Source organism: Malus domestica, chromosome 13, assembly GCF_042453785.1.
Source record: "Malus domestica chromosome 13, GDT2T_hap1".
Taxonomy (NCBI): domain Eukaryota; kingdom Viridiplantae; phylum Streptophyta; class Magnoliopsida; order Rosales; family Rosaceae; genus Malus; species Malus domestica.
Window position 1 is genome coordinate 20,596,939 of NC_091673.1, and position 71,721 is coordinate 20,668,659.

The 71,721-nt window shown below is 41.3% G+C and overlaps 5 protein-coding genes and 2 pseudogenes across 5 annotated transcripts; 3 read left to right on the top strand and 4 right to left on the bottom strand.

Annotated features, from left to right (window-relative positions):
• Positions 1–14,788: 14,788 nt before the first annotated feature.
• On the top strand, positions 14,789–16,270 carry LOC139190856 (uncharacterized). The gene is made up of 3 exons (XM_070811346.1): positions 14,789–14,841; positions 14,953–15,110; positions 15,996–16,270. Exons 1-3 carry the CDS (start codon positions 14,789–14,791, stop codon positions 16,268–16,270), a joined length of 486 nt encoding a protein of 161 aa, XP_070667447.1.
• An 8,787-nt stretch (positions 16,271–25,057) lies between these two features.
• LOC103453492 (uncharacterized) lies at positions 25,058–26,592 on the top strand. The gene is made up of 5 exons (XM_029091916.2): positions 25,058–25,315; positions 25,400–25,502; positions 25,577–25,702; positions 25,784–25,977; positions 26,370–26,592. Exons 1-5 carry the CDS (start codon positions 25,194–25,196, stop codon positions 26,458–26,460), a joined length of 636 nt encoding a protein of 211 aa, XP_028947749.2. The 5' UTR covers positions 25,058–25,193; the 3' UTR covers positions 26,461–26,592.
• Positions 26,593–40,942: 14,350 nt separating this feature from the next.
• On the bottom strand, positions 40,943–42,287 carry LOC103453494 (exopolygalacturonase-like). The gene has a single exon (XM_070810851.1). The coding sequence runs from the start codon at positions 42,259–42,261 to the stop codon at positions 41,062–41,064; it is 1,200 nt and encodes a 399-aa protein (XP_070666952.1). The 5' UTR covers positions 42,262–42,287; the 3' UTR covers positions 40,943–41,061.
• Positions 42,288–44,234: 1,947 nt separating this feature from the next.
• On the top strand, positions 44,235–45,062 carry LOC139190857 (uncharacterized). Its single transcript, XM_070811347.1, has one exon. The coding sequence runs from the start codon at positions 44,235–44,237 to the stop codon at positions 45,060–45,062; it is 828 nt and encodes a 275-aa protein (XP_070667448.1).
• A 4,852-nt stretch (positions 45,063–49,914) lies between these two features.
• LOC103412274 (exopolygalacturonase-like) lies at positions 49,915–51,321 on the bottom strand. The gene has a single exon (XM_008350864.3). The coding sequence runs from the start codon at positions 51,294–51,296 to the stop codon at positions 50,097–50,099; it is 1,200 nt and encodes a 399-aa protein (XP_008349086.3). The 5' UTR covers positions 51,297–51,321; the 3' UTR covers positions 49,915–50,096.
• A 4,439-nt stretch (positions 51,322–55,760) lies between these two features.
• Positions 55,761–56,951, bottom strand: LOC103453489 (exopolygalacturonase-like; annotated as a pseudogene).
• A 618-nt stretch (positions 56,952–57,569) lies between these two features.
• LOC103453490 (exopolygalacturonase-like) lies at positions 57,570–60,089 on the bottom strand (annotated as a pseudogene).
• Between the last annotated feature and the right edge of the window lie 11,632 nt (positions 60,090–71,721).

Below are 71,721 nucleotides of genomic sequence, written 5' to 3' on the forward strand. Positions count from 1 at the left end.
AATCCTGCCGAGACTCCTTATTGCGCTAGGACTCGACTTATCTTGCAGCATGACCTAACCGACCTAGGTTTGGAGGCCCACACACTAAATGATCCATGGTACCCTTGTCGAAAGGCCTTCCGGGCCGAGAATGATTCTATACTCGGCCCAAACAGGTTCGAATATCTTAAAGGTTTCAAAATTCCAGATTTTAGTCTTTTGGCTAGAGAATCGTCTTTATCCTCATTAGAACATGTGGCTCGTTTCACCGCGCAATGCGGAGATGTCAACAGTGATTTTCACAAGCTGCGGCTGTTCAACTTTTCATTGACAGGTTCAACATTTTCCTGGTATATCAACCTTCCACCTAATTCCAACCAAAGCTGGGAGGAATTGGTCGAGAGATTTCACGAGCAATTTTATCGACCAGGGATGGAAATGTCAGTTTCTTCGTTGGTAAGGATGGCTCAAGTGTCTGATGAGTCACCAATGGATTATTTTACCAGATTTAAATCGGCAAGGAATTGGTGCCGAGTACCTCTCCCTGAAGTCGAGTTTGTTAGACTTGCTTTGAATGGACTCGATGTAGAATACAAAAAGAAATTTTTGGGGGAAAACTTTCGGGATATGTATGAATTAGCCCAGCATATCGAGCAATACTATTTGCTCCGAGAAGAGAAGATGTCGAAACCCCTATCTTGAGGGACGATTTCCAAAAACCCTATGGTCAATTACGTGTCGACCGAAGGTGAGGAATCTCAGTACGTCAGCGTGGACGCGGCTGAGATAGTAATAGATAAACCATACGTGTGCAAGGCATTGACTCAAATTAATTCCAAAGAGGTCAAAACCTGCTCGGCCACTGAAGAAACAGCAAAAACATCAAAAGTTTATACCTTTGATATCACAAAGGCCGAAGCAATTTTTGATCAATTGCTATCAACGAAGATCATTAAACTTCGGCCAGGGCATAATATTCCCAAGGCCGAAGAACTTAAAGGAAGGACATATTGCAAATACCATAACTCGACAAAGCATGCAACAAACAATTGTGTCATATTTCGTGATGATATCCAGCGCTGGATTGACAAAGGCAAGCTAAAGTTTCTTGAAAAATGCATGACGGTTGATACAGATCCATTCCCTTCAACGACAGTCGGCATGGTAGATGCCCGTTTGCCCAAGAGCAATGGAAAAGAGAAGGTCGAATTTACCCCAGTACAACACATTCGAAAGCAAAGCTCCCAGCCTCGACTCAAGATCAATCTATTTTCCAACGCGCCACCTACCGAGCTAGCAGGACCGGCCATAGTTGAACCAATGTCAAACTATAACAACGAAGAAAATGGCGGGCCAATAGTACCACAGATCTTAAAGAAAGGTTCCTAACATCGACTTAAGATCGACTTGTTTTCTAATGCACCACCCACCGAACTCTTAGGACCTGCCATAGTCAAGTCCATGTCAGACTCCAGCGAAGATGGAAATGGCGGGCCGATAGTTCTGTGTAGCAATTGTAAGGCACGCGTTGTATTAACCGAGCCCAAGAGGAAACTGCCTCCGATGCAGATGCCGACATCACAACACCAATCAGTGATTACAGCAAAACCTTCAAAGGAACCTAGTGAAGGCCAGCGCCAGAAAGTATTCGACAGGCTCAGCCCAAGGAAACAAACAGATGGTCATATATTGATGCAAAATATATAAGCACACAAATTAAACCCTCTTTTTGACAATTGTAGTATAGATGTAAGTAGGGTATCGTTCTAGGCCGGGGATTAGGAGGGATTGCTAATCTATTAAATTAACTTAAAAATATTAAATAAGACTCAAGGACACAAAACTAGGCTAAAAACTCTAATAACTCGAAACACACTTAAAATGACTCAAAATAATGAAAACAATTAAATTAAACACTAGGAACTGAAATGGACGGAAATTAAATTAAAAGACTAACAATAAAGAAAACTAAATAAATAATATAATTTAATAATGGATGGGTGTTTGGTTTTGATGAAAAGTAAATTAAACTTAATTAAATTACAGAATTGACAAAAACATAAAATTAAGGTAAAATGATAAATGACGGACTAACTAGAGGGTTCTTCTCCACACATGTTATACTTGCATACAAAATGATTTCCAGTTGTTCATTTAATAAATTGTGAATCTCAACACTTCAGATTAACCGTGAACAGCACTTTTTTAATCTTCAAGTTTTCCTTAAGTTATTGAATTGGACGGGAAAACGCATACAACAATTCAAAACATTCTTCAAAAGTCCCCTACGTGAAAAGCACAATAGAGATACAATCAAAGATCATTAAACTTTGTGAAAACTATAAGCATTGACGAGGCATTCGTAACTATGAAAAGCATGATACTCTTGCCAAGAATTTACTTAACGTGATTGTGACTAGCAACCTTTACTACTTGTGAAAATAAGTTCATAACGATTAGGTGAAATTCACTTATATTCTAGCATCAAATTCAAGCATGTAAATTAAGCGTGCACTCTCAACCAACATACACAAATCAGTTTTTATACGAACAGATAAGTAAATTGAAATCACAACTTATGAAATCACAACCGAAGGTAATCAATTCATATTACAGATATAATCATGGCTTTGAATTAACCTCTAGCCAAAATAAATTAGTTACATATTATTAAAACAAAAATAAAATAGAAGTTTGAAAAGATTAAACCGAAAGAAGGTGATCTGTTGCTTTTGTGCCCACGCTGCCAAGGGTAGCGTTCTGTGCCGTTGGTTTCTCGTTCCTGCGCCTGCAATTCTCTCCCCTCGCGCTGATTTCTTCTCTGACCTCGCTACCAAAGGCAGCGCCCATTCTCCAGCTCCCCACTTCCCTTCTCTCCGCAGCTTCACGCTGCCCAAAGGGCAGCTTCTGCCTTCTGCTCTATTTGTGCTGCCTTGTTTCCGCTCCAAGACCTGCGTCTCTGCGAGCTGCCCAAAGGGCAGCTCCCCCCTCCTGCACCTGTCTCACTCCCCTTTTTTATTCTATTTCTTTCTTTTTTTTATTCCTCCTTACTTTCTGTAACTGTCTCGCTGTCTCTCCTACAGATGCCAGAGCATCATCATCCTCACGCACGTTTTCTCCAGCTATCCTCACAGCTGCCAAAGGCAGCCCACTCCTCATTATTTTATTCTTTTTACTCTCTCTTTCACCTGCTTTCATTACCTGTGCTGACCAATCCTCTCTACAGCTCCTTTTCTAACATGCCTTGGATTCTCCTTGTTCCATAGCTGTCCCTTTATTTCTGCTTAATCCCACGTTTTCCACCTTGGATCCTTCTTTCCTTTAGCTTTCTTTATATTTTTTTTTCATTTCTTTTCTTCTTTCTTTTATTTTTTTTATTTTTTTCTTTTCAGCTGCCAAAGGGCAGCCTCCCCTCATGCGCCAGCCTCTCTCTACTTTACTCCCCTATTCTTCTCCTACAAACACAATAAATCAAAAGTATCATAAATACTTAAAGCTTCCTATTAAATTAGACAAGAAAAGAAATATAAAAGGATAAAATATATAGTTTAAATATTGGTTTATCAATTAGCGTCACAATGGGTTAGCAATATTGTAATTTAAATTGCTCTTGACGAATTTATTACATAAAATTTCACTTGTTCTATTTTTATTTTCTTTGCATAACAAATCCTATAAACACAAAAATAACGTAAATAGCTCAAAAATATAAGGAACTAACTAAGAAAAGACGAGTGAATTCGAAGTAAAAATATATATAAATATCATCCGATCATATATCGGTCAGACGACGCCTTGATTTTGACGTATCGTTTTACAACGAGGACTATAATTCCCGCAATTCTAGTAGTTCGAGCTCATCAGCAAATCAAAAAACCTTTAGGCCACCTGAACCACGTGACCAACGTTGGTACAACTACAATTCTCCCACCGGCATGTATACTGCGCTATCCAAATCTCAGAAACGTCGATGTCATCGTATAAATTGCTTGGCTCGACGACAAGCTGCCCAGCCTGTTTTGGCCACTAAATGGCAGCCGAAAGAGACAGCAGGAAGTGGAGATGATCGGCCAACCCCAACAATCATGGCTGAATTACAGGTCGAGAAGGAAACTAATCGGGATTTCGAAGTTACCATTGAAGCAGCCGAGAAGCGCATCAAACTTCTTCTTAGGCCCGGGGAAATGAAAGCTCGTTTCGAGCATTTTGGGAAAGATGCCGAAAACAAACAGCCCCCGTTACCTTTGAAAGAACCACTAATCAGAGTTTGGCGGAATCTGCACCCTCCATTCCTCGGTGAATCATTGGAATATATGAAAGAATTTCACAAGAAATATTCCGCCAACGACTTGTATGGGTTGTCGAAGGCCTGCTAAGAAGCTCTTGACCTGGCATTAACTTGCCCCGATGCTGAGTAGATCATCCAAAAAACCACTGATCCAGCAATGAAAGCCAGATTCCAGCACATTTGAGAGGCTAGGGTTCTCGGCTTCGAGGTCGACCCATACACGGATATTGACACAGCCGAACTCCCTTTTTCTCTTGAAGACCTTCAACACCTTTGGTATCACTTCGAAGTTTTTTCGGTCGTATCCTTGTTCGGCTTAACAGCCGATGAGACAGAGCGGGTGGCACATCTGGACGCTTACCTGGACACCAGGAATGCCCGGATCGCCTATGAGGAATGAGCTTGCAAAATACGGAAGGAGCAGAGTTTGACACCAGATGCATGCAAGCCTGAAAACGACAGTCAACAGGATACAGTGTCGGATTGCATGGCACAAGCGCCTGAATATGTTGAGACACACAGCGAGCTGGTCGCGAATGCTCCGACACATGATGATATAGTTCTCACTACTCCGGAAGATGACGACCAGGATTCAATGGGACCTTCAGTCCTTGAAAACATGGAAATCAGCATGGTCCATGTTCTTCCTGCCGAATTTCAGCTAACTACACACCAACCAAGTTCCTTGGACGGTGATGTGGTCACTGAGGAGGCAACACAAGTTGATTTCGTCACTACTGCTGAAGACGAGTCAACTAACAGCGACGATAAACTTAAAATAGCCTTAGACATCTTGTTTCCCTGTTCTTCCTCGACTAATCTTCAACATTTAAAACCGTTGTATGTCACGACCCATATTGAAGGCTACCCAATCTCCAAGATTTTCGTCGATTGCGGAGCAATAATTAATATCATGCCTGTATCCGTCATGAAAGCATTACGACGATCCACCGACGAACTCATTTCTTCAGGAATAACCATGAGTAGCTTTGTTGGTGACAAGTCTCAGACCAAATGAGTACTCCCTCTAGAGGTAAGCATCGCAGGTCGCAATCACATGACCGCATTTTTTATCCTTGACTTCAACACCGAATATAATGCTTTGCTCGGTAGGGATTGGATTCATTAAACGAATTGCATTCCTTCTTCGTTATACCAAGTCCTTATTTTTTGGGATGGCAAATCGGTCGTGGTCCACCCAGCCGATACTCAGCCATTTGAAACCAACATGATTCAGGCCCGCTATTATGATGATCACGTCGGCTATATTACCCTACAAGGTTTTAATGAAGATGGACGGCCGACTCGGATCTCAGTTCAGAAAGCCATCGAGGTAGGCGCCGAGACTGTCCACCAGGATTCGGCGATACTCGGTTTGGCCAATTTGTTCCCGACCACTGATGATTGACATCAAAAGCGAGAGGCGTCGGGCCGTGGTTTCATCCACGATGGAACGCTTGCTGGCCCATTGGTATGCTATTTCCAAGCACCCGCATTCGGGCATCAACTTAATCAAATTTTTGGCCGAAGAGGATAACGGCCCGGTACTATCGTTGGATAAAGTTCAGGTCGCACTGGCCGAGCTCGACGACAGCTGACCCCAAGTTAAGGATCATCTAGAGGAAATAAATGTTGGAACGACCGATGATCCTCGACCCCTATTTATTAGTGCGTTATTACCCCATGCCATGAAAGTGGAACTCCATCAATTGCTTCATGAGTTTAAAGATTGTTTTGCTTGGAGTTATCATGAGATGCTGAGTCTCGACCGGACCCTTGTCGAACATGAATTACGTATCAAACCTGGTTGTAAGCCTGTTCGACAACCTCCTCGCCGATTCTCGACCGAAGTACAGCTCGGCATAAAAGATGAAATTGTTCGACTGTTAAATGCCGGGTTTATTCGAACCGCTCGATACGTCGAGTGGTTGGCGAATATCGTACCATTGCTCAAGAAAAATAGGGCCCTACGTATTTGCATTGATTTTCAAAATTTGAATATGGCAATACCTAAAGATGCATATCCCATGCCAATTTCAGAATACCATTTTTCATGACCTGATCAGCACTACCATAGAAGTATATATTGATGGCGTTGTGGTCAAATCAAAAAGTCACCGAACGCATATTGATGATCTTCGGTAAATTTCCTTCGCATGCAACCACATAACCTTAAGATGAACCCGGCTAAATGCGCATTTGGCGTGTCGGCCGGTAATTTCTTAGGTTTTCTTGTCCACCATCGCAGCATCGAGGTCGATGCGAACAAAGCCCGTGCAATTATTGACGCCCCACCACCAACGACCAAAAAACAACTCCAGTCTTTGCTCGGGAAAATAAATTTTCTTCGCCGATTCATAGCTAATTCCGCTGGCAAAATGACGGCATTCTCTACACTATTGAAACTTAAGGACTCATATAAGTTTGAGTGGCGTGAAGAACATCGAGTGGCTTTCACACAACTCAAGGTTGCCCTTGCAACTCCACTCGTCCTCGTATCGCCTGGACGTGATAAACCCCTTAAGCTTTACATTTCTGCAGCCGACGAATCCATCGGTTGCCTCCTCACTCAAGATACTGACGCTGGGCGAGAACAAGCTATTTTCTATCTCTGCCGACACCTCAATCCTCCAGAGATCAATTATTCACCAGTTGAGAAGCTTTGCTTGGCTTTGTTCTTCGCCGCATCAAAACTTCGACATTATATGCTCTAATCCGTTACACAGGTCATCGCCCAGACAGATGTTATTCGATATATGCTTACTTGGTTAATAGTCAAAGGCCGAATCAGGAAATGGACACTGGCACTATCGGAGTTTAGCTTGCAGTACGTCCCATAAAAAGTCGTCAAAGGACAAGCGCTTGCTGATTTCTTAGCCCACAACCCTTCTCTATATGGATTCGGGGGCACCGATGTTGAAATCGGAATGGTGGAAGCACGTGACAATTATTGGACGATGTATTTCGATGGTTCTAGCACGTCCACATCGGCCGGTGTGGGGATCGTACTCCAGTCTCCACACCAACACCGTTGGTTTTTTTCCCTCAAGTTGGATTTCGATTGTACCAACAATCAGGCCGAGTACGAATCCCTTGTTATCGGCCTTAGCGTACTTCATGCTTTGCACATTGCTCGCGTCCTCGTCTTCGGTGATTCGGAGCTTGTGATTAACCAACTTAATGGAACTTTTTGGTGCATGAGTTGTACTCTGGTGCCCTATCACATGATGGCCAGTTACTTGGCCAAGTCATTCGACGGTATCACGTTCAATCATATTTCCTGTGGACGGAACACCGTCGCAGACTAACTCGCTCAGATAGCCTCTAGAGCACAACTCCTAGGGGGCAAGAGTGGACCGATGATACCCGTTTTAAGGCAATCGTATCAGGCTTTGGTTAATCAATAAGTCCTTTAGCGCGACCAAGTCATCCGTACACGGGTAATGTCCTTACCTTCGTTATTGGAACGGGAGGATCCTGTAGATGTTTGCGCGGTCGAGATGCTACCAAACGACTGGAGAAGGCCAATTATGCAATACCTTGATGATCCCAGAGGCAAACACGACCGAAAGACAAGGGTCCACGCCACAAACTACGTCTCGTACCAGAACGAGTTGTATCGAGAAAACAAGGACGGTTTATTACTGTTATGCCTCGGCTCGCAAGAAGCCGCCCAAGCAATCACATAGGTACACGAAGGAATTTACGGAGCCCATTAATCAGGACGCAAGATGCGTTGGCTACTTCGCCGACACGGTTACTTTTGGCCAAGCATATTGAAAGATTGTATCGAGTATGCACGAAGATGCGTCGAGTGTCAAATTCATGGACCCATCCAAAGGGCCCCGACTGAATTACTTCATTCGGTCACCAAACCTTGGCCGTTCAAAGGATGGGCAATGGACGTGATCGGCAAAATCACACCATTTTCTAGAGCAACAAAACATGCATGGATACTCGTGGCAGCAAATTAATTCACTAGGTGGGTCGAAGCAAAATCATACTCCAAATTAACATCCAAGGCGGTTTGCGATTTTGTGGGGGAACATATTGTGACCAGGTTCGCCGTGCCAGAAACGATCATAACTGATAATGGCACAATCTTCATAGCTGAAAGGTTAAAAGATTATACAGCTAGCTTAAAAATTCAGCTTGAGCAGTCCACACCATACTATCCACAAGTGAATGGACAAGTCGAAGCAAGTAATAGGTTTTGATCGGTATTCTCGAGAAAATGATAAAAGAAAGACTTGGCATGTGGCATTTAAAATTGAATGAAGCCTTATGGGCATACCGAACTTCACCCCGGTCGGCAACGAGGACCACCCCATATGCATTAACCTATGGACATGACGCAATGTTACCAAATCGAGTTAAGTGTAAATTCTTTACGTGTGATCGAGCAGAGTAGTTTGTCCAACGCCGAATATAATCAGGCCATGTTACAAGAGTTAGAGGATTTGGAAAAGGATCGGCTTGATGCTTACAATCTTCTAGTGGCACAAAAGAAAATTGCCGAGCGAGCTTATAATCAAAGAGTCAAACAAAAAACGTTCGGCGAAGGAGAGTTAGTTTGGCAAACTGTGTTACCCATGGGAATTAAAGACCCCAGGTTCGGCAAATGGTCGCCGAATTAGGAAGGACCGTTTGTCGTCCATAAAGTTTTCTGTAAGGGGGCATACCATCTTAGAGATCGAACCGGTATTATTCACAAATTACCAATTAATGGAAAGTTCTTAAAAAAATACTACCCAGTCACATGGGAGATGCAAGAGTAAAAGCTTGTTTCATTTCATTAATATGATGGTTTACAATCAAATTATTCTAAGGCGATGAAGGAAGAAGAGTTCCAAGAAGAGTTCCAAGAAGTGCCTGTTCTTCTTGTCTAACTTCAATTGCTTGACTCGCTTCACGTTCGCCGCAAATTTGGTTAGACAAGATTTCCCGCCCGACTTAAAGTCCCTCGCAAGCTCAGAAGCAAGGGCCGACCTTCGTTTTGCCAGTTCGGCCATTTGACGGTCGAGGTCGGCCAGGGCTTCCCCTTTCGTCTTTAAGGCATCGATCTTCAGACGAAGAGTTTCCTGAACAGCCAGTGCAGTTTTCAAGTCATCATCAGCCCGAAAAGTGTTCTTGAGAATACTGAAGGATTCCTGAACTCGCTCCAAGGCGGACGACGCCTGAACGACAGCCTCGTCGCTCATTTGACCATCTGTTCCGAGATCATTTAGGCATGCACCCAACGAATCGAGCCCTTTGCGCTCAATGACTTGTGACACCGAGAGAGATAAAACTTCTTATAGCCGAACCAGAGCAGCTGAATCGGCAGGTGCAATCATAGCGGCCGAAGGACCAGCCGCTCCAGAAGTACTTAACAAGAGAGCATTAAATTCGACTTCCCATGAAGGTTGCACACAAAAATCATGTTAAGTACAAGGAAATTATGAAAGAATATAGCAAGAAGGTTTTTGTTTTAAACCTGCCGAGAGGAGACTTCCGCCATATCTTCGGGTTCGTTACTCGAACCTAAAGAACTTAATGGCCGAGCCCAGTGCCTTAGACTGCTTCTTAGTTCACGCGGCCGATGGAGGTTATCTATGTTCGATGGCCACTGAGGCGGCCAAGAAATATAGATAACACCCTTCGGCACGTAGAATGTTCGATGAAAAGAATGGGTAGGCACTTGACATTCAGTATCTTCCTGGTTTAGAGATCTAAGGCAGAAAAGTAACCAAAGAAAGGCGGTAGGGGTATTTACGAAGGTTGAAGTAACTTCTTGAGAAGGAATGTTGAGGTCCTGGTCCTGCGGATGAAAGGGTGTTTCCACCGTCGCTTCTGGCTCGACGGCAGGTCGTTTGCCATGATCGGCCACAGAATGGCCGACTTAGACAACTGCCTCTAACGCAGAGGGAGGCGGATCGCGTGGTTGAAGGTGACTCGTCAATGGAATCTCATCGCTCCTATCGCTCTCTTCTAGAACGACTGCCGTGGGTTTTGGATTTTCAGGAAGTTTCTTCTAGGCCGAGGGGACCGCCTCTTCCAAGATAGGTGAAGCAGCTGTCCCCAAGGTTGCAGGCGCCTCGACCAGTGGAGCAACGAATGCCGTACATGGGCTGTTTCTTTGGCCGGAATTGGCCGTTTCTCTGTTGAAGCTTGGACGACATAGGTAGAAGGGGAAACACTAGGAGTCGTCGCTCCCGTAGTTTGATTGGAGATAACATGAATCTCCCGTTCTCCTTTCCTCGCCAGCTTCTTGACCCGTTTTACGGGGTAAAGGGGGTCGAGGGCCGTCTCGGCCTCTTGACGAGGTCGTTTGCTCAACAAGGCTTGTGCGGTAGTTTTAGCCCTTTTGGAGATGGTCGATTTTTTCCCAGCCGCAGCCGCATCGACCACTTCTACCTTTTTCAGTGACCGACCACCTGAGAAAGTAAGAGCAAATTAGTAGAGATCAAAGTCGAAGGAAGAAGGTAGAAATAAATCGTTACCTTGAGATTGGGGGGCAGAAGCCTTATTGGGTCGACCGCCGAAGATCTTGTTCAGAACGTCTTCGACCGGAGCACCAAAAAAGTTTTGGGTATACTCTTCCCACCAATCACCGAAAGTGTCAGTGCTAAGAGATTCTGGAACGGTTGGTCGAAAGTGGAATTTTTGGCACCGTTCTTGAAACTCCTTCTTGGCATCCTTGCACTTCTTGTCTGAAGAGCCAGATAGGCGTCATTGACTCAGCAGGGAGTGAGAGGTAAGAAGAGGCACCGGGCAACCCTGAAGATAGCCGAGTTACCGACCAGTGAATTGGGGGTGATATACTTCCCAACTTGCTCGGTGCACGTCACACCTAAGAGGAAGGTCACGGGTAAGCACAAACGACCCCTAGGATTGATGAAGATCAGCATCATCATCTGCACTCCATGCTGATGTGGGGAGTTTGATCGACAAAGGATATTCTCGACGACGGAAGATCAAGAATTCATCGTCGGAAAGGGCATCAAGGCTGAAGAAGTATCTGAACACGTCTTCAACTTGGTGAGGAGGTACTGGTCGAGGAGCCACCTGAAGGCCGAGCGTTTTAGTAGGTGAGAAGCTGGCAAGCTCTGGCCGAAAGGTGACAAAATAAACCTGCAGCCAGAGCTGGAATACCTAGAAGGGACCACTCTGGTGTGGGTCGATCTTGTGAAGGGTCATCTTGGCCAAACAACGCAGGAGATGGGTAAGAATGGCTGGACTGAGCGCCAGGGTGTGACCGCTAGCCAGGGCTTCGGCCACCGGCATGTTCTCGACCAAGCATTTGTTGGATTGGTACAACAAATAAATTTGTTATACCAGTAGAAGATGAATGTTTCGTGTTTCCCTTGCCATAGGTTCTCATCCCCTTGGCCGGTGAAGTGGAGATAGAGAGTGTTGTAGTTGAGGAAGTTCTTATAAAGTTTATGAACTTCCTCCTTTGAGGGTTCTTGGCCCTCTCCGCTCAGCGTTTCGAAGGCCCGATCATTGAAAAGAGCCTTCAGGTCAATGGTCGACGGGTACCCGGAGAGGGTAGCGTCAACTAGGATGCCGAAAGGGAAAGTCCCTAAGATCGCGGTGATATCAAGGATAGTGGGCCCATAGGGCCGAGGGGAAGGACCATGGTGTTGGTAGCTGAGCACCATAGGCTTGAGGCTGCCATAAGAAGCTTCTTATCCATGACGAGTTCCATAGATGAAAGACGAATGGCATCGTAAATGCCAAGAGCTTTCCATTGCTCACCGAAGATCTTTTCCATCCGAGCAACCCAGGCTGCTCAGGTCGCAGTGGTCGAGGGCCAGGAGCCTTGAGGTTTCGCCAAAGCCCACCTCGACCATTCAAACCCTGACAGTAGGGGTGTTAGACATTGATCCTTGAAGAGCTCGGTAATGGCTGGTGGTACTGCATCCTTAAAAAGTGGACCAAGGATTTGGTGGGGGGTGCTCATATCGCTCTCAAAGCGCAGAGTCTTAATTGAGCGCTGATCGATGATTGTCCCACATTTGTCGCATTCCTTAGAGAGCTTGGAAATGAAGGAGGCCATTGGAAATGGTTTCGAAGGGTTTCTGGGATAAAGTCAGGGGGTTTCTTTTAATCTTTGAGCAAGAGAGAGTTTGGAAAATTTGAAAGCATAAAGAATGAATGATAGAAGGACAGGTATTTATAGACTCGTGGAATGGAAGACCAAACGGGGATAGTGATTAAGAAGATCGCTAATAATGATGGAGTGATGGAGAATATTAATAGACTCAGGAGAAAGAACAAAAAAACTCGTAGATTAAGGGGTCATGATGATATTGTGACGGCGTCCTTTTATGAAGAAAGGACGTTTTGGTGTTCGCACGATCTCGAGGGTACCGAAAGATTCACAAATCGAGATTGCATGATGGCATGCGGCGACATGTATATTGATTTGAAGACGTTTGGACATCCGCACGTCTTGAGGAATTCAAAAATCTTGCGGATCAAGTGGGTAATGATGAAAGGACACTTCAGGTCATGTTGAGAATAGGACACTTGGCGAGATATCTGACGAGATCAAGATCGTGCAATCGTGCTTCATAAATGCTCATCGAGAGACGAAGCTTGGTGTCGCTTCTTCAAGGTCAGGGCTCGGCCAGAGACTTCAGGCCGAAAAAGTCCTCAGAAGTGAGGGCGCAATGTTTGGACCCAAAATATCGGTTTGGGCTGAGATGACATCTCGGCCCGGAAGGCCATACAAAAAGGTTACTGTGGATCATTTAGTTCATGGGCTTCCTAACCTAGGTCGGTCAAGTCATGCTGCGAGACGAGTAATTGAATCCTGGCGCAATAAGGAGTATCGGCAAGACATGGATAGAAGTGAATCCAGTTTGATAAAGGACTGGGTTCAAAGTCATAGTGAAAATAGGACTGGTCGAGATGGTGTTTGATGAGAAGAAGAAATCCTAATCCAAGTAGGGTTGTAACTCGGTCTAGAAAGTGCCTGGTGCTATAAATAAAAGAGGCTGTGCATCGTTCAAGATCCCCTCCAATTCAACACACAACTGCCCTGTGCAAATTCTCTCAACAACCTTGAGATTTTTTCCTTTTCTTTTTTCGCCAACACACCTTCAGTTTGGATAAACAGCACTGTGAAGGCAACCGGTGATATCTTCAGTCGGCATAGATAACACTGTCACCGTAGAACCATCCAGTCTCGCAGCATATTTAGTCGGCATAGATAACACTGCGTCGAGGGTGACTGGTTATCTATCTAAGTCTTGATCGAGAAGGATTTCCGAAAATCCTTGTTGGTCGAGGTCATCTCATTAGCCTTCTCGGCGAAGTGAGGTGTTACAATTTATTAGGCTCGGCACATTGCATGCCGAGTTAGTTTATGATTGGATACTCTTAAGTGGGATTTAGAGTTCGGCATTCCGACGGTCGAACCACGTTTATTGTTAAGACATATATCCGCTTTGAGTATTTGTGCCCTTACACTTTGGTGTCGATTCGGCATGAGTTTACTCTGACGAATACCATCATTGTGACAGAATCCAACGGTGACGATTTGTGAACTTCGTAAGAATAGTAGCCTTGTCTTCAGGTTCGAGAACCTAAGAGGTCGAGACATGTTCCTTCCTCGGTCGCAATCGCAAGACGCAGAAGTCAGCCGTGCACCCAACGCAACATCAACAAATTTTACTCCTCGGCCGAGCTCAGCCGACGAGTTGGCACGCTCCGCATTCAACCGAGGGATGTAGTTAGCTTATAGATTACTCGGCTTGTGTGCCACGTAGGCTTGGTAGTTTTTAGGGTCAACAGTCTCTTGAGCTTTTTGCTAACAGAAAAAGATTTTTGCTAAAAATTGGCAACTAGGAGGAACCTAACAGAGCAAAAGTAAACCCCAGAAGATGAATAAGAACGGAAAAGGCGTTACTGGGTTGGCCTCCTATGAAATTGGGTAGCATGGAAAGCAAAAGCAGGCTTAAATAATTACTGATGTCGTTGAATAATTAAAACAATGACAAATATGAAATTTTACCTCATGTGAAGCTTCCGAAATAATGATATCGTGTTCGATTCGTTAATTTTTTTTCTCAATCAACATGTTTATAGTTTCAATAGTTAGAATTTTATTCAACAATGGAGTGGAGGGTGAGAGGGTTTTTAATAATTGAAGAAGATAAATAATACGTTAAAAGTAATTTGGGGTGTATTTAGAAATTTCTTATTTTCTTTATACCTCATAAGGTCGAAATTGTCATTACATAGTAAGTTACATAACCCACTTAATATTAAATTTTAATGTGGGATGCATTCAACATTATGTGGAGTGCTAATAAAACAAGCAAATTATTTTGGGTACTTGTGTAGTAAAAACAAAGTCACCTTCTCACAATTCGTAAGACTACAATCCCCCTACAGAGGTAACAGTTACGATCTCGTCCTCCTTCTTTCCAAAAGAAAAACAAACGCCAAAAATAATCTGTTCCTTCTTAAATCAATTGACTCTCTATTTCTTTTCTTGTTATCTTTTTTCTTTTAGGGTTTGGTTTAATTATGGCGGACGTCCAAGGTCTCGTGAATGAGCTTGCTACCAGTCTCCGGAAGCGGTGAGTTTTACTATACGTGTGTATCTATGCATGCATGTGCCTTTTTCTTTGTGTGGCTGTTGCTGTTCGTTTTCTTTTGTTACGGCTGTTTATGGATTTTTGCGATGGCAGGAAAGTCGAGGGTTCACGGGAGACTGCTCGGCTAACGGCAGAATTGCTTCGGACAGTTATATCGGCACAGAAGTTGCCATCACCTACAAACCAGGCAGCTGCTCTTATTGCGGCGGTAAGAGGCGTTGGCCAGCGGCTTATTGCTGCTAATCCTGTTGGTATGTCCTTTATTTTGTTTTAGGCATACGCTTTTAGTTGTTCTCCACAGCTTTGTGATAATTTTTTTTGGGATTTTACTGGATTTATCGATCCTGTATCAAAACTTTTCATGTAGTAGAGTAAATCGTACCAAGCTTTCAATTAAGAAGATGTATATGAATCCCTAGGGGCATGGATTAAAGAACACTAGATACATGAGTAATAAAACACTTACCAAGAACCTAGCGTGTAGATATTCTCAACTGGAGAAACAAATTGCGCCTTGATGCAATATTCTCGTAGTCATGTTGATTTAGGTGACATCATCATTTAATTTTGTCGTCTCATCTTCTAGCAAGTAGTTCAATGTATTAGTTGATATGAAAATTCTCTCATACAAACCCTAATGGTGAGTACTAGGTGCGGATGTGACTGATTAGCCAACCGACTCTTGTGTCATATTAGTTGACGTATTTAACATGATTAATATTCTCTTGCTTGACTTCATGTCAAACTGTGCATCTGAATTATTATAATTAACAGTCAAAGTAGTATAATTAATTCGTTGAACTTTTGTGTCAGAATGTGCTGATTAAGGATAACATATTTGATTGCTAGCAATTGTATTACTCTTATAGTTGGAAATTGAATATAGTACATTAGTAATTTTCAAATTATATAGGTTCTCAGTCTCATCAAAATTTACATATAGATTTTGGGTTATGTCTAATGATGACAGAATGATACATATAAATTAGGTAGCGGAATTCAGAGGTTAGCATTCTGAGTTTGCCCCAAGTCTTGTTCATATACATGAGAACTTGTGCAATTAGTTATATAGCTAATACTTTGTTATTTCGTTATAAATTATATAATGATCATGTTGACATGGGGGTGGACTGCAGAGCTTGCTATTGGGAACATCGTGAGGCGCATTTTCCATATTATTAGGGAAGAGGAGCTTTCACTTCAAGTTGAAGGGTTGTCTTTATCCACTCAAGGCAGGGATAGAGATCGTGATGAGGAAGACGATAAAGCGTTCCTCTCGTCTGCCGCGACTTCTCAAAGACTTCTGCGTTCACCTTCATTGGCTGATCTTCTTGGGAGCAGAGCCGCTATGGCACCAGCTTCAACGAATCAAGAAATCCAGGGGAAAGGCAAGTTCGAGCAATCCCTGTAGTCTACAACAACAACAACAACAACAAAGCCTTTTCCCACTAAGTGGGGTCGGCTATATGAATCCTAGAACGCCATTGCGCTCGGTTTTGTGTCATGTCCTCCGTTAGATCCAAGTACTCTAAGCCTTTTCTTAGAGTCTCTTCCAAAGTTTTCCTAGGTCTTCCTCTACCCCTTCGGCCCTGAACCTCTGTCCCGTAGTCACATCTTCGAACCGGAGCGTCAGTCGGCCTTCTTTGCACATGTCCAAATCACCGGAACCAATTTTCTCTCATCTTTCCTTCAATTTCGGCTACTCCTACTTTACCTCGGATATCCTCATTCTCAATCTTATCATTTCTCGTGTGCCCACACATCCCACGAAGCATCCTCATCTCTGCTACACCCATTTTGTGTACGTGTTGATGTTTCACCGCCCAACATTCTGTGCCATACAACATCGCTGGCCTTATTGCCGTCTTATAAAATTTTCCCTTGAGCTTCAGTGGCCTACGACGGTCACACAACATGCTGGATGCACTTTTACACTTCATCCATCCAGCTCGTATTCTATGGTTGAGATCTCCATCTAATTCTCCGTTCTCTTGTAAGATAGCTCCTAGGTAGCGAAAACGGTCGCTTTTTGTGATCTTCGCTAAATTGCTCCGGTCATTAGTGTGGATAAGTATATAAATGGATAGAGATAGGAAAGCAAACACAAGATGTACGTGGTTCACCCAGATTGGCTACGTCCACGGAATAGGAGAGTTCTCATTAATTGTGAAGGGTTTACACAAGTACATAGGTTCAAGCTCTCCTTTAGTGAGTACAAGTGAATGATTTAGTACAAATGACATTAGAGTACAAATGACATTAGGAAATATTGTGGGAGAATGATCTCGTAATCACGAAACTTCTAAGTATCGGAGTGTGGTATCATCTTGACTTGCCTTATCTGTCTCATAGGTAGATGTGGCAGCTTCTCTGGAAGTACTCTTCCTCCATCCAGGGGTGGTATCTTTGATTGGTGGAGATGCACAAGGTAATGTATCAATTTCACTTGAAGCTTACTTGTAGTTTAAGGCTTGGTCAAGCGCGATACAAACCATGTAGTAGGAGTCCCCCAAGTCGCCGAGCTAGGGGATTTGCTGAAAGAGGTGACAGACAAGGTAAGCAATCAGAGCTCCGGCTGATTGTTCACCTTCTCCCCATCTTGCAGCAGCACGAAGGATAAAGAGAAGAAAAATGAAAAGAGATGATATGGGATACTTTTGCTTTTGAAGAAGTAACTTTCCACAGGCTTATTCTTGAACTGAGCTGGAGGGTTTTCTGGTTTCCTCCAGAGTATAAGGCCGACTGAAGAATTTGAGGGTCAAAACAAGTCCATCAAATCTAGAGTACGTTCGACCCTGCTGATATGGGATACTTTTGCTTTTGACAGAGTAATGGATGGATCGGCACGTGTGTTGTTACGCTTGTCTCCACATGCTTCCTTGTATCCTTCGCACTTGCCCTATCTGTTCCTCAAGCAGATGCGGTATCTTCCCTGGCAACATAAGATGTTGAAGATGAGTACTCGAGAGCAATGCCAGGTAAGTAATCAGGTAAGGGGTTCCAGGCTGTCAGTTCCTGGCTGGGAGCTTGATTTCAAGTGCTGACTGATTGCTCTCTTTCTCCTTGTCTTGCAGGTAAAAACAAGGCCAAAGGAAAAGACAGGGAAAAAGCATGATATGGGATACTCTTGCTTTTAACCCTGATGATATGAGATATTCTTGCTCTAGTATAGCTTGTTTGCAGAGGTATTATCGGGGGGAAAGAAAGCTGAATATTTCGAAAGGCTTCGTTGGGAGTGCCCTCTCAGATATGAGGAAGGGTTGAGCATTTTTGCAGGTCTGCCTGTCCGTTGGGGATGGAGGTCGACATATATAGGAGTCTCCCTAACAACAAGTAGTAATGCTATTCCTTTACCCTGCTTGGTCATAGCACGGTAGTGGGAGCTGCCAACTTCACATGTTTTAACTCTGTCAAAGCACTTTGAAAAAGTGGTATGTGGTATCTGGCTCTCGAGATTCGGAGAACGATGCTTCTTCGATTTTTGAGAAAGCAATCATGGTGGGGGTCTGGCTCTCGAGATTCGGGGAGCAGTGTCTCTTCGATTTTTGAGAAAGTAATCATGTTGGGAGTCTGGCTCTCGAGATTCGGAAGGCGGTGCCTCTTCGATTTTGGAGTAAGCAATCTTGTTGGGAGTGTTTTCTCGGATGTGAGTAAAGGTTGGGCATGTTTGCTAGTCTACCTTGCCACTAAGCACGGAGGTTGACACACAGGGACTTTCCAATTATCCAGCAGTGGTACTGTTCCTTTACCCTTGTGGGTAATAATATGGTAGCTAGACCTTCAAAATTTATGTGTCTAAACTTTGTTAGTGCTGTTTCTTCGCTATTCTTTTACCTTTCTTGGTCAGAGCGATGTAGTGAGAGCTGCAAGCTTCACGTGCTCAACTTTGGCAGAGACTTTGACAAAGTTATCTGTGGTACCCATGAGCTATTGTTGCGTGTGGGAAGTGGGTGATTGAACAGTAAGATTCATGTGCTTTCTACTTCACCAGAAGTCTTCGACAGAATGCCCATAATTTCCGCAAAGCTGAGTGTGCGTGTGACAGGTGCTGACAAGGCTAGAAAAGAAGGTGCCTCTTCGATTTCTAAGATCGGCCCTCGTGGTCTCTGAGCAGCCCAGCTTTTGAGAAAGCGAGCGCCTCTTCGATTGATTCGGAGAACGATGCCTCTTCGATTTTTGAGAAAGCAATCATGCTGGGGGTCTGGCTCTCGAGATTCGGGGAGCAGTGTCTCTTCGATTTTTGAGAAAGTAATCATGTTGGGAGTCTGGCTCTCGAGATTCGGAGGGCGGTGCCTCTTCGATTTTGGAGCAAGCAATCTTGTTGGGAGTGTTTTCTCGAATGTGAGTAAAGGTTGGGCATGTTTGCTAGTCTACCTTGCCACGAAGCACAGAGGTTGACACACAGGGACTTTCCAATTATCCAGCAATGGTACTGTTCCTTTACCCTCTCTTCGATTTTTGAGAAAGTAGTCATGTTGGGAGTCTGGCTCTCGAGATTCGGAGGACGGTGCCTCTTCGATTTTGGAGCAAGCAATCTTATTGGGAGTGTTTTCTCGAATGTGAGTAAAGGTTGGGCATGTTTGCTAGTCTACCTTGCCACGAGGCACAGAGGTTGACACACAGGGACTTTCCAATTATCCAACAGTGGTACTGTTCCTTTACCCTTGTGGGTAATAATATGGTAGCTAGACCTTCAAAATTTATGGGTCTAAACTTTGTTAGTGCTGTTTCTTTGCTATTCTTTTACCCTTCTTGGTCAGAGCGATGTAGTGGGAGCTGCAAGCTTCACGTGCTCAACTTTGGCAGAGAACTTTGGCAAAGTTATCTGTGGTACCCATGAGCTATTGCTGCGTGTGGGAAGTGGGTGATTGGACAGTAAGATTCATGTGTTTTCTACTTCCCCAGAAGTCTTCGACAGAATACCCATAATTTCCGCAAAGCTGAGTGTGCGTGTGACAGGTGCTGACAAGGCTGGAAAAGTAGGTGCCTCTTCGATTTCTGAGATCGGCCCTCGTGGTCTCTGAGGAGCCCAGCTTTTAAGGAAGCGAGCGCCTCTTCGATTTCTGAGATCGGCTTTCGTGGTCTTTGAGCAGCCCAACTTTTGAGAAAGCAAACACCTCTTCGATTTATGAGATCAACCCTCGTGGTCTCTAAGCAGCCCAGCTTTTAAGAAAGCAAACGCCTCTTCGATTTCTGAGCAGGCGCCTCTTCGATGTCTGAAGCTCCGTCGAGTGCAGCTTTTTATAGGGGCTGGCATTAAGTTCCAAAGCACACTTGAATCTCCACCAGTAGAAGCTCCATTCTTGCACTTCTAAGATCTTGATTTGTCCGACCTCTTCTCTCTTCAATACCTTTGAAAATGTCTGGCCCCTCCGACCGTCGTTTTGACTTGAACCTTGTTGAAGAGGCAGCCCCGCCTTCTCCAGACAACATATGGCGCCCATCCTTCGTCTCCCCTACTGGTCCTCTTACCGTTGGGGATTCCGTGATGAAGAATGATATGACCGATGCGGTGGTGGCCAGGAACCTTCTCACTCCCAAAGATAACAGACTACTTTCCAAACGGTCTGATGAGTTAGCTGTTAAGGATTCACTGGCTCTCAGTGTTCAGTGTGCAGGTTCTGTGTCTAATATGGCCCAACGCCTATTTGCTCGAACCCGCCAAGTTGAATCATTGGCGGCCGAAGTGATGAGTCTCAAACAGGAGATTAGAGGGCTCAAGCATGAGAATAAACAGTTGCACCGGCTCGCACATGACTATGCTACAAACATGAAGAGGAAGCTTGACCAGATGAAGGAAACTGATGGTCAGGTTTTACTTGATCATCAGAGATTTGTGGGTTTGTTCCAAAGGCATTTATTGCCTTCGTCTTCTGGGGCTGTACCGCGTAATGAAGCTCCAAATGATCAACCTCTGATGCCTCCTCCTTCTAGGGTTCTGTCCAGTACTGAGGCTCCGAATGATCCCCCTCCGATGCCTTCTCTTTCTGGGGCTCTACCGACTGCTGAGACTTCTCCTAAGCAACCTTTGTGAAGGCTCCATCTTGTTTGTTTATTTTGACTCATGTCTATGTACATATTTGTAGCTTATCGGGGATATCAATAAATAAGTTTTCCTTCATTTCAACGTATTGTGTTAAATACAACAAAGCCTTCTTCGCTAAGTTCTTTGAATTTTCTTTTGTTGAAGCTTGTATGTTGAAGCTTTCTGAGTGGAGCATGTAGGTTGGGGTAGTGTTCCCTTAATTTTTCGAGTGAGGAAAACTTCTCGGTTGGAGACTTGGAAAATCCAAGTCACTGAGTGGGATCGGCTATATGGATCTTAGAACGCCATTGTGCTCGGTCCTGTGTCATGTCCTTCGTTAGATCCAAGTACTCTAAGTCTTTTCTTAGAGTCTCTTCCAAAGTTTTCCTAGGTCTTCCTCTACCCCTTCGGCCCTGAACCTCTGTCCCATAGTCGCATCTTCTAATCGGAGCGTCAGTAGGCCTTCTTTGCACATGTCCAAACCACCGTAACCGATTTTCTCTCATCTTTCCTTCAATTTCGGCTACTCCTACTTTACCCCGGATATCCTCATTCCTAATCTTAACTTTTCTCGTGTGCCCACACATCCAACGAAGCATCCTCATCTCCGCTACACCCATTTTGTGTACGTGTTGATGCTTCACCGCCCAACATTCTGTGCCATACAGCATCGCCGGCCTTATTGCCGTCCTATAAAATTTTCCCTTGAGCTTCAGTGGCATACGGCGGTCACACAACACACCAGATGCACTCTTCCACTTCATCCATCCAGCTTGTATTCTATGGTTGAAATCTCCATCTAATTCTCCGTTCTTTTGCAAGATAGATCCTAGGTAACGAAAACGGTCGCTCTTTGGTATTTCTTGATCTCCGATCCTCACCCCTAACTCGTTTTGGCCTCCATCTGCACTGAACTTGCACTCCATATATTCTGTCTTTGATCGGCTTAGGCGAAGACCTTTAGATTCCAACACTTCTCTCCAAAGGTTAAGCTTTGCATTTACCCCTTCCTGAGTTTCATCTATCAACACTATATCGTCTGCGAAAAGCATACACCAAGGAATATCATCTTGAATATGTCCTGTTAACTCATCCATTACCAACCCAAAAAGGTAAGGACTTAAGGATGAGCCTTGATGTAATCCTACAGTTATGGGAAAGCTTTCGGTTTGTCCTTCATGAGTTTTTACGGCAGTCTTTGCTCCTTCATACATATCCTTTATAGCTTGGATATATGCTACTCGTACTCCTTTCTTCTCTAAGATCCTCCAAAGAATGTCTCTTGGGACCCTATCATACGCTTTTTCCAAATCTATAAAGACCATGTGTAAATCCTTTTTCCCATCTCTATATCTTTCCATCAATCTTCGTAAGAGATAGATTGCCTCCATGGTTGAGCGCCCTGGCATGAACCCGAATTGGTTGTCCGAAACCCGTGTCTCTTGCCTCAATCTATGCTCAATGACTCTCTCCCAGAGCTTCATTGTATGACTCATTAACTTAATACCCCTATAGTTCATGCAATTTTGTACGTCGCCCTTATTCTTGTAGATAGGCACCAAAGTGCTCGTTCGCCACTCATTTGGCATTTTCTTCGTTTTCAAAATCCTATTGAAAAGGTCAGTGAGCCATGTTATACCTGTCTCTCCCAAAACTTTCCACACTTCGATTGGTATATCGTCTGGGCCTATTGCTTTTCTGTGCTTCATCTTCTTCAAAGCTACAACCACTTCTTCCTTCCGGATTCGACGATAAAAAGAGTAGTTTCTACACTCTTCTGAGTTACTCAACTCCCCTAAAGAAGCACTCCTTTCATGTCTTTCATTGAAAAGATTATGAAAATAACCTCTCCATCTGTCTTTAACCGCGTTCTCTGTAGCAAGAACCTTTCCATCCTCATCCTTGATGCACCTCACTTGGTTTAGGTCCCTTGTCTTCTTTTCCCTTGCTCTAGCTAGTTTATAGATATCCAACTCTCCTTCTTTGGTATCTAGTCGTTTATACATATCGTCGTAAGCCGCTAACTTAGCTTCTCTGACCGCTTTCTTCGCCTCTTGCTTCGCTTTTCTATACCTTTCACCATTTTCATCGGTCCTCTCCTTGTATAAGGCTTTACAACATTCCTTCTTAGCCTTCACCTTTGTTTGTACCTCCTCATTCCACCACCAAGATTCCTTTTGGTGTGGGGCAAAGCCCTTGGACTCTCCTAATACCTCTTTTGCTACTTTTCGGATACAACTAGCCATGGAATCCCACATTTGGCTAGCTTCCCCCTCTCTATCCCACACACATTGGGTGATTACCTTCTCTTTGAAAATGGCTTGTTTTTCTTCTTTTAGATTCCACCATCTAGTCCTTGGGCACTTCCAAGTCTTGTTCTTTTGTCTCCCTCTTTTGATATGTACATCCATCACCAACAAGCGATGTTGATTAGCCACGCTCTCTCCTGGTATAACTTTGCAATCCTTACAAGTTATACGATCCCCTTTCCTCATTAGAAGAAAATCTATTTGTGTTTTTGACGACCCACTCTGGTAGGTGATCACATGTTCTTCTCTCTTCTTAAAGAAGGTGTTGGCTAAGAAGAGATCATATGCCATTGCAAAATCCAAGATAGCTTCCCCATCCTCGTTTCTCTCCCCAAAACCATGGCCACCATGAAAACCTCCATAGTTGCCTGTCTCCCTGCCCTCGTGTCCATTTAGATCTCCTCCTATAAATAACTTCTCCGTCTGAGCAATTCCTTGCACCAAGTCTCCAAAGTCTTCCCAAAATTTCTCCTTCGAACTCGTATCCAACCCTACTTGAGGTGCGTACGCACTAATCACATTGATAAGTTCTTGTCCTATTACAATCTTGATTGCCATGATTCTATCTCCTACCCTCTTGACATCTACAACATCTTGTGTCAAGGTCTTGTCCACGATGATGCCAACACCGTTTCTCGTTCTATTTGTGCCCGAATACCAAAGTTTAAACCCTGAGTTTTCTAGATCCTTTGCCTTACTACCAACCCACTTAGTTTCTTGTAGGCACATAATATTTATCCTTCTCCTCACCATAACTTCCACTACTTCCATAGATTTTCCCGTTAAGGTTCCTATATTCCACGTTCCTAAACGCATTTTGCTCTCTTGAACTCTACCCTTCTGCCCTAGCTTCTTCACCCTCCCCCGTCTAATAGGATCAAAGTACTTCTTTTGTATGTCCCGTGTAAAGTTGATAGGAGCATATGCTCCCAAACAACTTTGAGTGGAGTCGTTCGAAAAGAAGTTTCTACGGCCCCCTTGCTCATTTAACACTGCATCCGGGTGCCGATGGAGATACAGCGACCCTTGCTCACTTATCACTGTGCTCGGGCCACACAGCGCGCCACTTACGGGTGACGCCCTAGCTTTAGCGCGATTTTGTTCTGGATTCATTTTCATAAGGATTCGACGTGATCATGGAGTGCCGGCTGTCGACTACCTGACGCCCTCCCCCTCCTCCTTTATCCGGGCTTGGGACCGGCAATGTAAAATTACATAGGCGGAGTTGAGCAATCCCTGTAGTCTATATATATAAAATTCTAACACGTAATTAAATCTTAGTTTGGCATTGTAAAATATGTATGTTTCTTTGCTAAATGCCAAATTTTCTTTGTAGCTGATAAAAGTCCAAGTAGCTGGACATTGAAGCACAATGTCATAGAGGCAGTTAATGACCTCATTGAAGATATAATAACTTGCCATGAACAGATTGCGGATCTGGCGGTGGAGCTTATACATCAAAAGTAATTTTCCCTTAAACCGTGAACATGTTTTTGCTACTGAGTTTCTTCAATTGAAACTATCTCCCTGATTGTTTTATTTTCTACTCATGCTCTTCTTGTTTCTGACATGTAGCATTTAGTGATGTTATTCTCTAGCTTCAAAACTTTTTGATGCCATGGAATTTACGTGGAAAAGTCAAGTAGATAAGAATTTACATGGAAAAATCCAAAAAACGGTTGTTATATACTGTCGGTCTTACATCCCCCAACAAATTGGTTTGGCCGGAATGTTCCGAATTAGTAAATATGTGCCTTAAATATTTACCGAATTCACATTGATAGAACAAGCCAAAAAGCTGATATGGATTGGCTTTGCAGCTGTAACTCATAACCCATGATTCTTAACATTTTGAAGTGGAGATTTTTATTCCTCTTGGTTAAATGGAAACTTGATACGGTAGTCTCTATGCATAGACATGCCTCTTGCGATAGACAATTGAACTTTGTATATTTGTGTTTCTTATGAATATCTGATTTTCCTTCCCGGCTTCATTACAAATGCATCTACTTTTCAGTGAGGTGGTACTAACCTTAGGTCAGTCAAGAACCGTGAAAAAGTTCCTATGTGCTGCGAAGAAGAAACGATCATTCCATGTCTTTGTTGCTGAGGGTGCTCCAAAGTCTGTACATGATCATACCTAGTAGTTGGTTAATTGATCTTCCCCTCTTTTGTTTTGATCTATTGCTTACTTGGTATTGCTTAGGTATCTGGGTCATGTTCTTGCAAAAGCGTTGGCTGCAAAAGGTTTGCAAACTACAATGATTACCGACTCTTCAGTTTTCGCCATGATTTCACGAGTAAACGTTGTGAGTGTTCACTTTTCTTGCTCTTTTTCTTTGATGTAAAATTTGCCCCTATTTTTTTTAAACTTCGCGTACAGGTCATAGTCGGGGTTCATGCCGTGATGGCCAATGGTGGGATCATAGCTCCTGTTGGGACGAATATGGTTGCACTTGCTGCAAAAAAGCATGCTGTTCCGTTTGTTGTGGTTGCTGGCACTCATAAGGTATATGTATAATCGCACTTGAACACATTAACATGTGCTTCTCCTAATTTTTTCCTTAATGTATTTTTGTTTGTTTTGCAGTTGTGTCCACTATATCCTAATAATCCAGAGGTTTTGCTGAATGATATGAGATGCCCATCAGAACTCTTATCTTTTGGGGAATTCTCAGATTTCGTGGATTTTAGTATCGGCAGTGGAGCTTCTCTTCTTAACATTGTTAATCCTGCATTTGATTATGTGCCACCGGAGCTAGTCAGCCTTTTTGTTACTGAAATGTAAGACCATTTTTTCCCATCACTACAACTACAAGCTTTCTGGTCAACACACAATTGGCTTTACATTCTCTCTGGACGTTTAGTTTGCTTTAGTTGCCTTTGTGTTTTTTTTTTTTTTTTCCAGAAATAGTATTACTAAACATGCTCTTGCGTGTTCACCATTGGACAATTTCAGTTTCCCCATCACAGCTGGTTGAAATAAAGTGTCCAGCTATGATGGATGGCGAGCTAAAAAAAATTGCTTATTTCAACGAATTGCTTACCCCTTTCACAGTTCAAATTTATGTGCTCTGCACCTTTTGTTCTTCTCTGACCTATAAGATAAATTCATCTTACTTGTGGTGTTTTCAAGATTCTTGTGTACGTTCTCATTGTTCTAACTTCGTACGCAGAGGGGGGCACAATCCATCATATATCTATAGGCTCATTTCAGATTTTTACTGTGCTGATGATTTGCCTCGACAACAAAAACCGGCTTCTTGAATTGAATTTTCTAATTCCATGCAGTCGAGATATATTTCCTTTTTATTATGTATGTTCGAGATACTAGTATTCTTTTCGGCATTCTGATTTTGTCTTACATTGTATTTCATCCCCTATTATTAGTTCTTGATATTTTTCTTGTTTCTTTTGTTTAACGATTTAATCCACATTAGAGTAGTGGAACTTGCTTTGAAGATCATTTTTTATTGCGCCAAAAGTTGTCCACTACGCGTGCTGGAGATATATTTGTGTGCAATGTTACTTCCTAGTGTCACGGGATGACTCTTTAAGCCTTTTGCCCGTGCGGCACTTAGACTTGAATACCTCGATGAACAAGCTAAGTAAGCCTTCGAAGCCTCGCTTCCCCGGATCGAATCACAAAGAAAGCTAAGATAGCTTGGAGAATGCTAAAATCACTTAGAAGATGGGAGAAAGGAAGCTTTGTATTGAAACTTAAGAGAACTTTACAATTGCTTACAATTCTTGGATGCCTTGGCCAAATGGCCTTGCCTCCTATTTATAGGCCTAAGTTACCTCCTCAATGGAGGGTTCTAGAATTCCCTACTTACATCCAAAAATATCTAGCATAGTTCTAGATACAACTTGCCTAATCTAGATTGTTCTAGGTGAGGCTTAAATTTGTACACTTGTGTGGAATGTTCCGGAATGCCCTAGATTATCTTGAACGCTCCGCCATGTTCTTGATTTTTCCGGGATGTTCCAGAAGCTTCCATGAAGACAAGGCTTTATGGGCTTAGATATATGATGTCTTGGGCGATTTCTTTGTTTTTAACATATGGCCCGTGACATCCTCCCCAACTTAAGCCGTAGACATCCTCGTCGACTCTTGCCTCTCGAATGTCTTAATCAAGTCCTTATATTGCCATAAGGACGTCTCCTTCTCCCATGATGCTTCGGAGTATGGTAGCCCCTTCCATTTGACAAAGTACTCCACATGCTTTGGTTGTCTTGGTCGCACCACGACACGCTTGGCTTCAATGCTCTTCGCTTCTTTGTCAAATGCCTCCGTCATTAAAGGGGGTGCTCAATGAGACTCACCTCGGCTTGGTTCCTCATCGTCTGCATGATAAGGCTTCAAGTTGCTCACATGGAACACCGGGTGAAACTTGAGGCGGGGTGGGAGTTCCACAACATACGCGGCTTTGCCAACCTTCTTGATGATAGGGAACGGTCCCTCATATTTCCGCAACAAGCTCTTGTGCAAGCCATGAGTACTCTTGTGCTGAGACGTATTGAGCTTCACAAAGACTTGGTCGCTAGTTTGGAACTCCACATTCCTTCGCTTACGATCCGCCCATTTCTTCATCTTCTTTGAAGCCTTCTCCAAATGAGCTCGAGCAAGTTCGTGGGTTAATTGCCACTCCTTAGTGGTTTTGAAAGCGGCTGGACTATTCCCCGTGTAGCCAGTCACGACCGTGTTCGGGGTCAAGGGTTGTTGCCCTATAGCCAACTCGAACGGACTTTTCCCCGTCGACTCCGAACGTTGCAAGTTATAAGAGAATTAGGCAACATCAAGTAACTTAGCCCAATCTCGTTGATTGGCACTAACATAGTGCCGCAAATAAGTTTCCAACAATGCATTAACCCGCTCCGTTTGTCCATCAGTTTGGGGATGAAAAGCTGTGGAGAAGTCTAACTTTGAGCCAAGTAGCTTGAAGAGCTCCTTCCAAAAACTACCCGTGAAGCGAGCATCTCGATCATTGACTATGCTCCTCGGAACACCCCAATACTTCACCACGTGCTTTAGAAACAAGCGTGCAGCTACTTCGGCTGTGCACTCCACAGGTGCGGGTATGAAAGTGGCATACTTGGTGAATCTATCGACCACGACGAAGATAGATCCACATCCATCAGACTTGGGCAAATGTGTGATGAAATCCATGGTTAAACACTCCCATGGTCTTGATGGGGTGGGAAGTGGTTCCAACAGTCATCCCGGTTGCCTTTGTTCCCCTTTGTCTTGTTGGCACACAAGACAAGTCTTCACGTATGAATCTACATTATCCCGCATTTGTGGCCAATAATAAGCATCGCTCACCAAAGCCAACGTGCGGTGAGTGCCAGGATGTCCTGCCCACATTAAGTCATGGCACTCCTTAAGGATTTCTTTCCTTAAGCTTCCCCACTTTGGGACGTAGATCCGCTTGCCCTTGGTGCATAGCAAGCCGTCCTCAAGCCAAAACCTTCTTGTCTTCCCATCCTTGACAAACTCCACAATGTTCTTGGCTTGGACGTCATGTGATAAACCTTCTCGGACACGGCCCAAGAGATGGCTTTGCAGCTTGAGTACCGTAGCCATTAACTCTACTCGTCTACTTAGAGCATCGGCCACCACGTTCTCCTTTCCTTGCTTGTACTCTAGCTTGTAATCAAACTCCGCTAAGAACTCTTGCCACCTTGCTTGCTTAGGTGTGAGCTTTTGTTGGGTTTGAAAGTAGCTAGTGGCAACGTTGTCCGTCTTGATGATGAATGGGGTACCAAGCAAGTAATGCCTCCAAACTCTAAGGCAATGGATGATGGCGGTCATCTCCTTTTCATGGGTCGTGTACCTCTTCTCGGCATTGTTTAGCTTGCGACTTTCATAGGCTATCGGATGTCCCTCTTGCATCAACACTCCTCCTATGGCAAAGTCGGAAGCATCAGTGTGTAACTCGAATGGCTTGCTAAGGTCGGGCAACCTTAGTACAGGCTCCTCCATTAGGGCCTTCTTCAACCTCTCAAAGGCCTCTTGACATCGGTCCGTCCATTCCCATGCCTTGTTCTTCTTAAGAAGGTCTGTTAAGGGTGCCGCTATGGCTGAATACCCTTTAATGAATCTCCGATAGTGGTTGGCTAGCCCAAGAAAGGATCGTAGTGTTGGTACCTTGGTCGGCGGTTCCCACTCTTGAATGGCCTTGATCTTGCCCTTTTCCATCATAAGTTTCCCCTCATTTATCTTGTGGCCAAGAAATTCTACTTCTTTTGTGGCAAATGAGCATTTCTCCTTCTTGACATAGAGTTCATGCTCCCGAAGGGTCTTAAACACTATGTGCAAGTGCTTGACATGCTCCTCCAATGTCTTGCTATAGACAACGATATCATCAATGTAAACCACGACAAACTTGTCAAGATAAGGATGGAATACCTTGTTTATCAATGTGCAGAATGTTGCGGGGGCATTGGTCAGACCAAATGGCATGACTTTATACTCGAACGATCCATATCTGGTCACCATCGCCGTCTTCGATTCGTCTCCAGGGGCTATCCTCACTTGGTAGTATCCCGATCGAAGATCTAACTTTGTGAAGTACCTTGCTTCACCAAGTTGATCGAATAAGTCGGCGATCAACGGAAGTGTGGGTACTTGTTCTTGATGGTAATCTTTGATGCGTAAAATAAGTTAACACACAAAATTAAACCCTCTTTTTGACAATTGTAGTATAGATGTAAGTAGGGTATCGTTCTAGGCCGGGGATTAGGAGGGATTGCTAATCTATCCTAAATTAATTTAAAAATATTAAACAAGACTCAAGGATACAAAACTAGGCTAAAAACTCTAATAACTCGAAACACACTTAAAATGACTCAAAATAATGAAAACAATTAAATTAAACACTAGGAACTAAAATGGATGGAAATTAAATTAAAAGACTAACAATAAAGAAAACTAAATAAATAATATAATTTAATAATGGATGGGTGTTTGGTTTTGATGAAAAGTAAATTAAACTTAATTAAATTACAGAATTGACAAAAACATGAAATTAAAATGAAAAGATAAATGACGGACTAGCTAGAGGGTTCTTCTCCACACATGTTATACTTGCATACAAAATGATTTCCAGTTGTTCTTTCAATAAATTGTGAATCTCAATACTCCAGATTAACCGTGAACAGCACTTTTTTAATCTTCAAGTTTTCCTTAAGTTATTGAATTGGACGGGAAAACGCATACAACAATTCAAAACATTCTTCGAAAGTCCCCTACGTGAAAAGCACAATAGAGATACAATCAAAGATCATTAAACTTTGTGAAAACTATAAGCATTGACGAGGCATTCGTAACTATGAAAAGCATGATACTCTTGCCAAGAATTTACTTAACGTGATTGTGACTAGCAACCTTTACTACTTGTGAAAATAAGTTCATAACGATTAGGTGAAATTCACTTATATTCTAGCATCAAATTCATGCATGTAAATTAAGCGTGCACTCTCAACCAACATACACAAATCAGTTTTTATACGAACGGATAAGTAAATTGAAATCACAACTTATGAAATCACAACCGAAGGTAATCAATTCATATTACAAATATATTCATGGTTTCGAATTAACCTCTAGCCAAAATAAAATTAATTACACATTATTAAAACAAAAATAAAATAGGAGTTTGGAAAGATTAAACCGAAAGAGAAGAATGCTTCAGTGCTCTGTCCGTGCCTTTGAACCATTTTCTGCGAGCTCCCTCTCTCCTGCCTGGCGCTGTGCTTCTGTTTCTGTCTTCTCCCCTTCCCAGCTGCCAGATGGCAGCCTCTCTCTCCTCCCCCCTTATTCTCACGCTGCCAGGCTGCCAAAGGCAGCTCTCTATTTTTTTTTTCTGATTTCTCTTCCGCTCTCAGCTAAAGCTGCGCCAAAGGCAGCTTTCCTCCAGGGCTAATGCCCTGCCTGTCGGTTTTTCCTTTTACAGCAGCAAGTGCTGCTTATTCTTTTTTTTGGTCTCTGCGAGCTGCCCCAAAGGGCAGCCCCTCTCTCCTCGAGGTCCTCTGCTTCTCCCCTTTTTTTTTGCCTTGGATTCTTTCCTTTCTTTGTTCAACTCTTTCTTTCCACCGTTTTCTTTCTTTTTTTTTTTTTCTACAAAACAAAACCATCATGATGATGTTTCAAACATCATCACGACTTATCATTATTAAATATAATTTTTAATTTAATTTAAAAGCTGATCTACACAGACAGTTTTGACGAATTTATTACATAAAATTTCACTTGTTCTATTTTTATTTTCTTTGCATAACAAATCCTATAAACACAAAAATAACGTAAATAGCTCAAAAATATAAGGAACTAACTAAGAAAAGACGAGTGAATTCGAAGTAAAAATATATATAAATATGATCCGATCAAATACCCCCACACTTAACTTTTGCTAGTCCTCGAGCAAAACAAAGAAAACTAGAACAAGAAGTAACAAGAAAAACATTAGCTTCCCCCTATGTGACCCTCAAAGAATTTCATTCGAGAAAACAAATCATCAAGAACCATAGCTAGCATCAAACCAACTAATTCAAGTTCATCTTCCTTATTCAAATATTAGCAGTAATCTTTGAATCATCCTTGAAGTGTAGTGTGTGAGATAGTCATGCTAATGCAATTTCAAGTTTTTATTTTTAAAATCATCATATGCGAACTAGCGACCTTCTCACGGGATATGCACTCAATCACACATGTGTTTAGTTTAAATGTGTTTCGCTCAAAGAATCAAATGTGAAATTTCTACCATAAGCTTGCATAAAGATCACTTCTCCACAGTCATAATTGCAAAACTTAAATCAAGAGGACTTTTATTGGATGTAATGAGGCTTAGGGATAGGGTTATTGAAATGAAAGAATAGGAAAACACAAGTTCCAAGCTATATTGCAAGCAATTCTTTTGTTTAGATTTATAAGAACTCAATTTTTCCAGCGATTCTTCTAGCACCTCCAACCATACCCTTAAACTGAAACTTTTAAAAAAAACTTTTTATTTTCTTTTTTTTTTCTTCCTTTTTTTTTTTTCTTCGTATACAATCTTTCTTTTTCTTTTTCTTTTCTCTCTTTTTTTTTTTTTTTTTTTTTTTTTTTTTTTTTTTTAATACAAACATGAAATACCCCCACACTTATTCTTTTGCCAAACACCTTCAAAGTACTTCACAAACGTTTCTCATAAGACAATCTCGCATTGCTCGCTTGGAAAGGGTAATGAAAAATGTTTCAGGTATAAGGGTAGACATATCTGGTGATAAGAAATAAAAGGTTCAACATACACAGCTCAAATTGGCAAACTAATGATATCATTTTTCTTTGGGAAACATGGTTATTTGGGCCATAGTGGTAAACCTAATGCCTCTATCATTTCCAAGTTCATGCAATCAATGACAAACAATTCGAAAGATCGTTACGCAAGTTCTAGAGATGTATATCACATAAGTTCATCACACATAAAAAAATAGGAGTGTATGAAAAATGCACACACTTTCAATAGGCTCAAAAACTCACATAGGATGTATATGGTCACTAAATTCACATATGAAGCTTTAAGTCATACTTTAGTTTCACATTAACAAGGCTATGTGCATTTGGTTTTTCAAAGATGGTCAAACATGTACAAAACTAACAAGAGAATAAGGAATTTCACAAAACACATGTTAACTAAGTTCTTGATGATCATGGTTCGAATTTGATCCAATTATATCATTGAGTAGGGAAACTAACAAAAATCTAATTCAAAACAATAAGGGAAACAAGACAATATTTTTGGATTTTTAAATTTTCCGATTTTTTTTTTTTTTTTTTTTTTTTTTTTAAAGAAAACAAAAAGCAACAACACAGAAACACAACACAGAAACAAATGAAATTCTAGAGATTTCTACCCCCACACTTAAACTTGACATTGTCCCCAATGTCAGAAAACACTATAATGCAAATAAAAATAAAATAAATAAATAAATAAGAAACAAAATAAAACAATTGGACTGAAAACTTCCCTAATTTGCAGTAAAATCAAGCGATGACCCCCAAGCTAAAATTCTGCAATCAACTTCAAGGGTGGAAATAACTAAAAGTTCCTGCAAAGAAAAGAAATAATTCAGTTAAGTACGCAAGAAAATTAATTAAAAAAAAATGCAAACGAAAAATTGAAAATTACGATAAAAGATAATGAATAAAACTAATAAGTAATCATTGGTCGTGCTTGTTGACTTTCCACAGCTTTCCTCTTGAACAGGGTGACACTTAGCTTTTTACTTGCAAGTGATGATTTGATGATATTGTACGGCGAGGCTTTGCTCTTTGGGAATGTTGCAGTTCCTTATTTGTTCTCCAAGCAGATGTGGCAGCTTCTCTAGTTCCTCAGTTCGGACTCCTTCCGCTGGGATGATTGTGCAAGCTGCATTCTTCTCTGCTTGTTTCTTCTGCACAACGGGCAGGCACGAGGGAAAGGTGTTGGTCCTTATTTCTTTCTTCAATCTTTCCAAGTGCCCACCTCTTGCTTTCTTTCTCCTTGTCCCTAGCTGAATTGTCTCCACATGCTTCGAGGTATCATTTTCACTTCCCTTACTGTCCCCCAGGCAGATGTGGTAGACGAAGAGAAAGCATAAAATGATGAAGATGAGTACTCGAGAGCAAGGCTAGGTAAGCAATCAGGAAAGGGTTCCAGGCAGTTGGCTCCAGATTGGAAGATTGATACCAAATGCTGGCTGATTGCTCTCTTTCTCCTTGTCGGAAAACAAAGACAAGGAGAAGGACATGGAGAAAGCATGATATGAGATACTCTTGCTTTCAACCTTTATGATATGAAATACTTTTGCTTTGAATGGGTTGTTCGCAGGAGTATCCCAAGGAATGAGGAACACAGAGTGACTCGAGAGAATTCTTTGGGAATGCATTTTCGGAGATGAAGAGGTGTTGAGAGGGTGTGCTGAGAGAGTGTGCTTTTGCTGTGGAAGGCGAAAGTAGAAACTTATAGGACTTGTCTTCACAACCGGAACTGTTCTCTCACTTAGTGTCGGCAGCCGGTGGATGGGTGAAGAATACAAATTACGCGCTTTCTGACAAAGCTGCCCGTAATTTCCGCAAAGCAGATTCCTCATTGATATCTAGAATCGGCGCTTCGAGCTCTGAGCATCGTCGATTGTAGAGGTAGCATGTGACACGTGCGGATAAATCTGGAAAAGAAGATTTGCCCGTGGGTTGAAGCCCAGCTTTTGAGAAAGCTAGCGTGTCTTTAACTGTTGAATTTCCCTCTTCGATTTCTGAATTGGTGCTTCGACAAACTGCCCGAGATTTCCGCAAAGCAATTTGCGTGTGACAAGTGACGACACGTCTGGACAATTGATCCTTTGAAATCCGGGGTTCGGCTCGTGGTTTCTGAGCAAGCCCAGCCTTTAAGAAATGAAACGCCTCTTTTGAGAAAAGAATCCGGCTTTTGAGAAAGGAACCCCGACTCTTCGATTTGCGAGAGGACGCTGCTCTGAGGAGCGCCTCTTCGATTTCTTCTTTTTATAGAGGCGTTAAGCTTGTTCCACAACACACTTGAGCTCCCCCTAGTAAACACTCCCATCTTGCACTTGTTTAATCTTGATCAGTCCAACTCTCTTCTTTCTTCACCACCTCTGAAAAATGTCTGGCCCTTCCGATCGTCGTTTTGACTTGAACCGTGGTGAAGAGGCAGCTCCGCCTTCACCAGACAACATATGGCGGCCATCCTTCATATCCCCTACCGGTCCCCTTACCGTGGGGGATTCGATGATGAAAAATGACATGACCGCTGCGGTGGTGGCCCGAAACCTTGTCACTCCCAGAGATAACAGACTGCTCGCAAGGCGGTCTGATGAATTGGCGGTCAAGGAGTCTCTGGCTCTCAGTGTGCAGTGTGCGGGTTCCGTATCCAACATGGCCCAACGCCTATATGCCCGAACCCGTCACGTTGAATCCTTGGTGGCTGAAATACAGAGTCTCAAGCAAGAGATTAAAGGGCTCAAGCATGAGAATAAGGAATTGCACAAGCTCGCACACAGCTATGCCACCAGCATGAAGAGGAAGATTGACCAGATGCAGGACACCGATGGTCAAATTTTACTTGATCATCGGAGGTTTGTGGGTTTGTTCCAACCGCATCTGCCTTCGTCTTCTGGGGCGGCACCGCGCAGTGAAGCTCCAACTGATCAACCTCTGCCGCCTCCTCCTTCTGTGGCCCCGCCGACTGCTGAAGCCCCGCCTACTACTGAAGCACCACCCGACCAATGAATACTATTAGTTTACATCATTGTAAAATTTTAATTTTAATTTTTTTTTTTTTTTTTTTTTTTTTTTATGTATTTTTTTTTTTTGATTTTTTAATTGTTTTTTTTTTTTTTTTTTTTTTTTTTTTATGTAAATTAATGTAAAGAGACTTTGGTTAACCTTCCCCCACACTTAAACTAAATAACACAAACTCACAGAAATCAACCAAATAACACAACTAACTAAACAAAACAAAATGAAAGCAGTAAAGATAAGAGTGGAAGAATGCAAAGCTGATTGGGTTAGTGATTCCAAAGTCTCCCTTCATTGAATGCTTGGGTTGCCTCCCAAGAAGCGCTTGATTTAACGTCTTTAGCCGGACGCATCTTTCCTTTAAATTTCCCTCGGCTCCATTTGAACCTAAAATCAAAGAAAGAAAAAATAAATCAAATATCAAAAGTAAAATACACAAACACCAATATAAACATAAACAAAAACAAAAATAAAAGGATTAGCAAAGTTACTAATCCCCGGCAACGGCGCCAAAATTTGATGCGTAAAATAAGTTAACACACAAAATTAAACCCTCTTTTTGACAATTGTAGTATAGATGTAAGTAGGGTATCGTTCTAGGCCGGGGATTAGGAGGGATTGCTAATCTATCCTAAATTAATTTAAAAATATTAAACAAGACTCAAGGATACAAAACTAGGCTAAAAACTCTAATAACTCGAAACACACTTAAAATGACTCAAAATAATGAAAACAATTAAATTAAACACTAGGAACTAAAATGGATGGAAATTAAATTAAAAGACTAACAATAAAGAAAACTAAATAAATAATATAATTTAATAATGGATGGGTGTTTGGTTTTGATGAAAAGTAAATTAAACTTAATTAAATTACAGAATTGACAAAAACATGAAATTAAAATGAAAAGATAAATGACGGACTAGCTAGAGGGTTCTTCTCCACACATGTTATACTTGCATACAAAATGATTTCCAGTTGTTCTTTCAATAAATTGTGAATCTCAATACTCCAGATTAACCGTGAACAGCACTTTTTTAATCTTCAAGTTTTCCTTAAGTTATTGAATTGGACGGGAAAACGCATACAACAATTCAAAACATTCTTCGAAAGTCCCCTACGTGAAAAGCACAATAGAGATACAATCAAAGATCATTAAACTTTGTGAAAACTATAAGCATTGACGAGGCATTCGTAACTATGAAAAGCATGATACTCTTGCCAAGAATTTACTTAACGTGATTGTGACTAGCAACCTTTACTACTTGTGAAAATAAGTTCATAACGATTAGGTGAAATTCACTTATATTCTAGCATCAAATTCATGCATGTAAATTAAGCGTGCACTCTCAACCAACATACACAAATCAGTTTTTATACGAACGGATAAGTAAATTGAAATCACAACTTATGAAATCACAACCGAAGGTAATCAATTCATATTACAAATATATTCATGGTTTCGAATTAACCTCTAGCCAAAATAAAATTAATTACACATTATTAAAACAAAAATAAAATAGGAGTTTGGAAAGATTAAACCGAAAGAGAAGAATGCTTCAGTGCTCTGTCCGTGCCTTTGAACCATTTTCTGCGAGCTCCCTCTCTCCTGCCTGGCGCTGTGCTTCTGTTTCTGTCTTCTCCCCTTCCCAGCTGCCAGATGGCAGCCTCTCTCTCCTCCCCCCTTATTCTCACGCTGCCAGGCTGCCAAAGGCAGCTCTCTATTTTTTTTTTCTGATTTCTCTTCCGCTCTCAGCTAAAGCTGCGCCAAAGGCAGCTTTCCTCCAGGGCTAATGCCCTGCCTGTCGGTTTTTCCTTTTACAGCAGCAAGTGCTGCTTATTCTTTTTTTTGGTCTCTGCGAGCTGCCCCAAAGGGCAGCCCCTCTCTCCTCGAGGTCCTCTGCTTCTCCCCTTTTTTTTTGCCTTGGATTCTTTCCTTTCTTTGTTCAACTCTTTCTTTCCACCGTTTTCTTTCTTTTTTTTTTTTTCTACAAAACAAAACCATCATGATGATGTTTCAAACATCATCACGACTTATCATTATTAAATATAATTTTTAATTTAATTTAAAAGCTGATCTACACAGACAGTTTTGACGAATTTATTACATAAAATTTCACTTGTTCTATTTTTATTTTCTTTGCATAACAAATCCTATAAACACAAAAATAACGTAAATAGCTCAAAAATATAAGGAACTAACTAAGAAAAGACGAGTGAATTCGAAGTAAAAATATATATAAATATGATCCGATCAATCTTGTTCAATGCTCTATAGTCGACGCACAACCTTAGGCTACCTTCTTTCTTGCGTTGGAACAAGACGGGTGCACCATATGGGGACTTGGAGGGTTGGATGTAGCCAGCATCAAGTAGCTCGTTGAGTTGCTTCCTCAATTCCTCCAACTCGGGTGGCGACATCCTATAAGGTGATTTGGAGGGAGGCTTAGCACCAGGTTCTAACTCAATCGCATGGTCGACCTCTCTCCTTGGTGGCAACTTCTTTGGCAGTTCCTTAGGCATCACGTCCGCAAACTCCATAAGGATGGCTTCCACTTGTTTCGGTAAAGGCCCGTACTTCTCCTCCCCTTCATTCAACATTAGGGTTGCAAGAAATGTGGCCTCGCCTTTCTTCCAAGACTTGGAAAATTGAATTGCCGACAAGTGTTGGGTACACTTCTTGGCTTGCCTTTCCAATGGCACCAGGCACGGTTGTCTTCCGTCGGACAGGATACAGAAAATATTGTAGAAGGGAATGGGAAAGGCTCGTACCTTGTCCATGAACTCTAACCGAATGACTACGCCATAGTCGTCCATCTTGACTACGGTGAAGTCGATCTTTCCCTTCCATGTGCCAATGTCTACTTGTACATTACGCGCAACTCCAACAATGGGGGTGGCAGCGGAATTTACCGTCTTCACGCTACCAGGCTCCTTTGTGACTCGGAGGCCAAGCCTTGTGGCTTCCTCCGACGTCATGAAGTTGTGGGTTGCTCCCGTGTCCACCAACACATGCATCGTCTTGTCACCAGTCTTGACGTCGACGAACAATGATCCTCCCCCAACTTGAGCCTTAGGTTGTGGGAGGGTTGTTTGGATGGCATTCAGTAGACGGATACATCCCATCCTTGCATCGTTACTCTCCTCGGCCTTGTCCTCCTTAAAAGCCATGGCCTTAAGGGCCTTCTTTTGTGGGCAATCTCGCATCATGTGAAGGCCGTCGCATAGGTAACAAGTGGGTTGCCAAGACTTACCCTTGCTTTTGTCATGCTTATCGGCTTTCTTCTCCTTCGGTTTGCTTGTCTCGGCCTTGTCCTTCGGCTTATGTTCTCCCCCACTTCTCTCATGGTTACCCCTCTTCCCCGTGGACTTGGAATCACCTTGGTGGCTTGATTTAAACTCAATCAAGGATTCGGCGGCGGCAATGGCATCAGACAATGTTTGCACGTGTCTCCTTTGTAGTTCGAGTTTTGCCCAATTTTGCAGTCCACTCATGAAGTACATGAGCTTGTCTTCCTCTAACATGTTGGGCACCTCGAATAACAAGCTCACGAAGGCGTTGACATAGTCTTTGACGTTCCCCGTTTGCTTGAGCCACCTTAGTTTCTCCTTGGCTTTGTACTTGGCATTTTGGGGATAGAAGTGCAACATAAGATCTTTCTTAAATTCATCCCAAGTGGTGAGGGAGAACGTACCTTACTCAATCTCCATGCTCCGACGACGCCACCACATAAGGGCATTGTCAGCTAAGAACATGGTTGCCGTTGAGATTTTAGACTCGTCATCTTCAAGCTTCAAGTACTTAAAGTATCGCTCCACGTTCCACACGAATGTGTCGAGCTCCTTTGCTTCCCTCTTCCCATTATAGGATTTGGGTTTAAAGGAGTCGATTACCTTGGAGTCCAACGCCTTGATTTCCCTCGGCCCTTGCACGAATTGCTTCACGACTGCTTCTTTACAAAACGCCACATCTCCCTTAAGTTCCCTTGTGTCCTTTATCTCTTCTTGAAGCGCCACAAACCTTGCCTCTATGTTGTCAAGGTGAACCTGGACTTCCCTCCGTATCTTGTCTGCCATGGTATTGAGAGCGCCAAGGAGCTCATCTCGTAGCCCTTCCACCAAGCCATGCAGTTCATCCTTACCATTGTCCACCATGGTTTGGATTTCCTCCTTGTCGACAACATCCTCATCAAGTCGAGTATCGAACTCGAGTATGGTTCGTTCCACCTTCTCGAGTCGCTCTTCCATGGTCTCCATCGATGCTTGCAAGTCCTTTAACTTCGGCTTGCTCTTGGCAACGTCTTGGACCTCGGCAGTACGCTCCCTTAGCTCGGAGACTCCGAACACCATCTCTCCACTGGCCATATCCTACTTACCTTCAAGTGATTCACGAACTAGGCTCTGATACCAGCTGTCACGGGATGACTCTTTAAGCCTTCCGCCCGTGCGGCACTTAGACTTGAATACCTCGATGAACAAGCTAAGTAAGCCTTCGAAGCCTCGCTTCCCCGGATCGAATCACAAAGAAAGCTAAGATAGCTTGGAGAATGCTAAAATCACTTAGAAGATGGGAGAAAGGAAGCTTTGTATTGAAACTTAAGAGAACTTTACAATTGCTTACAATTCTTGGATGCCTTGGCCAAATGGCCTTGCCTCCTATTTATAGGCCTAAGTTACCTCCTCAATGGAGGGTTCTAGAATTCCCTACTTACATCCAAAAATATCTAGCATAGTTCTAGATACAACTTTCCTAATCTAGATTGTTCTAGGTGAGGCTTAAATTTGTACACTTGTGTGGAATGTTCCGGAATGCCCTAGATTATCTTGAACGCTTCGCCATGTTCTTGATTTTTTCGGGATGTTCCAGAAGCTTCCATGAAGACAAGGCTTTATGGGCTTAGATATATGATGTCTTGGGCGATTTCTTTGTTTTTAACATATGGCCTGTGACACTAGGAAGTCCCCTACTCCCCTACACTAGTGTGCACTGTAGCTTCCTAGGAAGTCCCCTACTCCCCTACACTACCAGTGAGTACTTGAAAAAGGCAAGTCGTAATGGTCTTATGACGTGTCTGCCTGCGTGTTTTATAATTCTTACTGTTCTAGGTTTTTCAAACATAGGATACGAAGCCAGGGAGAAGCGGGTTTGAACCCTGACTTGAATGTGGGTTGCTCACTACCACTGAAGTTACGACCATATATGCACGCTATTTGTTTAATGTTTAACTGTATTAGGGTTCTTACTTGGTTTTTCTTAATATTTTGGCGGCAGCACGTAAAACCCAGGAAACTGATACAGTTATAGAAAATGTTAACTCAATTTCGGAAAAATATTTGCTTATTTAAAAGTCCTCATCGTAAAAATGATTCAATTGTCTATTTAACTAAGAAAAGGGAATGTCCCACTGATGTCATGCCAAGAAAAGTATATATATGAAGTAGAAACTGATGCAATTTCAGGACAATATATTTAGTATTTTCCTTTTTTTTTCCATAACAAAACAAGGTATCTGACTTGATAAAAAAAAAATCGATAGAGGTAGTACAAGATCATAAAAGAATAAAAGATATATTTTCTACTTGTTTGATCAGGAAGAGGTAGCACACGCAAGAGCATTTGGCACGCGAGTAATGGTGGGCTTCACGTTAGAACATTGAGAGGTAAGAGGGCCTTTATTTCCGTTGTAGGTGAGATCAATATCAGCCAATTCCACATTCTCACACGGTATGCCACCGCTGCATACAATCTGGACTGCAAGGGGAGTTGCAGATGAGCCCTTAATGTTTTTAAAGCTGACATTGCTGATCTTAACTTTTGATGGAACGTTCTGTTTACACTGGTTCCACGGGCAGTACTGTTGGTCTATGAGGACAGGATTGCTGACATTGACCATGATAATATCTTCAAAATGCATATCTGATGCAATACCATCCGAAGGAGAAGCAGGCCATGTCTTGATTCTCACACCGTTGGATGTATTAGTCAAGGTGCAGTTCTTAACTCTGATTCCAACCACAGGTTCTTCATTCGGATACCTTCCAAGACTTCCAACGCTTATGCCATGGCCTGGTCCACAAGTAACCCTAGTTACGGTGATTTCTTTGTTTCCATCGCCAATGGAAACACAGTCATCCCCAGTTCCAATGTGTGCATCAGTAATGTTGATTCCAGTTGAACGCCCGATATGGATTCCATCTGTATTTATGCTCTCCCTCGGTGCCGTGACATTGACACGTTGGAATGTGACATTGTGGCACCCCAAAACGTTGACGTGGAAATTCTTGCTGTCGAGGGAAGTTATGTCCTGAATTGTGGAATTGGTAACGAAGTTGAACCTCATATTGATGGCAATAGATTTGCAATCTTTGTTTTTGTTGCAGTCATTTTTCTTCCAAGCAAGTGCTCCTTGGCCGTCAAAAGTTCCACCACCTGATACGGTAAGCTTGTTGACGTGGTCAAAACCAACCCAAGTATCCGGTCTGGTAAGTTTGCCGCCGTCTGCTGGAGCTGTTAATTTCCCTTGTACTTGAATCTCAATAGGAGCCTTGCAAGGACCTTTGAAACTTGCTTCTGTTAACATGTACGTCCCACTCGGAACAACAACCTTACTCGGTGCCGGTGATGCACACGCATCAATCCAAGCCTTTGCTAAAGCGTGCGTGATATCAGAGCCGGGCTTTGCACCATATGTCGCACTCGTGACATCAAACACACCTGGCTCAGCTTGAGTTTTAGATGCTGACAATAAGAACAAGAACGCTGCCAGGATATTCAATTTCCGAGCCATCTTGATTTTTCACTTGGTTATTTTCTTTTTGATTAATGGAAGAATGATGAAACAACATTTGGATTTCAGGTGAATTTATAGTCCTACCTGAAGGGTCAACACCATCAAAATGACCAACCAAACTGGCTATTTTTATATATGTCCTTTGGCAGTTGAATTGTAGCTCAACTTCTATCCTATAATTAGTAAACTGTTTAGCGCATCACCAACAAAGCGCAGATGTCCAACGGAAGACAGCTTTATGCTGCATAGATTCCTTAAAAAGCATCAATGCCAACATGATTTAGGAAGTACCCATTCCCTTACAACATTGATGACCTATTTGATCCCCTTTTTCGTAACTGAAAATGTCCTGCAGCGTCAACATTTCATATTTTTTGACTTTTAGCTGAATAATTACCAGTCTTGCCAAATGATGAGTTGAGTATCGAAACTATAATGCACGAGTCCTTGGTAGAGTTGAGAATATCTATATGGAAATTAGAGACCTTGTTCAGAATCCCAATAAAACCTGATTCAACTCACCTATTTAATTCATCCACTGAACTATAGTTCTTTTGCAAGATAGCATTTTTTTACTGCCTTTTTTGTCACCTCGGTTATTTCCTTGTAGTCAACTAACAGTCTGAGGCTACATGAACTCAGTTAAAGCAATGACCAGCTACATTCAGTAATACAAGAAAAGTGAACTGACTTCAACTATTTTTTCGCCTCGTAATCCTTTAAGCAAAAGATGTCATCACCGCATATATTTTGTGATAGAAAAATGGAATAGGATATATTCCTTCAGTAAAACTATGACGTTTGATGTAAAAAAACAGTCCCAAAATCCAAAAGAGGCGTAGAGATTGATTAACCCAAGCATTGCCAATTAGAACTACAAGGAACCCAACAGATTGATTGAACTCTTATATTGTCGTGCGTATCAAGAAACTTAGCCGTGAACCAAGCTACTTTTATTGGTCAATATTGGTTCGTCTGTACCACTTGAGCATAAAAGAACTTAAGGTTGTTTCCCATGGATGAAAATAATTTAACTATAAATTAATACAAAGCGAGACCAAAACAGTCATAAGCGCTTCTGGACTTGAGTTGCTGATATCTGAAGAATTTCGTGTTGTAGACTCGTGATCAGTGCTAGCTTTTTGTTTTTCAATGTTAGATTATAACATTTCTGCATATAAAAATATTCTAATGATCTATTGTATTTCATTCCTTATTATTTGTTACTTCTTAATATTTTCTTGTTTTTGTTTAACGGTTTAATCCACTGTATTGAAAAATTTACATTAGAGTAGTGGAACTTGCTTTGAAGAACATTTTCCATTGCGCCAGAAGTTGTCAATTACGTGTGCTACAGTTATAGTGGTGTGCATTGTTGCATCCTAGGAAGTCCCCTACTCCCCTACACTACCAGTGAGTACTTGAAAAAGTCAAGTCGTAATGGGCTTATGATGTGTCAGTGTCTGCGTGTATTGAAACCGATTTGTATGGATAGGTTGTATGTATGAGTTGTCATCCTCACTTTAGCTAAGTCATAGGCTAAAGTCACTTTCCATAGCTTGTCATTCACCAGTCACTTTCCATAGCTTGTCATTCACCTTACATCAACATTTCCTAGTTGCTTGTAAAAGTTTCTTTACTTGTAATTTGGTTTTTACTTTTCCACTTGTAAGGGAAGATTTTAGGGATTGTGTTTGTGTAGTTATCCTACAATCTATTGTATCTTTCTTTTGGCTCTCTATAAGAGTGGCCTTCACTCTCTTGTAATGTTCATAATGAAATATACAACAAATATTGAAACCAAAACTCAACATGGTATCAGAGTAGGAACCAAAGGGTCCTGACTCTGTTCATTTTTTTTACTTCTTCATTTGCTCATCATCGATAGAGATGGTAGAAGAAAATGTGTCTAGTGCCGACAGTGCTCGGTGCTACTGAACGAGTTCAACTACCTTCCTTGGTCAAGAGCTATGTCACTTGCTCTAGGAGGAAGATCGAAGCTAAGGTTTATCAATGGAAGCTCTGAGCCCCCAGAATCCACTTCACCAACTTACGATGCATGGCATGCTACTGATCAGCTGGTCATTTCCTGGTTACTTAACTCCATGGAGCCAAAACTGTCTGAGCTTTTCAGCTACTCAGAGTCTTCCCTTATCCTATGGGAGTCTGTCAAAGACATGTATGGCAGCCAAAACAACTCAGTTCGCATCTTTCAACTGAAGAAGAGTGTGGCTAGTTTAAAGCAAGGTGATCACTCATTTGTTCAACACCTTGGAAGTATGAAATCCATGTGGAATGAACTCGATATGTATCGTCCACACACGACTGATTCCGCTATGCTACTGAAGAGGGCTGATGAAGACAAGGTGTTTCAACTCTTAGCAAGCTTGGGAGCGGAGTATGAAGACCTGCGTAGTCACTTGTTAATGACTCAAGAGCTGCCCTCCTTTACTAGTGTGTGTCATGCAGTCCAGAGAGAGGAAACTCGACGAAGAGTGATGAACGTTGAGCCCAAATCCAACTCTGAAGCTAGGGTTTTCACGACAAATCACAAAGCAACTGGTGATAGGGTGCTTGGCATGAAAGCAGACTGGAAATGTTCTTATTACAACATGAAGGGACATTTGAGGGAAAAATGTTGGATTCTTCATCCGGAGTTAAAGCCTAAGTTTAATAAGGAAGGCAAGATGATCAAAGATGGGAAGGGTGGAGTCACTCCAAAAACATTTCATTCAGCTTGTTTCTCAACTGATGGGATGGCAAATTTCTCAACAAATCATGTGTCCTTGATCAACTAGTTTGCTGTTTTTCTTCAAAAGAATCACGGAAGCACTGAACCTGATGAAATGACACCTGAAAACCCTACTGCAATGCTAGGGAAATTTGCTGGATTCTTGGCTGACTCGGAGAACACATCGAAAGGCAATATTCCAGGTATTATCAGTGCCATTTCCACTGCTCTTAATGCAAATGTTACACATGATTTTTGGATTATTGACTCTGGTGCCACTAATCATATAACTAATAAACCTTCTAGTCTCCACGATTTTCAAAGAACTATTGATCCAATTTTTGTATCTGTTGCAAATGGGAAAGGGGAACCTATTCTAGGGAAAGGAAAGATTAGATTGCTAAGTGAGCATACTGATTCCACTTCTCTCTATGTACCTTCTTTTCCTTTTCAGCTTTTGTCAATAGGAAAAATCACAAAAACCTTAGACTGTTTTGCCATATTTTCCCCTCACAATGTTGTGTTTCAGGACCGAGTTACTCAGAAGAAGATTGGTGAAAGGTTCTTCTTGAATGGACTCTACTATCTCTCAAAGGAGTCTAATTTTGTCAAAAAGCTCAGTGTCAACTTAAGTCAAGTTCAGGAACACCAACTCTGGCATCAACGCCTTGCCCCTCCCTCAGAACATGTGATGACCAAGTTGTTTCCCTTTTTTTGTAAAAACACACTGGAGTGTAAAACTTGTCAAATGTCAAAAGCCACTAGACTTCTTTTTGTTTCCTCTAATTCTAGAACTAGTAAACTTTTTGAACTTGTTCACTCTGATATTTGGGATCCTTCTCGTGTAGAATCCTTTGATGGGTATAGATATTATGTTACATTTATTGATGACTATTCTAGAGTAACCTGGTTGTATCTTTTAAAACTTAAAAGTGATTTGTTTGATGCTTTTAAGGACTTTCATAACCTAATCACCAATCAATTTTCATCTAAGTTATATATGTTAAGATCAGATAATGGTACCCAGTACACTTCCAATAACATGAGTAATTACTTGAGCAATCATGGCATTTTGCATCAAACTAGCTGTGTTGGTATACCACAACAAAATGGTGTGGCAGAGAGAAAGAATCGAGACTTATTGGAGAAGACTCGATCACTTATGATCCAAATGAATGTTCCTAAGAAATTTTGGTCTCAAGCCCTACTCACTACCACGTACATCATTAATAGACTGCCAACTCGGGTGTTGAATACTAAATCTCCTTTTGAAGTCAAGAAGGGCAGGCATATAAAATTGTCTCACCTCAAGACCTTTGGTTGTACTTGTTATGTGCACATTCAAGCTCTCCATCGTGACAAACTCGATCCTCGAGCTGTCAAATGTATGTTTATGGGATACGCCAGTTCTCAAAAGTACAAAGTGTACAACCCAAACACGGGGAAGCTGGCAGTATCTAGAGATGTGCGATTTGATGAATATTCACCTTATTTCCACAAAGGGTTGGAGACTGATGCTAATATGGAAGATCTTATGAACCTATTTCCACTACCTATTCCAGCAGAAATTCATGAAGTCATTCCTGCTCATATCAACACTGATAATTCTCAACTCACTGAGAGTGTAATTGATGCAGTGCCAAGCTCCTCTGGACCATCAAAAGCTCAACCAAATCAGCAAGCTATAAGTGCACCAAAAAGAAATCCTACACAAGATAGACATCCACCAGTGAGGTTACAAGAGTATGTTACTTACACTGCAAGGCATCCTATCTCTGCAGCCATTTCTTATCACAGATTCTCATTTTCTCAAACTTCTTTCCTTAACAAATTGTCCCACACTTTTGAACCAAGGAATTTTCATGAAGCCACATGCATGCCTGAGTGGCAAGATGTTATGACTAAAGAGCTTTAAGCTCTGAATGACAACCAGACATGGAGTGTGGTGGATCTTCCAAATGGCAAGAAAGTCGTGTAAAGTAGGTGGATATATAAGACCAAATTCAACTCCAATGGAAGCATTGAAAGACACAAGGCACGGTTAGTAACTCAAGGCTTTACTCAAACCTATGACATTGACTATAAGGAGACCTTTGCTCCTGTTGCCAAAATGAACACAGTGAGGGTATTGTTGTCTGTGGCAGTCAATAATGCATGGCTCTTATTCCAAATGGATGTGAAGAATGCATTTCTTCATGGGGATCTTGAAGAAGAAGTGTACATGAAGTTGCCTCCTGGTCATCCAAGAGAAAATGAACCCAACAAGGTCTGCAGACTTCACAAAGCTATATATGGTCTCAAACAGTCTCCTCGAGCTTGGTATTCGAAGCTTAGTTCAGTCCTTGAAGCTGTAGGGTTCAAAAGGAGTCATGCTGACTCTTCTTTGTTTGTTCGAAGTGGTATTGCTGGCAAATTGGTTATGCTTATATATGCTGACGACCTAATTATTACAGGTGACAATATAAGTGAAATCAAGACGCTTAAGCAGTCACTTCACCAAAAATTTGCCATTAAAGACTTGGGGCCCTTGAAATACTTTCTTGGAATTGAGGTGGCTACCTCTTCAAAGGGATTGTTCTTGAATCAAAGAAAGTATGTTCTCGATCTTCTAGATGAAGCTAACATGATGGAATGTAAACCATCTCGGACACCCCTAGCTAGCAAAATTCAGTGGCATGAAAAAGGTGAACCTCTCTCAGACCCTAGTGTTTATCAGCGAATGGTTGGGAAACTTATTTATCTCACCATTACTAGGCCTGATATATCATATTCAGTTAGCCTAGCCAGTTAGTTCATGCACTCTCCTACTCTAGTTCACTGGGAAATCGTCAAAAGAATACTTCGATATCTCAAGGGCTCAGTAGGAAGGGGGATAATTATGAAGAACAATGGATCAAATCACATCTTGGCTTACACAGATGCTGACTGGGCTGGAAATGCCTTTGATCGAAATTCCACAACAAGTTTTTGCACATTTGTTGGAGGGAACCTTGTCACTTGGAAGAGTAAGAAACAAACTGTTATTGCTCGATCTAGTGCCGAAGTTGAGTATAGGGCTATGGCAACAACAGCCTGTGAACTCATATGGTTGAAAGGTCTTCTTTCCGAACTCGGATTCACAAGCATGGCACCTATGTCCTTGTATTGTGATAACTAAGCTGCCATGCATATTGCCTCCAATCCAGTATTCCATGAAAGGACCAAACATATTGAAGTTGACTGCCATTATATTCGTGCTCAAGTTCAATCCAAGGTGATAGACACCGTGTTAACACACGCAGCCACAATTAACTTGCTGATTTATTCACAAAAGCACTAGACTCTACTAAGTTTCAGCGTTTGTTGTGCAAGCTTGGATCAATCAATCCTCTTGATCCAGCTTGAGGGGGTGTATTGAAACCGGTTTGTATGGATGGGTTGCATGTATGAGTTTTCATCCTCACTTTAGCTAAGTCATAGGCTAAAGTCACTTTCCATAGCTTGTCATTCACCAGTCACTTTCCATAGCTTGTCATTCACCTTACATCAACCTTTCTTAGTTGCTTGTAAAAGCTTCTTTACTTGTAATTTGGTTTTTCATCAGAACTCTTATCTTTTGGGGAATTCTCAGATTTCGTGGATTTTAGTATCGGCAGTGGAGCTTCTCTTCTTAACATTGTTAATCCTGCATTTGATTATGTGCCACCGGAGCTAGTCAGCCTTTTTGTTACTGAAATGTAAGACCATTTTTTCCCATCACTAGAACTACAAGCTTTCTGGTCAACACACAATTGACTTTACATTCTATCTGGATGTTTAGTTTGCTTTAGTTGCCTTTGTTTTTTTTTTTTTTTTTTTCCAGAAATAGTATTACTAAACATGCTCTTGCGTGTTCACCATTGGACAATTTCAGTTGCCCCATCATAACTGGTTGAAATAAAGTGTCCAGCTATGATGGATGGCGAGCTAAAAAAAATTGCTTATTTCAACGAATTGTTTACCCCTTTCACAGTTCAAATTTATGTGCTCTGCACCTTTTGTTTTTCTCTGACCTATAAGATAAATTCATCTTACTTGTGGTGTTTTCAAGATTCTTGTGTACGTTCTCATTGTTCTAACTTCGTACGCAGAGGGGGGCACAATCCATCATATATCTATAGGCTCATTTCAGATTTTTACTGTGCTGATGATTTGCCTCGACAACAAAAATCGGCTTCTTGAATTGAATTCTCTAATTCCATGCAGTCGAGATATATTTCCTTTTTATTATGTATGTTCGAGATACTAGTATTCTTTTCGGCATTCTGATTTTGTCTTACATTGTATTTCATCCCCTATTATTAGTTCTTGATATTTTTCTTGTTTCTTTTGTTTAACGATTTAATCCACATTAGAGTAGTGGAACTTGCTTTGAAGATCATTTTTTATTGCGCCAAAAGTTGTCCACTACGCGTGCTGGAGATATATTTGTGTGCAATGTTGCTTCCTAGGAAGTCCCCTACTCCCCTACACTAGTGTGCACTGTAGCTTCCTAGGAAGTCCCCTACTCCCCTACACTACCAGTGAGTACTTGAAAAAGGCAAGTCGTAATGGTCTTATGACGTGTCTGCCTGCGTGTTTTATAATTCTTACTATTCTAGGTTTTTCATACATAGGATAGGAAGCCAGGGAGAAGCGGGTTTGAACCCTGACTTGAATGTGGGTTGCTCACTACCACTGAAGTTACGACCATATATGCACGCTATTTGTTTAATGTTTAACTGTATTAGGGTTCTTACTTGGTTTTTCTTAATATTTTGGCGGCAGCACGTAAAACCCAGGAAACTGATACAGTTATAGAAAATGTTAACTCAATTTCGGAAAAATATTTGCTTATTTAAAAGTCCTCATCGTAAAAATGATTCAATTGTCTATTTAACTAAGAAAAGGGAATGTCCCACTGATGTCATGCCAAGAAAAGTATATATATGAAGTAGAAACTGATGCAATTTCAGGACAATATATTTAGTATTTTCCTTTTTTTTTTCATAACAAAACAAGGTATCTGACTTGATAAAAAAAAAATCGATAGAGGTAGTACAAGATCATAAAAGAATAAAAGATATATTTTCTACTTGTTTGATCAGGAAGAGGTAGCACACGCAAGAGCATTTGGCACGCGAGTAATGGTGGGCTTCACGTTAGAACATTGAGAGGTAAGAGGGCCTTTATTTCCGTTGTAGGTGAGATCAATATCAGCCAATTCCACATTCTCACACGGTATGCCACCGCTGCATACAATCTGGACTGCAAGGGGAGTTGCAGATGAGCCCTTAATGTTTTTAAAGCTGACATTGCTGATCTTAACTTTTGATGGAACGTTCTGTTTACACTGGTTCCACGGGCAGTACTGTTGGTCTATGAGGACAGGATTGCTGACATTGACCATGATAATATCTTCAAAATGCATATCTGATGCAATACCATCCGAAGGAGAAGCAGGCCATGTCTTGATTCTCACACCGTTGGATGTATTAGTCAAGGTGCAGTTCTTAACTCTGATTCCAACCACAGGTTCTTCATTCGGATACCTTCCAAGACTTCCAACGCTTATGCCATGGCCTGGTCCACAAGTAACCCTAGTTACGGTGATTTCTTTGTTTCCATCGCCAATGGAAACACAGTCATCCCCAGTTCCAATGTGTGCATCAGTAATGTTGATTCCAGTTGAACGCCCGATATGGATTCCATCTGTATTTATGCTCTCCCCCGGTGCCGTGACATTGACACGTTGGAATGTGACATTGTGGCACCCCAAAACGTTGACGTGGAAATTCTTGCTGTCGAGGGAAGTTATGTCCTGAATTGTGGAATTGGTAACGAAGTTGAACCTCATATTGATGGCAATAGATTTGCAATCTTTGTTTTTGTTGCAGTCATTTTTCTTCCAAGCAAGTGCTCCTTGGCCGTCAAAAGTTCCACCACCTGATACGGTAAGCTTGTTGACGTGGTCAAAACCAACCCAAGTATCCGGTCTGGTAAGTTTGCCGCCGTCTGCTGGAGCTGTTAATTTCCCTTGTACTTGAATCTCAATAGGAGCCTTGCAAGGACCTTTGAAACTTGCTTCTGTTAACATGTACGTCCCACTCGGAACAACAACCTTACTCGGTGCCGGTGATGCACACGCATCAATCCAAGCCTTTGCTAAAGCGTGCGTGATATCAGAGCCGGGCTTTGCACCATATGTCGCACTCGTGACATCAAACACACCTGGCTCAGCTTGAGTTTTAGATGCTGACAATAAGAACAAGAACGCTGCCAGGATATTCAATTTCCGAGCCATCTTGATTTTTCACTTGGTTATTTTCTTTTTGATTAATGGAAGAATGATGAAACAACATTTGGATTTCAGGTGAATTTATAGTCCTACCTGAAGGGTCAACACCATCAAAATGACCAACCAAACTGGCTATTTTTATATATGTCCTTTGGCAGTTGAATTGTAGCTCAACTTCTATCCTATAATTAGTAAACTGTTTAGCGCATCACCAACAAAGCGCAGATGTCCAACGGAAGACAGCTTTATGCTGCATAGATTCCTTAAAAAGCATCAATGCCAACATGATTTAGGAAGTACCCATTCCCTTACAACATTGATGACCTATTTGATCCCCTTTTTCGTAACTGAAAATGTCCTGCAGCGTCAACATTTCATATTTTTTGACTTTTAGCTGAATAATTACCAGTCTTGCCAAATGATGAGTTGAGTATCGAAACTATAATGCACGAGTCCTTGGTAGAGTTGAGAATATCTATATGGAAATTAGAGACCTTGTTCAGAATCCCAATAAAACCTGATTCAACTCACCTATTTAATTCATCCACTGAACTATAGTTCTTTTGCAAGATAGCATTTTTTTACTGCCTTTTTTGTCACCTCGGTTATTTCCTTGTAGTCAACTAACAGTCTGAGGCTACATGAACTCAGTTAAAGCAATGACCAGCTACATTCAGTAATACAAGAAAAGTGAACTGACTTCAACTATTTTTTCGCCTCGTAATCCTTTAAGCAAAAGATGTCATCACCGCATATATTTTGTGATAGAAAAATGGAATAGGATATATTCCTTCAGTAAAACTATGACGTTTGATGTAAAAAAACAGTCCCAAAATCCAAAAGAGGCGTAGAGATTGATTAACCCAAGCATTGCCAATTAGAACTACAAGGAACCCAACAGATTGATTGAACTCTTATATTGTCGTGCGTATCAAGAAACTTAGCCGTGAACCAAGCTACTTTTATTGGTCAATATTGGTTCGTCTGTACCACTTGAGCATAAAAGAACTTAAGGTTGTTTCCCATGGATGAAAATAATTTAACTATAAATTAATACAAAGCGAGACCAAAACAGTCATAAGCGCTTCTGGACTTGAGTTGCTGATATCTGAAGAATTTCGTGTTGTAGACTCGTGATCAGTGCTAGCTTTTTGTTTTTCAATGTTAGATTATAACATTTCTGCATATAAAAATATTCTAATGATCTATTGTATTTCATTCCTTATTATTTGTTACTTCTTAATATTTTCTTGTTTTTGTTTAACGGTTTAATCCACTGTATTGAAAAATTTACATTAGAGTAGTGGAACTTGCTTTGAAGAACATTTTCCATTGCGCCAGAAGTTGTCAATTACGTGTGCTACAGTTATAGTGGTGTGCATTGTTGCATCCTAGGAAGTCCCCTACTCCCCTACACTACCAGTGAGTACTTGAAAAAGTCAAGTCGTAATGGGCTTATGATGTGTCAGTGTCTGCGTGTATTGAAACCGATTTGTATGGATAGGTTGTATGTATGAGTTGTCATCCTCACTTTAGCTAAGTCATAGGCTAAAGTCACTTTCCATAGCTTGTCATTCACCAGTCACTTTCCATAGCTTGTCATTCAACTTACATCAACATTTCCTAGTTGCTTGTAAAAGCTTCTTTACTTGTAATTTGGTTTTTAAAAGTGTACAACCCTAACACGGGGAAGCTGGTAGTATCTAGAGATGTGCGATTTGATGAATATTCACCTTATTTCCACAAAGGGTTGGAGACTGATGCTAATATGGAAGATCTTATGGACCTATTTCCACTACCTATTCCAGCAGAAATTCATGAAGTCACTCCTGCTTATATCAACACTGATAATTCTCAACTCACTGAGAGTGTAATTGATGCAGTGCCAAGCTCCTCTGGACCATCAGAAGCTCAACCAAATCAGCAAGCTATAAGTGCACCAAAAAGAAATCCAACACGAGATAGACATCCACCAGTGAGGTTACAAGAGTATGTTACTTACACTGCAAGGCATCCTATCTCTGCAGCCATTTCTTATCACATATTCTCATTTTCTCATACTTCTTTCCTTAACAAATTGTCCCACATTTTCAAACCAAGGAATTTTCATGAAGCCACATGCATGCCTGAGTGGCAAGATGTTATGACTAAAGAGCTTTAAGCTCTGAATGACAACCAGACATGGAGTGTGGTGGATCTTCCAAATGGCAAGAAAGTCGTGCGAAATAGGTGGATACATAAGACCAAATTCAACTCCAATGGAAGCATTGAAAGACACAAGGCACAGTTAGTAACTCAAGGCTTTACTCAAACCTATGGCATTGACTATAAGGAGACCTTTGCTCCTGTTGCCAAAATGAACACAGTGAGGGTATTGTTGTCTGTGGCAGTCAATAATGCATGGCTCTTATTCCAAATGGATGTGAAGAATGCATTTCTTCATGGGGATCTTGAAGAAGAAGTGTACATGAAGTTGCCTCCTGGTCATCCAAGAGAAAATGAACCCAACAAGGTATGCAGACTTCACAAAGCCATATATGGTCTCAAACAGTCTCCTCAAGCTTGGTATTCGAAGCTTAGTTCAGTCTTTGAAGCTGCAGGGTTCAAAAGGAGTCATGTTGACTCTTCTTTGTTTGTTCGAAGTGGTATTGCTGGCAAATTGGTTATGCTTATATATGTTGACGACCTAATTATTACAAGTGACAATATAAGTGAAATCAAGACGCTTAAGCAGTCACTTCACCAAAAATTTGCCATTAAAGACTTGGGGCCCTTGAAATACTTTCTTGGAATTGAGGTGGCTACCTCTTCAAAGGGATTGTTCTTGAATCAAAGAAAGTATGTTCTCGATCTTCTAGATTAAGCTAACATGATGGAATGTAAACCAGCTCGGACACCCCTAGCTAGCAAAATTCAGTGGCATGAAAAAGGTGAACCTCTCTCAGACCCTAGTGTTTATCAGCGAATGGTTGGGAAACTTATTTATCTCACCATTACTAGGCCTGATATATCATATTCAGTTAGCCTAGCCAATCAGTTCATGCACCCTCCTACTCTAGTTCACTGGGAAATCGTCAAAAGAATACTTCGATATCTCAAGGGCTCAGTAGGAAGGGGGATAATTATGAAGAACAATGGATCAAATCACATCTTGGCCTACACAAATGCTGACTGGGCTGCAAATGCCCTTGATCGAAAATCCACAACAAGTTTTTGCACATTTGTTGGAGGGAACCTTGTCACTTGGAAGAGCAAGAAACAAACTGTTATTGCTCAATCTAGTGCCGAAGTTGAGTATAGGGCTATGGCAACAACAGCCTGTGAACTCATATGGTTGAAAGGTCTTCTTTCCGAGCTCGGATTCACAAGCATGGCACCTATGTCCTTGTATTGTGATAACCAAGCTGCCATGCATATTGCCTCCAATCCAGTATTCCATGAAAGGACCAAACATATTGAAGTTGACTGCCATTATATTCATGCTCAAGTTCAATCCAAGGTGATAGACACCGTGTTAACACACACAGCCACAATTAACTTGCTGATTTATTCACAAAAGCACTAGACTCTACTCAGTTTTAGCGTTTGTTGTGCAAGCTTGGATCAATCAATCCCCTTGATCCAGCTTGAGGGGGTGTATTGAATCCGGTTTGTATGGATGGGTTGTATGTATGAGTTGTCATCCTCACTTTAGCTAAGTCATAGGCTATAGTCACTTTCCATAGCTTGTCATTCACCTTACATCAACCTTTCTTAGTTGCTTGTAAAAGCTTCTTTACTTGTAATTTGGTTTTTACTTTTTCACTTGTTAGGGCAGATTTTAGGGATTGTGTTTGTGTAGTTATCCTACAATCTATTGTAGCTTTCTTTTGGCTCTCTATAAGAGTGGCCTTCACTCTCTTGTAATCTTCATAATGAAATATACAACAAATATTGAAACCAAAACTCAACAGCGTGTTTTACAATTCTTACTGTTCTGGGTTTTTCATACATAGGATAGGAAGCCAAGGAGGAGCGGGGTTGAACTCTGCCTTGAATGTGGGTTGCTCACTACCACTCAAGTTACGACCATATATGCACACTATTTGATTAATATTTAACTGTATTTATTTAACTGTATTTGGGTTCTTGGTTTCTTTTAATATTTTGGCAGCAGCACGTAAAACTGAGGAAACTTATACAGTTATAGGAAATGTCTAACTCAATTTTGGAAAAAATATCTTCTTATTTAAAAGCCCTCATCGTAAAAATGATTCAATTGTCTATTTAATTGAGAAAAGGGAATGTCCCACTGATGTCATGCCAAGAAAAGTATATATATGGAGTAGAAGCTGATGCCATTTCACGGCAATATATTTAGTATTTTTTTTTCGCATAACAAAACCAGGTATCTGACCGGAGGAGAAAAAAAAAAACAGATCGATAAAGGTAGTACAGGATCATAAAAGAATATATTTTCTACTTGTTTCATCACGAAGAGGTAGCACATGCAAGAGCATTTGGCATGCGAGTAATGGTGGGCTTCACGTTAGAACATTGAGAGGTAAGAAGACCTTTATTTTCGTTGTAGGTGAGATCGATGTTAGCCAATTCCACATTATCACACGGTATGCCACGACTGCATACAATCTGAACTGCGAGGGGAGTTGCAGATGAGCCCTTAATGTTTTTAAAGCTAACGTTGCTGATCTTAACTTTCAATGGAATACACTGTTTCCACGGGAGTACTGTTGGTCTATGAGGACAGAATTGTTAACATTGACCATGATAATATCTTCAAAATGCATATCTGTTGCAATACCATCCGAAGGAGAAGCAGACCATGTCTTGATTCTCACACCGTTGGATGTATTAGTCAAGGTGCGGTTTGTAACTCTGTTTCCAACCACAGGTTCTTCATTCGAATACCTTCCAAGACTTCCAATGCTTATGCCATGGCCTGGTCCACAAGTAACCCTAGTTATGGTGCTTTCTTTGTTTCCATTGCCAATCGAAACACAGTCTTCTCCAGTTCCAGTGTGTGCATCAGTAATGTTGATTCCAGTTGAACGCTCGATATGGATTCCATCCGTATTTATGCTTTCTCCAGGTGCCGTGACATTGACACGTTGGAATGTGACATTGTGGCACCCCAAAATGTTGACGTGGAAATTCTTGATGTCGAGGGAAGTTATGTCCTGAATTGTGGAATTGGTAACGAAGTTGAACCTCATATTAATGGCGATAGATTTGCAATCTTTGTTTTCGTTGCAGTCATTTTTCTTCCAAGCAAGTGCTCCTTGGCCGTCAAAAGTTCCACCACGTGATACAGTGAGCTTGTTGACGTGCTCAAAACCAACCCAAGTTTCCGGTCTGGTAAGTTTGTCGCCATCTACTGGAGCTGTTAATTTCCCTTGTACTTGAATCTCAATAGAGCCTTGCAAGGACCTTTAAAACTTGCTTCTGTTAACATGTACGTTCCGCTCGGAACAACAACCTTACTCGGCGCCGGTGATGCACACGCATCAGTCCAAGCCTTTGCTAAAAAGCCTGCGTGATATCGGAGTCAGACTTTGCACCATATGTCGCAATTGTGACATCAACCACCACCGGCTCAGCTTGAGTTTTAGCTGCTGACAGTAAGAACAAAAACGCTGCCAGAAAATTCAATTTCCAAGCCATCTTAATTTTTCACTTGATTATGTTCGTTTTGTTTGAACGTTGATGAAACTCCATTTGGATTTTGGTTCAATTTATAGTCCTACCTGAAGGCGCAACAGAAAATATGTAACTAGTTACTAACTAGTTTTAAGCCTGTCCTTAAGAAGATGCATTTTAGTTCTACTTTCTATATTATAATTAGAAATCTGTTTTAACATGAGATTATTAATCACTAGTAACGTACCTGTCCACCCTATGACATCAAATATTCCTTGAAAAGTAGTATTGATGCCAACAAGATTTCTTATCGCATTTTCCAACCTGTTCAACCCAATTTTTCATCGCTGATGGGATTGTTTCGGTTGTGAAGAAATCATTCCCCATTTCACTATTAGATTGAAAAATTATTTGCAATTGTTAAAAATACTAATAGCTTCATGTCTATCCTTTTTTACATGGAAGTTGGAAAAGTCTTGGTTATTAGAAAGCAAGAATTGGATACTACAGGATTTGTGTGAAGCCGGCCTAGTTAACACCGAATCAAATTCAATGAAAAACGTGATGCATGCATGATTTCAACCATGTTAAGATTTCATTCAAAGGACAAGCGCCCGTAAATTAACCATCTACACAGTCCAACATGTTTTTGGTTTATACAAAAGGCCTCGATGCTACTAGTATTAGCGCCTCCCAAAATTGGAGCCTCAAAATTTTGTTGAAAGCAGCAGATAAGCTGCATCAGAAAATGGAAGAACAATGATAACTAAAATGCAGCATCACAGCAGCAAAAGAAGCCAACTTAACAAAATATATGACAAGCATCTGTTTGTCTTTGGTTTCTTAGGAGTTAGGACAGCTCTCGTTTCCAAAGAAATAACGATTTTTTGGCTCGACTACTGTTTTTTCCAAATGTTCCGTACAGAAATCTGCGGACCTAAGTCCGTGACAGATTAGAGAATGAAAAATTGTCATCAATAATCTTTTGACTTGGTATCTTTAATTCTGGAAATTATCTCATAGCATTTGGCATGACCACACCAGCACCATAATACCAGATTCTAGCATAACTTATCAATAATTATTAAATACACATGCTATTCTTATGATTTGTCCATCTGTGTGTTATTATTTGTTTATTTATTCAATTTATACAAAAGGAATCCAAAGAACCCAACAATTTACCCCAAGAACATTAGTTCTTTCTCTTCTTAGATCAAGGGAGGAAGCATCACGGAGGATGTAGCGCAAGTAAGAGCCCTGGTCAGGCCAGAAATTGTTGGCTTGACGTTTGAACATTGAGAGGTAAGAGTTCCTTTGGCTCCACTGTAGGTGAGAACAACGTCAGCCAACTCAACATTCTCACATGGTGAGCCACTGCTGCACACAATCTTTAGTGAAAGTGCAGTTGCAGATGAGCCCTTAATGTTCTTGAAGATGACATCGTTGATCTTAACTTCTGACGGAGGCAAATTGTCACACTTCTTATACGGGCAGTAAAGTTGGTCTATGACAATAGGGTTGTTGAATGGTAATCTTGTCTTGGACCAAGACATACGATCCAGCCCATGACAACACAAGCACAAAACTCGTGAATGAGTGAGAGAATTCTAGAAAAAATTTGGTCGGTGATCATGCATGCATACTAAAATATGCTAGATAGTTCTAGCAGCAAGTTGGCTTGTTTGCAATTAGAATATACTAAACTATGTATTGAATTTGTGGCTGGGAGTAGACAGCCATGGCACCGACTTAACAATGTCGGTATTGTAGCTGAAAAATCTAGCAATATTATGTAGAAAGAACTAGAAAGCAGCATGGGCAATTCCACCGACTTGATGAGTCGGTTATGCTTGCCTATAAATATAGGTGAGTGTGTTGTGACGTAACCAAGAGAGCAAGAAGTGAGAAAAAGAGTGATGAAGAAGTGTAAGAGTGTTTGAGTGTTTCCACTTGTACTAAGTTTGTGGGAGAATAAAATTTTGTTTAATACTCTGAGTGTTCTTTCTTTCTCTTGCCTATCAATTCCGTTGCGTTACATTCTTGTTTGTGAGATAAACATCTCCAAAATAGTGAAGTCTTTTTAAGTCCCAACAAAGGTTACTCACATTAACCATGATAATATCCTCAAAGTGTATATCTGAGGCAGCGGTTGCCATAGGAGAATTCGGCCATGTTTTGATGCGCACACCATTCTGTGTGTTTGTCAGGGTGTAGTTTTTTACTATGATTCCAGCCAGGGATTCCTCATTGTCGTATCTTCCGAGACTTCCAATGCTTATGCCATGACCTGGCCCACAAGTAACGTTGGTCACGGCGATTTGGTTGTTGCCATCTCCTATAGAAACACAGTCATCTCCAGTTCCAATATATGTATGAGTAATGTTGATCCCTGTTGATTTGCCGATATGGATTCCATCAATATTTTTGTTGTCTCCAGGTGCTGTGACGTGAACATGTTGGAATGTAACATTGTTGCACCCGTAAACATGGACATGGAAGTTTTTGTTGTTAAGTGAAGTTACATCTTGAATTGTGGAATTTGTAACGAAGTCGAACCTCAGATTAGCGGAACCAGAACAATGTTTACTTTTGCTGCAGTTATTTTGACTCCAAGCAAATGCTCCTTGGCCATCAAAAGATTCGCCACCTGATACGGTGATCATGTCAACGTGCTTGAAACCGACCCAAGTCCCCTCCATTGTGAGCTCACTGTCCTTTTCTGGAGCCTGCAATGTTCCTTTCCTTGCACTTGAAGCTCAATCGGAGCCTTGCAAGGACCTCGGAAACTTGCTCCTCTTAACTTGTATGTCCTACTCGGAACAACAACTTTACTAGCTGACAACGATGCACATGAGTCATTCCAAGCCTTGGCCAATGCAAAAGTAATATCAGAGCCAGGCTTTGCACCATATTCTGCACTTGTCACGTCAAAAACACTAGACTCTTGAGCCTTTGATGTAGATGCTAGCAATAAGTGTAACACCCACCCCCTAGTTATAAAAATATTGATGTAATTTAACCCCTCAACATTTTAAATCTATCCAAACCCTATTAGGATCTAAACATTGGATCCCTTCCTTCTAACGCTGCCACGTGGCAGCACCCCAAGCAATTTCTCATTCTTCTCTCTCTGTCCCCCCCCCCCGGTGAACTTCTCATTTCTTCTTCTTCTTTTCTATTTCTTGTCTGTCATGTCTCTCTCCCTCTCGGCTCTCTCCCATCTCTCTCTTCTCTCCCTCTTCTCTGCACCGTAGCATCACGCACGCAAGCACCCATCTCCCCGCGCGAGGAAACATCACTCATCATCACCATTTCGTCATTCTCTCTCTCCCTCTGTCCCGTGCTACAAACCCAGAAACCGGAAAGGGACTCCGGCGAGATTTTTCTAATTTCCCGGTGAGGTAAGTCTCAAATCTCCCCTATTTCATCCAAGAATCTTGTGGGTTGAGTTTTAATGGAGTTTTATTGTGTGATTTTTGGAGGTTATAGGACGAAATCGAAGCCGGGTGTAAGCACACCCATTTCCGGCAAGCCGAAGGTGTCGGGGGTTTTTCCGGCCATCTCCGGCCGTTCCACGATGAAAGGAAGGTATAAAAACACTCCCCTTGTCTTGCTCTTCGTTTTGGTACCAAGATCGGGGTCTAGGGTTGTGTGTGGTAGTCGGCCGGAGTTGTGATGCTCTGGTGGTGGTGCTCCGGCGAGGCCAGGCCTCCCAGGCCGGTTCTTATAGCAAGAGGGCCTTAGGCCCGTGTGGGAGTTAGCCCAAAACCCTAGCCTAGTTGTTTTAATTATTTTAATTAATTAGTTTAGGACCCTAAAGGCCCTCGGGCCGTTTATGTTTAGGGCCTGTAGCCCGTGACCCAACCCAAAACCTTTTTAAGGTTTTATTTAATTTCTGTTTTAGAAATTAAGGCCTTAGGCCATTTAGAAGGTGGGCTTTCAGCCCTTTCCCAAAACCCACTAACCTTTAATCCAGCCCAAAACCCTTAAGGCCCATTCGGCCCAACCCAATCCAAGCCCAGTTGACTTTGACCTCTGACTAGTTGACCTTGACTGTTGACTCAGTCAACGGTCAATGGTCAACTGTCAAAGTTGACTTTGACTTTGACCAGTCAACGGTCAGACGTTGACTTTTTTAGTTGACTTTTCGGGGTTTCGTTCATAACCTCTCCTAGGCTAATTTCGACGTCCTGAACCCGTTTTTGAAGTCCGTTTTCCCAAATTCAATCGTTTGAATATAGTTTGACCAAAGGTACTCCTTTATGTGAACAGGTGCAATTATTAACGGTGATTCCGTTATACCTTTTTGGTATAGCTTTGCACCATCGGTGTACGGTGAGTGGACCCCTTCTAAAAATGCATATTTTAATAGTAGAAATGTATACATGAACAGTATGATTTAATGATTACGTTTTATGAAACGTTTTGAGATAATATGCTTACTAAGGCTAGTTTGAATTATTACTATTTTTCCTATAACCCATGTTCTTATAGAATATCCGATGGATCACGATATGATATTTAGAACATGTTTCGAACACCTCTTTGTAGTATAGATGATGGATGACTTTATACTACGAAGTTGTTTTTCAATATATACATGTTCTGTGGTTTTGTACTTACCTAGTGGTCCTTTCCGCTACGGGACGTAGGGATAGATTCCGGTTCGTCCCAGGCGACGGTTTGGTGTTGGCATAGGGCCTGGAGGGTGTTTCCTCTGGCATTTAAGACTAGGGATGGGGAGCCGACATGGGGCCTGTAGTGTATTTCCTCTGACTGTCTGCTCAGAGACGGGGAGCCGGCATAGGGCCTAGGGTTATCGGACAATTCACTAGTGTTTATTACTTATACAAGTTATGAATTTGAGATACTGCACATCATGCTAGGTTTCGGAAAACCTATGTTTCACATTATATATATGTTTTCATAAACCTGAGGGTTAGTATGTTGATAACTGTTTTATTATATTTATATCAAATTGGTCCACTCATGTTTGTTTTGCGCCCCCTTCAGGACCTACGAACGAGGATTACGATATTAGCTACGAGGCCTTTCCCTACCAGTGATCCAGTGCTACATTTCCTCTGCTTCGATATCTATTGTAATATATCACACCTATATCTTGAATTCTGTTTGTACTCTGTAATAGACGTATGCACTGAACTAATGTTATGATCCTAATTTTATTAATTAGAAGTTGAATTTTAGTATTATGTGGCTAGTCCTGCTGCCTGTTTTAGCTTATTTATGAGCTTTTACTTAATTTAAATGGCTTTCGTCACCCTTTGGGTGTCGGCTAGCACGTGATCATTCCGATGTCACGAGGACATCGGGATCGGGGCGTGTTAGATTGGTATCAGAGCATGATTCATTCAGAGCATACTTAGGATTCTTTTCCACCATTTGGTAATTATAATTCTCTTTATATCCTTAATTTCCAGTTATTCTAAATCTTTCTTGTTTCTTATCAGAATTATGGATCCCGCTGGTGGGCATGTACCTTGTCGAGCTCGTTCTGGTATAAGGGGAGGAATTGAGCAATTGGCTAATGTTTTGCGAACTGCCTTTACTAGTAGATCATCAAATCGCACTTATATTGAGATTGCTGCCAGTCATGGTATTCCGGAGCTTAGGGTAGTGGGAGCCTGTCCGGAGGCTGAGGAATGGTTGGAGCAGGTGGAAGATACTCTAGAGGGTATGAGATGTCCACCAGGTGAGTAGGCGGAGACGGCTGGTTATTTTCTTAAGGGTCCTGCAAAGATTTGGTGGAAATGAGTGAAGCATGCTCGTCCACGAGGCAGTTCGATGACTTGGACGGCATTTCGGAAAACTTTCAGTGCACATTTTCTGAGTCCCAGTTATCAGCTGAGGATGAGACAGCAATTCCTGGAGTTTCGTCAAGGCGATCTGAGTATCACAGAGGTGGATAATACTTTTCGACGCCTGTGGAGACATCATGTGGGAACTTATGATAACCCAAGTGAGAAGATGGTTCAGTTACTGATTTGTTTGAACCCTGATTATCGTGAACAAGTGGCAGCCATAAGGCACAGAAGTTATGAGGAAATGATTGAGACTTGTTTGAGGATTAAACAATCTAGGTGGGAGACTCATAACCAGGAGCAGGCATAGTATCAAGAACCACCCAGATATCAGGAACAACCTCGGAACCAGAACTAGAGAGGTCGTGGTTTTAGATCTCGGAGTGTGAGGGAATCTGGTAGCTCCTCAAATTTTGTTGGCCCTAGACACTCTAATTCCTTCAAACGTCAAGGTCAAGGTTCAGGTTCTTCCAGCGAGGGTTCGGGTAATGAATCTGGGAGGCAATCTTTCAGTCACTTCAGGTCGCATGTTACATGTCACAGGTGTGGAGGCACGGGACATATTGCCAGATTTTTCCCTTCAGGACAGCCTGCTGAGAGTTATGCATCTGTGTCGAGTTATGGTAGAGGGAGTAATCCGAGTTCTAGCTATGGAGGTAATTACTCTCAGAGCTATGGTGGAAGTGGAAGTGGGAGTGGAAGTGGAAGTGGAAGTCAGAATACCCAATTTTCCACTCAGAGGCAACCGCAACAGTTTGGTGCAGCTTCGAGTAGCCGCTCTCAGGGGAATGGAGCAGGCTGTAATAATCAAGGTTTCAAAACTCGTGGTAACCGTAACAGTGGGGCAGGACGTCAGTTTCATGGACATATCAACGCCATGACACAGCAGGAGGCTGATCAGGATCCTCAAGTCATTACCGGTATGTTACTTATTTGTGGTAATTGGGCGAGGGTTCTAATTGATCCGAGTGCTACTTTTTCTTTTGTGTCTTCATCATTTGCACCGAATTTAAATGCACCACCTACACCTCTTGGTTATGATATGCTTGTGCAAATGCCGCAAGGAGATCTGTGTTGTGCTCAGTGGGAGTATAAAAGTTGCCCAGTGGTAGTGGAAGGGGAAATGATGAAGGCTAATCTGGTCCCTTTTCATTTGGCGGAGTTCGATGTTATTTTGGGGATGGATTGGCTATCCAGGCACCGGGCTTATGTCACATGTTGGGAGAAATCTGTGACGTTCAATCGGCCTGGACGACCTTCAATCACATTTCAGGGTGAGCGACGAATCCTTCCTGGTAGTATTATTTCCGCTATACAGGCGACTAGATTGTTGAGTAGGGGATGTGTGGGATTCTTAGCCCATGTAGTAACGAGGGATAAATCTTCGTTGCGTCCTAAAGATGTGCCAGTGGTGAAACACTTCACCGATGTTTTTCCGAAGGATTTACCAGGGTTACCGCCTGCGAGGGAAATTGAATTTACCATCGATTTACTTTCAGGAACAGACCCTATCTCTTTAGCACCTTATCGAATGGCACCGGCGGAGTTGAGGGAATTGAAGGTTCAACTTTAGGAGTTGGTGGATAAAGGTTACATCCAACCCAGTATGTCTCCATGAGGTGCTCCTGTTTTATTTGTTAAAAAAAAGGATGGATCGATGAGACTCTACATCGACTATCGGCAGCTAAACCGGGTGACGGTGAAGAATCGTTATCCTTTGCCTCGGATCGATGATCTGTTCGACCAGCTGAGGGTGCTCAGGTGTTCTCTAAGATCGATCTTCGCTCAAGTTATCATCAGTTGCTAATTCGGGAGGGAGATGTACCGAATACTGCTTTCCGCACTAGGTATGGACACTTTGAATTTTGTGTCATGCCTTTCAGACTGACGAATGCACCGGCAGCGTTCATGGATTTGATGAACAGAGTTTTCAGACCGTATTTGTACCGGTTTGTGATTATGTTCATTGATGATATTCTGATCTTTTCCAATAGTGTCAGCGAGCACAAGAAGCATTTAAGGTTGGTGCTGGAAAGGTTGAGCAGTGAGCAATTGTATGCTAAGTTTAGCAAGTGTCAGTTCTGGCTAAACCAAATTAGCTTTCTCGGTCATGTAGTATCTGCTGAGAGGATTAGTGTGGATCCTCAGAAGGTGTCAGCAATAACTACGTAGGAGCAACCGAGAAATGTTACTGAAGTGAGGAGTTTTCTAAGTCTGGCTGGCTATTACCGAAGATTTGTTAAAGGTTTCTCAGCCATTGCCTTACCTCTGAATAAGTTGACTCGAAAGGAAGTGGAGTTTAAGTGGGATGAAGATTGTGAGCGGAGTTTTCAGGAGCTGAAGCGATGTCTTACTCAAGCTCCCTTTCTTACTCTTCCAGACGATAGCGGTGAGTTTGATATCTATACGGATACATCTCTATCAGGTTTGGGTTGTGTATTGATGCAGCATGATAAAGTCATTGCTTATGGTTCTAGACAGCTCAAAATTCACGAGAGAAACTATCCCACTCATGATTTGGAACTTGGTGCAATAGTGTTTGCTCTAAAGATTTGGAGACATTACTTATACGGTGAGAAGTGTCGCATCTTTACTGATCATAAGAGCCTCAAGTATATCTTTACTCAGAGAGATTTGAATTTGAGGCAGAGAAGATGGATGGAACTTATCACTGATTATAACTGCACGATCGAGTATCATCCCGGACATGCCAATGTAGTGGCAGATGCACTTAGTCGAAAATATCATGGACAGCTTGCATCTCTCCAAGCTATTCATGTTCCACTACTATTTTCTCTTCGGGAAACAGGCTTGTCGGTGAGACTGGGTGAGCAAGGAGCTTGGTTGGCAAATTTCCAAGTTAGACCTGTTTTGGTGGATATGGTAATAGAAGCCCAGGAGCTTGATCAGGAAAGTGTCAACATTAAGGTTTCGGTGGAAAAAGGAGAAGATGAGCATTTTATCATCCGAAAGGATGGAGCCTTGATGTGGGAAAACAGACTGTATGTTCCTCATGATAACGAAGCAGTGAAAAGAGTAATTCTGGATGAAGCACACCTGTCAGCATATGCCATGCATCCAAGAAGCACTAAACTGTATTGCACTATCCGTCTGTTCTATTATTGGTTGGGAATGAAGCGGGATGTGGCGGATTATGTGAGTAGATGCATCATTTGTCAACAGGTGAAGGCAGAGAGGCAAAGACCTGGATGATTGATGCAGAATCTTCCGATACCAGCATGGAAATGGGAAGAAATCACCATGGATTTTGTCTATGGTCTGCCGAGGACGCGGTCGAGATTGGACGACATATGGGTAATTGTTGATCGACTGACTAAGACCGCTCACTTCTTGCCTGTTCGACAGACCTATTCAATGGAAAAATTATCGAAGTTGTTCATCGATAATATTGTTAGACTTTATGGTGTACCTGTCTCTATTATTTCAGACAGAGATCCCATATTTACTTCCAGATTTTGGAAAGCTTTTAATATTGCCATGGGTACTCAGTTGCTGTTCAGTACTGCATATCATCCACAGACTGATGGTCAGTCTGAGAGGACAATACAAACATTGGAGGACATGTTGAAAGTGTCTGTTCTGTATACATATACAGCTTCCGCCCCCATTTGGTATCAGAGCCAAGTGGTTGGTTATACCATTAGTATCTGAATACTCTGCGTATATCTTTAAATTTCATTCAGTCTCTTTCCAGTTTATCTTATCAGTTTAATTTTCTTAGTGTTCTCCTTTCGCCATAAGGTCTGAGCAATAAGACGTCACCCAAACATTAAGTCCCGGAGGATAGGGCCTGAGCGGCGCGCGTGACCCAGAGAGCTTGGTGATTAGGTTCACTAGTAAGATTTTATTGTTTAAGATTTTTGTATTTTGATTGTTTGAATTTATTGGTATGAGTAGATTGTTTAGATCTAATTCTATGGCCAGCACTAGCTCTAGATCAAATTTAGGAACAATACCTGACATTGTCAATGAAGAACAAAAATTTGAATTTCAAACAGACAGTAGTCTAGATTTTGCTGAATGGAATATTCCAAAAATATCTTCAAAAAATATTTATAAAAAGAAATGGGCATTAGCCTCTTTTAAAACTGAACACCATGTCAAAACAGTTGAACAAGCTTATGCTCTTAGTAAAGATCATGAAACTTGCCAATTGTTCACCCCAGAACAAATTAATTCCCATAGGAAAGATGGTCATAATTATATACATATAGGTTTAGTGCAAATTGCAGCCAAACCATTAACACGTAGAGGTCTTAATACTTCTATCCTCTTATGTCTCCGAGATGCTAGATTCACTGACTTCAGTGACAGCATACTTGGTATGGTTAAATCCAGCCTTTGTAATGAACCTATCCACTTTGACTGCTTTCCAGATCTCACCATAAGCCTATCCGACCCACATATGCTAAAAGCACTTACACTAAATATCAAAACTTCAGGATATAAAGTCCTTGAAGGAACACAGCCTTTGGCCTTAATCTATAGAATCTATTATAAAGTCACTGGCATAAATATGAACTTTCAGGCTTTAACCAAAAGTCCGAAGGATCATACTCTCTTGATCCAAACCAATCAAGAGAATGCCAACATTAAAATACCTAGAACCATTAGGTGGTCAGAAATCAATCTTCCTTCAGATTGGTGTCTGGTAAATGAAAGTCGGCCAGTAGCCATCCAAAATAGTCTAGTCAATTTAGACAACATAGAATAATACTTCGATGGTACGGTTAAAATTAATTTTGACCGTCCTGCTAGAAGGTCTTGTGACTCTAATAGATTACTTAAATCTTTTGCTTCCAGTAGGAATTCTTTCTCTGGATCTATGCCAAACGATAGGCAAGGTCGAGACCAAGAATTGATCAATTCTTTAGCCAATAGGAAATTAAAATCAGTATATACAGGCTCATCGATCACACAGCAAGAATTAATAAATGACCTTTTAAATTTCAAACTCCAATCACTTGAGACAAACGCTCAAGTAGTCCAGCCTACCTACCATACTCCATCTATTCCTACTAAGGAAGAACAAACATCCCCAACTGCTTCTGATTTTGACGCAGAACCAGTACATCATCAACTATTGGTTTTAACCAGACAAGAACCCTTTAAATATGATCGTAAAAAACTCTGTAGAGACATAGAAGCCTTAGAAAATGTCCCTAGACGAAACATCTTCAGAAGTAAGTATACTACTGAAGAAAAACTAGAAATTCATAAGGCATGGAAAGATTTCATGCAAACTAACAGACTTGAAATATTTTTCTTCGACTTCGTGGAAAAACATTATGAGTCTGAAAAACAAGTAAAGGTAATCACCAAGGAAAATTGGCTTAAGGAAGACAAGACAATTGTCTCCTCCAGTCACCCCCCACAAGAAACTATTCTTATTACCACGGCGAATACGCAAATCCCAGCCTCACCGTTCAAACTTCCGAAGGAAGACGCAGGTGTCAAACCTGTCATTGAACAAAACAATTTTACCAACCAAAGCCTACACACCATAGGAAAACAGTTGGACAAAATTGAAACAAAAATTGACAACTTGTCAACCAAACCTCTTAGTAGAGAAATACCCTTAACCAGCTTTAGAGAGTCACCCTCTTTAAAAACCTCAACATCTATTAAGATAGAACAAATGCTCAATAAGCTAGAAAAGGAAAAATCAGTTCGTGTGATTAATCATCCACATGATTCTGAAACACCCCCCTCAATTCCAGATTCAGAAGATGAAAGTGTTGATTCCATCCAACATATGGAAAAAGCCTTTCAGAATCTTGAATTGAAACGTCTTAACGTTAAAAGAACTAATCCTACATCCTTAACCAAAAACTGGTATCCCAGACCAACACCTCCTGATCTTCAATTTGAAGAAAGGAATTTCCAATCACAATTCACTGTTTCATCTGATAAACTCTATGAATGGAATATAGATGGTTTATCAGAACAAGAGTTATTAAACAAACTTCAACATATCTCCATGGTAGCAAATAGCTATATCACTAACCATGACCTTAGTCAAACCCAAATTGTAGATATCCTTGTCTCTGGATTCACCGGAATGCTTCATTCCTAGTGGGAGAAACACCTAACTGAAGAATCCCGAAACCTAATAAGAAATGCAGTAAAACAAGATGAAGAAGGAATACCCATCTTCGATGAACATTTAGGACGCGGTGTCCCAGATGCAGTCAATACTTTACTCTATACAATCATACAGCATTTCATAGGAATCCCTTCCAACATCACATCCAGAATCCATGACCAACTAAGTAACTTAAGGTGCCCAACCCTAAGTGATTTTAGATGGTACAAAGATGTATTCATGTCAAGAGTTATGCTTAGAGATGATAGTAATCAATCATTCTGGAAAGAAAAATTTATAAACGGATTACCAAACCTTTTTGCACATAAAATAAGGAATACCTTAATAAATGAAGAAGGTGTTATACCATATGATAACCTTACTTATGGACATATCATAAGTACTATACAGAAAGAAGGATTAAAGATGTGCATAGATATGAAAATATCCAGACAAGCACAATCTGAAAAGGCCATCGCCAAGTATGAATTAGGAACTTTCTGTGAGCAATATGGTTTACCACCTGTAGCTCCCTCCAACCTCAAGAAAAAATCAACTACCTTCCATAGATTAAAGATCTCTAAACCTCGTACTAACTACTCCAAATATCGCAAAGGCAAGTATGCCAAGCCAAAACCGTTTTATGAAAACCCCAAACCTAAGAAATGGAAAGGAAAGAGAAAACCCTCTGGAAAATTCCATTCTAAAGACAATAGTCATAAGGGAAAATGCTACAAATGTGGCAAAGAAGGCCATTACGCCAATAAATGTAAAGTTAAGAAGATCATAAGCCAGTTGAAGATTTCTGAAGCAGAAAAACTTCAACTTATCCAAACCCTAGAACTCCAGGATACTGACAATAGTCACCCATCCGAAGATGATCTTGGTTCTACCTCATCATCTTCATATCAATCTGCTTCTAGTAGACACTCTACCCCATACATCAAGCTCGGATGTCCTGATACTTGTTGTAAAAATATATCAGTAATAACTAAACAAGAAAAACAAGAAGAATTACTCCTAGAGCTAATAAGCAATGTTGAGGACCCTGAACTCAAAAGGTTTTACCTAAAAAAACTTAAGAATTTAGTATCCCAAGAAGAAGTAGGCACTAGCCAACCCCAAATCCAGAAACCACAAATCTCTCTTAGCACTACACTAGCAAAGTTTAGTAAAACTAAGAAAGAAATCACGGTCAGTGACCTCCAAAAAGAAATTAATAAAATTAAAGATGAAATTAAGCTATTGAAATCTGATAACTACGATATTCGTACACAACTTACTAAAGCCAATATTCCTCCAAAAGAAGAACTATTCAGTTCCTCTTCTTCCAGTAGTCACTCTGAGTCAGATTCTGACCAAGTTTCAGAACACCTAGTTCTGAACCTTCTTCACAAAATTAGAATCCAAAAATGGTATTCTAAAGTAATGATAGTAATCGAAGATTTTCGTTTTGAAACAATAGCATTAATTGATTCAGGCGCGGACTTGAATTGTATTCAAGAAGGACTAATTCCCACTAGGTATTTCCACAAATCAAAAGAAATCCTTAGTGCTGCTAATGAGTCTCCAATGGAAATCAAATATGAACTTCCTAAGGCGCATGTCTGCCAAAATGAAGTTTGTTTCAAAACACCTTTTGTTCTAATCAAAAACTTATCTGACCCTGTCATATTAGGATTACCTTTTATATCACTCCTTTATCCTTTCAAAGTTCATCACAATAGCATTACCTCGAGAGTCTTAGGACAGAAAGTCATATTTGAGTTCTGCCTGGAAACAGACCTAAAAAAACTTAGACATCTCCAGAAGGATAGCACTTCGCGATCCTTAAATATAATTTCTAATAAGACTAAACACCTTCAATTCTTGAAAGATGATATTCATCATAAAAGAACTGAAGAACAACTTAAACAAGAGATTATATCTAAAAAAATCCTTAAATTTGAAGAACAGCTTATTAGAGAAGTATGTTCTGATATTCCAAACGCCTTTTGGCATCGTAAACAACACATCGTAAAATTACCTTATATCAAGGAATTTAATGAGTCAAAAATCCCTACTAAGGCCAGACCTATTCAAATGAGTCAAGAAGTAATGGACTTCTGCAAATCAGAAATCCAGGACCTTCTTAATAAAGGAATTATCTGCAAAAGTAAAATCACCTTGGTCATGTCCTGCATTTTATGTACAGAAAAGTGCAGAACTTGAAAGGGGATCTCCCCGATTAGTTATTAACTATAAACCTTTAAATGAAGTTTTGGAATGGATTCGTTATCCAATTCCCAATAAAAGAGATCTAATAAAAAGGCTTAGTAAAGCTACTATCTTCTCAAAGTTTGATATGAAATCAGGTTTTTGGCAAATTCAAATTCATGAATCTGATAAATATAAAACTGCTTTTGTAACGCCTTTCGGCCATTATGAATGGAATGTTATGCCTTTCGGCTTGAAAAATGCACCATCTGAATTTCAGAATATTATGAATGAGATTTTTAATCAGTATAGCCATTTTACAATAGTTTATATTGATGATGTCCTTGTTTATTCTAAATCTATAGATGAACACTGGAAACATTTACACTTGTTTGCTAGGATCATTAGATCAAATGGATTGGTTGTGTCAGCCACTAAGATTAAACTGTTTCAACTTAAGGTTAGATTCTTAGGTTATAATATCCATAGATCTACCATCCAACCAATTGACCGTGTCATCCAATTTGCAGATAAATTCCCAGATCAGATTACTGAAAAATCCCAGCTTCAAAGATTCTTAGGTTCTTTGAATTATGTTTCAGAATTCTATCCTCATCTGCGTCAACAATGTAAACCTTTGTTTGATCGTCTTAAGGAGAATCCTCCT

Excerpts from the sequence above, each read along its gene's own strand:
- LOC139190856 (XM_070811346.1), top strand. The coding sequence starts at position 14,789 with ATGGCGGACGTCCAAGGTCTCGTGAATGAGCTTGCTACCAGTCTCCGG. Across the intron at positions 14,842-14,952 it reads GCTACCAGTCTCCGGAAGCG|GAAAGTCGAGGGTTCACGGG; the intron begins GTGAGTTTTACT and ends TTGCGATGGCAG. Across the intron at positions 15,111-15,995 it reads TATTGCTGCTAATCCTGTTG|AGCTTGCTATTGGGAACATC; the intron begins GTATGTCCTTTA and ends GGTGGACTGCAG.
- LOC103453492 (XM_029091916.2), top strand. The coding sequence starts at position 25,194 with ATGCATCTACTTTTCAGTGAGGTGGTACTAACCTTAGGTCAGTCAAGA. Across the intron at positions 25,503-25,576 it reads TGATTTCACGAGTAAACGTT|GTCATAGTCGGGGTTCATGC; the intron begins GTGAGTGTTCAC and ends CTTCGCGTACAG. Across the intron at positions 25,978-26,369 it reads AGCCTTTTTGTTACTGAAAT|AGGGGGGCACAATCCATCAT; the intron begins GTAAGACCATTT and ends CTTCGTACGCAG.
- LOC103453494 (XM_070810851.1), bottom strand. The coding sequence starts at position 42,261 with ATGGCTCGGAAATTGAATATCCTGGCAGCGTTCTTGTTCTTATTGTCA.
- LOC139190857 (XM_070811347.1), top strand. The coding sequence starts at position 44,235 with ATGTCACTTGCTCTAGGAGGAAGATCGAAGCTAAGGTTTATCAATGGA.
- LOC103412274 (XM_008350864.3), bottom strand. The coding sequence starts at position 51,296 with ATGGCTCGGAAATTGAATATCCTGGCAGCGTTCTTGTTCTTATTGTCA.